The sequence below is a fragment of the Podarcis gaigeae genome, assembly GCF_964106915.1.
Source record: "Podarcis gaigeae genome assembly, chromosome: 8".
Lineage (NCBI taxonomy): Eukaryota > Metazoa > Chordata > Lepidosauria > Squamata > Lacertidae > Podarcis > Podarcis gaigeae.
This window is the reverse complement of record NC_139684.1, coordinates 50,860,592-50,931,683: the sequence shown is the minus strand read 5'-3', so window position 1 is coordinate 50,931,683 and position 71,092 is coordinate 50,860,592. Positions and strand designations below refer to the sequence as shown.

The 71,092-nt window shown below is 40.8% G+C and overlaps 3 protein-coding genes across 17 annotated transcripts; 2 read left to right on the top strand and 1 right to left on the bottom strand.

The window, feature by feature from the left end:
* The first annotated feature begins 2,534 nt into the window (after positions 1-2,534).
* SLC7A6 (solute carrier family 7 member 6) lies at positions 2,535-32,651 on the top strand. Of its 10 annotated transcripts, none has more exons than XM_083749946.1 (12): positions 2,535-2,873; positions 7,047-7,199; positions 11,142-11,710; positions 15,559-15,684; positions 20,889-21,033; positions 22,409-22,532; positions 26,738-26,841; positions 27,977-28,073; positions 28,776-28,925; positions 29,165-29,348; positions 29,646-29,759; positions 31,049-32,651. In XM_083749946.1, exons 3-11 carry the CDS (start codon positions 11,182-11,184, stop codon positions 29,735-29,737), a joined length of 1,551 nt encoding a protein of 516 aa, XP_083606072.1. In that variant the 5' UTR covers positions 2,535-2,873; positions 7,047-7,199; positions 11,142-11,181; the 3' UTR covers positions 29,738-29,759; positions 31,049-32,651. The 10 variants fall into 10 exon arrangements, with proteins under 10 accessions (XP_083606072.1, XP_083606073.1, XP_083606065.1 ...); XM_083749947.1 differs by having other exon boundaries at positions 2,535-2,920; XM_083749940.1 differs by adding an exon at positions 4,322-4,382 and having other exon boundaries at positions 2,566-2,873; positions 29,646-32,651.
* Positions 32,652-34,686: 2,035 nt separating this feature from the next.
* On the bottom strand, positions 34,687-42,478 carry SLC7A6OS (solute carrier family 7 member 6 opposite strand). The gene is made up of 5 exons (XM_083749997.1): positions 42,260-42,478; positions 39,555-39,926; positions 37,112-37,306; positions 36,239-36,356; positions 34,687-35,392 (listed from the first exon to the last, which is right to left on the bottom strand). The coding sequence occupies exons 1-5, from the start codon at positions 42,428-42,430 to the stop codon at positions 35,268-35,270; spliced, it is 981 nt and encodes a 326-aa protein (XP_083606123.1). The 5' UTR covers positions 42,431-42,478; the 3' UTR covers positions 34,687-35,267.
* A 948-nt stretch (positions 42,479-43,426) lies between these two features.
* Positions 43,427-68,627, top strand: PRMT7 (protein arginine methyltransferase 7). 6 transcript variants are annotated; one of them, XM_083749916.1, is made up of 19 exons: positions 43,614-44,971; positions 45,359-45,567; positions 45,744-46,415; positions 47,855-47,891; positions 50,152-50,301; positions 51,778-51,886; positions 52,229-52,341; positions 52,890-53,131; positions 54,100-54,280; positions 55,601-55,728; positions 55,954-56,092; positions 58,174-58,257; positions 59,548-59,595; positions 59,854-59,943; positions 60,690-60,851; positions 62,107-62,181; positions 64,876-65,036; positions 67,100-67,196; positions 68,369-68,627. In XM_083749916.1, the coding sequence occupies exons 3-19, from the start codon at positions 46,321-46,323 to the stop codon at positions 68,528-68,530; spliced, it is 2,073 nt and encodes a 690-aa protein (XP_083606042.1). In that variant the 5' UTR covers positions 43,614-44,971; positions 45,359-45,567; positions 45,744-46,320; the 3' UTR covers positions 68,531-68,627. The 6 variants fall into 6 exon arrangements, with proteins under 6 accessions (XP_083606037.1, XP_083606042.1, XP_083606040.1 ...); XM_083749911.1 differs by lacking the exons at positions 43,614-44,971; positions 45,359-45,567 and adding an exon at positions 43,427-43,567 and having other exon boundaries at positions 46,247-46,415; XM_083749914.1 differs by lacking the exon at positions 45,359-45,567 and having other exon boundaries at positions 43,664-43,687; positions 46,247-46,415.
* Positions 68,628-71,092: the final 2,465 nt, after the last annotated feature.

The window sequence follows — 71,092 nt, the reverse complement described above, 5'->3', positions numbered from 1 at the left end:
TTGGGCAAGGTGATTGAGCGAGTGATGGCTGAACAACTCCAGGCACGCCTGGAAGAAGCGGACCATTTGGATCCCTTCCAGTCGGGATTCAGGCCTCATCATGGGATCGAAACTGCCTTGGTCGCACTGGTTGATGATCTCCGGCGGGCTAGGGACAAAGGTAAGAGCTGTTTCCTAGTTCTGCTGGATCTCTCAGCGGTGTTTGATACCATCAACCATAACATCCTTCTGGACCGTCTTGAGGGGCTGGGAGCTGGGGGCACTGTCATACAGTGGTTCCGCTCCTTCCTCCTGGGCCGTGTTCAGAAAGTGGTGGGGGGGATGAGTGTTCAGACCCCTGGGCTCTCACTTGTGGGGTGCCTCAGGGTTCTGTCCTTTCCCCCATGCTTTTCAACATTTACATGCAGCCACTGGGAGAGATCATCAGGAGGTTTGGGCTGGGTGTTCATCAGTATACGGATGATACCCAGCTCTACCTCTCTTTTAAATCAGAACCAGTGAAGGCGGTGAAGGTCCTGTGTGAGTGTCTGGAGGCGGTTGGAGGATGGCAGCTAACAGATTGAGGTTGAATCCTGACAAGACAGAAGTACTGTTTTTGGGGGACAGGAGGCGGGCAAGTGTGGAGGATTCCCTGGTCCTGAATGGGGTAACTGTGCCCCTGAAGGACCAGGTGTGCAGCCTGGGAGTCATTTTGGACTCGCAGCTGTCCATGGAGGCACAGGTCAAATCTGTATCCAGGGGAGCTGTTTACCAGCTCCATCTGGTACGTAGGCTGAGACCCTATCTGCCTGCAGACTGTCTCGCCAGAGTGGTGCATGCTCTGGTTATCTCCTGCTTGGACTACTGCAATGCGCTCTACGTGGGGCTACCTTTGAAGGTGACCCAGAAACTACAACTAATCCAGAACGCAGCAGCTAGACTTGTGACTGGGAGCGGCCGCCGAGACTATATAACACCGGTCTTGAAAGACCTACATTGGCTCCCAGTATGTTTCCGAGCACAATTCAAAGTGTTGGTGCTGACCTTTAAAGCCCTAAACGGCCTCGGTCCAGTATATCTGAAGGAGCGTCTCCTCCCCCATCATTCTGCCCGGACACTGAGGTCCAGCTCCAAGGGCCTTCTGGCAGTTCCCTCACTGCGAGAGGCCAAGTTACAGGGAACCAGGCAGAGGGCCTTCTTGGTAGTGGCGCCCGCCCTGTGGAACGCCCTCCCATCAGATGTCAAAGCGATAAACAACTACCTGACATTCAGAAGACATCTGAAGGCAGCCCTGTTCAGGGAAGTTTTTAATATGTGACATTTTCATCTTTGTTGGAAGCCGCCCAGAGTGGCTGGGGAAACCCAGCCAGATGGGCGGGGTACAAATAATAAATTATTATTATTATTATTATTATTATTATTATTATTATTATTATTATTATTCCTTTCTGTTGTTTCCTGTGGTGAATTTTAGATTTTTAGCTTCTTGGGGAAGGGATGCTGATGAGGATATCTTGCTTTTCTTTTTAATATTCACACAGTGTATTTTGTTGTTATTACATTGTGAATGGTCACTGTGTTCATTATATTATTGATTTATTATTGTATTGTTTATATTTATTGACTGCCTGGGGTGGTTGTTTTACATACGTTGACTGCAATCCCATGCAAGTTTATTCAGAAGTAAATACCGTTGCATTCATTGGGACCTACTTCCAGATAAGTGTGCCTAGGACAGCAGACTTAAGCTTTAATTGATTTGTCAGTCCTGAGGCTCAGAAGATGAAATAAGTGAAGAAGAGATACATGTATTAAAGGTAGAGAAACAATATTGCTTACAAAATTTGAAACCCTTAATGTTAAAAATAAATATTCTTTTACTTAAGAATGGAACTGTCAACTTAAACTTCCTATGCAGCTGATGTAGAACTAAGTTCTCTCCCAAACACATGCTTTTTAAACACTTTTCTTTACAATGAAAATCCCTGCTCCTCTGCAATGTGCTGCCTCCCATATAATCAGTCCCCCCTTCTTTTTTAACATGCTGAGTCAGTCACCATGTCTCAGCTTAACATACCTCACACAGGGCAGTTGTGAGGATAAAATAGAGGAAAGGGAATCCTGCACGTTGCCTGCAGAAAATGTCCATAATAAATTGTAATAAATCCATCTGGCACGGGATGCTTTAGCTGAGATTCTTGGACTAGGTGACTGCTGGTCACTCTACAATTCTATGTAATATAGTTTTGAAGAATAATCGTAATAATTTGTTTGACCTCACTACAAATGCGCTGTTCCTCCTGTACTTTGGGTGTGCCCAACTGTTTGACCGCCTTATAACTTTCCTCCCACGTTTTATTAGGAATAAACCCTGCTGACCCCATGGGGTTTGTGCCAAATCTTTTCACCTTTTCTTGTGTATATGTAAACGCCCCCTAACCCCCCCCCGCCGCCGCCTTGCTCCCCTTCTTCAACTCTTTCTCTCTCGTGGTTTTGCGGTGGTGGTCTTGCCTTTTCGACCTGAGAAACCAACATAGCCCGCCGGGCCTTTCTGAGGAGAGCCTGCGAGAAGCTAAGAAGACGCCAGAGGGCGTCGGCGGTGGGAGGAGCCCCGTCCAGGCCGCCGCCTGCGCTGCTGCTGCTGCTACCACCAGCACCACCACCAGGGGGGCCTTCTTCAGGCGAGCGCCTCAGCCGCGGCGGGGCGGGACTTTGGGCCGGCAGCCCAGCTCCTTCGCCGCTCTCGCTGAGGGGAAAACAAAACAAGGCGAGAGGCGGATGAAGCTGCTCGGCTAGAGGTCGCCTGAGCGGGAGGCGGCAGCAGGCAGGCAGGCTGCCCGGCTTGCTGGCTGGCGTTCTCGCCTGAGCATCCCTCCGGCTCGGCGGGGCGTGAGGTGAGCGAGGAGGAGAAGCGAGGCTTAAAAGAGAGCGAAGAGCCAAGGTGGGCTGGGCGCCCTCGAAGTGCTGCTGGGGGTGGGGGTGGCGGTGCCTCAGGGATTCACCTCAGAGGCAGCGGGTGGGACGAGGCGGCGGCGGCGGAAGGAGACCGGCTTTTTCTGCTCTCTTTTTTCCTGCGCCTCTCGCTCGCCGCCTCCGAGGTCCCTTTTCTCTTTATCGCCAGTGCAGGCGCCACAAAAGGTTTTATTTTATTTTATTTTGGGTGTCGGGGCAGCGCGAGGAGGGTGGCGGGTGGCTCAGGCCGGCCCTGCCATTAGGCAGCGGGTTTTTTTTGGGGGGGGGGGGTGTCTCTGTGTGTTTCAAATGCTGAATATTCAAATTGAATATTTATTATTATTACTATTTTCAGATTGATGTTATTATCTGCTGTTACCACCACCAGGAATAGGAGAGTCAGTGTTTTATGCCTGGGGACGTTTCTGTGGGGCCAACTGAAATGTTGCCAAATAGTGTGCAAGCTCCGAAGTCCTCTAGGTTTTTTCATCAGTCTTCCCTAGAAGGCAGACAAAAAGCAAAATGGGGTGGGGACAAGAGAAAGAGAAAAACTTGGCTGTCAGGGGAAGGCCTCAGTTAAGCATCATTTTTCTCTCTTCTGCACTGGCTAACATCTAAGCCCAGCCTTCACCAACTTGGTGCCCTCCAGACATTTTGCTCAGGGCTGGTGGAAGTTGTAATCCAAAACAACTGGAGGGCATGAGGTTGACAAAGGCTGATCTGACTTGAGGAAGAGTTCTGGACAACTTGGAAGCTTGCACACTTATTTTGTGATGTTTTGGTTAGCCTAATGTTTAGCCTAATTTTTGCGAGCCACCTAGAATCCCACTTCTGGGGGGAAAGGTGGGGTATAAATAAATATAACAATAATGCAGCTAATTTTTGTGTAAAATAACTTGAAGAGTCTGTAGGTGCTGTACACCTTTACTGGGGTGGGGCACAATTTGGTCCTCTCTCCCAGACAGCAAGGTGTCCTGGGCAGGCCCCTGTGAGGGGCTCCCTGCCCCTAAACAATCTCCATGGACAACAGTTTAGGAATCCCTGCAGTAGTGGAGCCTGACACCTGCAGCTGAGGACCAAGGCACTTTGGGTTGGATGGATTGATGGCAGCTCCTGTTCCTTGTTGCAGCCAAGTCCACGTACAAGTGAATGGGAGTTTTTGTTTGCTTTCTTATCCACTTTTCACCATGAGGTTCTAGGGCAATTAAAAAATACAGTATTAAAATCAGTAAAAATGTCTATATTCAGAAGGAAAGACTGGGAACTACCATTAGGGGCCCTCTCCGAGCATAACATTTTAGAAGGTCTGAATAGAGTTTCCCCCATTCACTTGTATGGAACAGGGGATAAGGGGCTGCTGCCAAAGTAAATCTACTTTTCCTTATTTCAGATTTTGTATACCACTGTTTATGAAAAAGCCAGGAAAACAAACAACAAAATAGAGCAACACAGTATGTAAAGCAAAACATAATAATAATAATAATAATAATAATAATAATAATAATAATAATAATTTATTATTTATATGGTTTCCCCAGCCACTCTGGGCGGCTTCCAACAAAAGATTAAAAATACATTAAAACATCATTCATTAAAAACTTTCCTATGTCTTCTAAACGTCAGATAGTTGTTTATTTCTTTGACATCTGATGGGAGGGCATTCCAAAAATAAGATTCTGCTCAATACTCTTCCACTCACTCAATACCTACACAAATTCCAAACCCTTTATTACACTTGTACTTACACAAGCACACATTCACCCACACTTAAACACACAAAGAAACACACTTTCCCTCACTCTGATCAATTGCGGGTCGCAACAGTCCTCAGGATGCTGTACAAAAGAACCATACTATATCACTGGCAGCCTAGCACTAAAATAAATGGGCACTAGGCTCTCTTTTACTTGGAGAGAATGAGGAAAAAGGAGAGATAGCTGTGGTGAAACAATTATCTTGCCTACTTTCACAGAAAATATTCCTAGGCACCAGAGATTGTATCAATATATTTTGCTACCCTCAGGGTTAAAAAATAATGTTGCTGTTCCCTTCACCATCTGTATGAAAGAGTGGGAGAGATGAGGTAAAAGTATAAGATGTAAGTTGTTTTGAAACATTTTATATGTAAGTGACAAATGGATGAAATAAATACTACCACTACTACTAAAAGGGGACTGCAGCATGGAGGAAAGTACACAATCAACACCCACCCACACATATTACACTTCGTTGTCCTTGGAGCCTAGAAATGGGGGAGGAGGGATCATGTTCCCCCTTTCAGGATGATTGAAAACGGCTGTTTACACATGTACAGTTGTGTGTGCATAGACTTCCATGCATTCAAGAACCCAATGTGATGGCAGTAGCAGGTCACATGGGAAGCCTATGTGTACAAAAGTGTATGCATAAAGCCCCACCCTCATTTGTTGAAATGCTACGGGTGACATGAATGACTGATGGGGCAGGACCAGGGGATGTGGTTCTGCTCCCTTTCGTTGTGTTTAATGTTACACATAGAGGGCATGTTTTCAAAGTCTGCAGCTTCATTGTCTCTGTTCTTTGTACTGATAGCAGTGCTTTGCATCTTTTTAAAAGGGATATCAACAACTGGAGTACCTTGAGTTAAATCTGCTTTTTAAAAAGATGCTACCTGACATACCAGGGATGCGGGTGGCACTGTGGGTCTAGGGCCACAGAGTCTAGGGCTTGCCAATCAGAAGGTTGGCGGTTCGAATCCCTGCAATGGGGTGAGCTCCCATTGCTCGGTCCCTGATCCTGCCAACCTAGCAGTTCGAAAGCACAAAGTGCAAGTAGATAAATAGGTACCGCTCCAGCAGGAAGGTAAACGGCGTTTCCGTGCACTGCTCTGGTTTGCCAGAAGCGACTTAGTCATGCTAGTCCCATGACCTGGAAGCTGTGCACCGGCTTCCTCGGCCAGTAAAGTGAGATGAGTGCTGCAACCGCAGAGTCGTCCGTGACTGGACCCTAATGGTCAGGGGTCCCTTTACCTTTTACCTGACACACCACAATTGCCAGCTGGAAGGCAAGGACTTGTGGAGAAGTGGCACCTGAGGCACCTTTATTGAACGCTATTCAGGGAATGGGGAAAACTGGACCACCAGCCCTCAATCCATCTTAAGCTGGAAAACTAGTTGGTGCTGACCATGACCATAGAAACATATAGGATGGTGTATACATATTGCATTGGAATTGTTTTTAAGTATCTTGTTTTCAAGAACTTGCAGCCTGATTATAATTGTGTTTCACTGGAAAGTAGAGTCCACTGAAATCAGTAGGAAATATTTCTGAATAAAGTCACTTGAGTTTAGAGTATTAGTCTGACAGCACCCTGCAGACGCTCACAAATCAGGTACCTGATTCCTGTGCCAGAATTAAGTCTGTGTAATTAGTACTTTCCTTTCTTTTTCTGCCTTCCCACTGTGCCATTCTGTCTCCTTGTGTATCTTAGGATACACTTACACTTCCCATTTTTATCTACATAGGAGTTCTGCTAATTTACACAGCACAGATTCATACTTCCTCTGTGATGATAACCAAACTTCTTTAGCTTTAGTTTGATAGTAGGAACACGGGTGACACTGTGGTCTTAACCACTGAGCCTCTTGGGCTTGCCAATCGGAAGGTTGGCAGTTCAAATCAGCGCGATGGGGTGAGCTCCCGTTGCTCTGTCCCAGCTTTTTCCAACCTAGCAGTTTGAAAGCACACTAGTGCAAGTAGATAAATAGGTACTGCTGTGGTGGGAAGATAAATGGCATTTCCGTGTGCTCTGGCTTCTGTCACAGTGTTCCATTGTGCCAGAAGCGGTTTAGTTATGCTGGCCACATGACCCAGAAAGCTGTCTGTGGAGAAATCCTGGCTCTCTCGGCCTGAAGCAAGATGAACGCTGCATCCTATAGTTGCCTTTGACTGGACTTAACCATCCAGGGGTCCTTTACCTTTTACCTTTACCTTTACTTTACCTTAGTTTGGTAGTAGTTTCACTTATACCAAACAATGCTATGAATATCCTGTACTCCTCTGCAGTGAATATTCAACACAGTCCTTATTTATTTTAGTCCACTTTATTGAGTTCCTAATACTTGTATATTCTACAGAATATATGATGCTGATTCATGAGACAGAAGAAGAGAGCACTGTGACCAGCTACTGATTTCTGGGAAGGCAGTTTTTAAAAATGCTGGAATTGTTGATGCTGCCGTACAAAGTTTGTAACTAGTGTGCAAGCCGTTGAACAAGCCGTTCAATCAGTAAGTACATAGTAACTAACACAAAATTAGCATTGGTGATTTGTGTGTATGTTGTCATTGTAGTTCCTGCTATAAATCCACCATGAATTCTGTATTAATTTTTTTACTTTAGTTTTTGGTGTAAATAGCATTAATGGGCCTTCCCCCATCTTCCAATTTATTCAAAAGTATTCAAAAACACCTAGAATTTGTAGGTTTCTCACTGCCCCCCCCACTATATTTCATTGTCATGTATAGTGACACCTTTAGTCTGAGAACACAAATTCTTTATGAATGTTTGCCAAACATCAGCAAAACCATCTCTGAATTTGAGGGGTGGGTGGTTTCATGTTTGGGTTTGATTTCTATTGCTTGTTTATTAGGAATCCACTTTTCTGTTATTCTTATTGTTACTGTTATTACTTTTTATTAAATTTGTATACCACCCTCCAACTGAAGATCACAGAGTGGTTCACAACATAAATATACAAAATGAGAGTGCAAATATATAATAAAAACAAGAATGAGAACAAAAAACCCTCTCCTACAAACACATTTAAAAGGATATAGAATGTTAATCAGCCAAAGCCCTGGTTAAATAGGAGCATTTTTGTCTGGCACCTAACAATATATCGTGAAGATGCCAGGTGAGCCTCCCTGGGGAAAGCATTCCACAAATGGGGAGCCATTCTGCACATTAGTTTGTACTTTGTGGTACTGTCTTTCTTGCAATTGACAATTTCTCTGTCTGTTTACCTGGGGGCTGGTTCACACATATACAGTGGTACCTCGAGTTTCAAACTCCTCAGGTTACAAACTCTGCTAACCTGGAAGAGTTACCTTGAGTTGAGAGCTTTGCCCCAGGATGAGAACGGAAATCGTGTGCCAGCGGCACAGCGGCAGCAAGAGGCCCCATTAGTGAAAGCACGCTAATTAAGAACAGTTTCAAGTTAAGAACAGATCTCGGAACGAATTAAGTTCGTAACTAGAGGTACCACTTTACTCATGAATGTCTCTGCCAGTTTCTTAATAAAAAAAGAATGAGAAGGACCATGAAATTTTCATCTCAGTTGTTAATTCTAGTTAATTCTAGCTGAAACCAAGCAAATACAGTATATATACTGATTTTCAGGAGTTTTTCTGTAGACTCAACACAGTAACAATGTAAAGATGACTGAACCAGTAAAACTGACTGTCCAGAAAGTTACAGGCCTCTGGCCTGATGATAAAGTACTGCTATTGTTTGGTGCAGAAGTATTGCTCTTAATTTTTTATTGTGATTACGATATTAGGAGCAAGCTGTGGGATTGTGTATTTCATCCCTCTATGGCACTTATTCATTTCACCCTTCCTCTCATAGCTTTAACCATGGTCAAGGATTTATGCCTATACTGGTCTTGGGCATGGTCAGTGCCCCACTGCACCCATTGTAGTCAGGGTTTGGAAAGCCTATTCAAGAGAGAACATGGTTAGAGTATGCATGGCTAATGCTGGTGTCTGAGGAATGGCGAGAGCAATTTGTATGCATGAAAAGAGGGTGTGCATGATACAATAGCCTGCTCTCAAAACGTTGACAGTCAGGAACATTACAACTGTGTCCCCTGAAAGAGTTTTTGGTGTGTTTTTTAAGAGAAACAATAATGTGATGGTATTTGTGATGTTGAGATAGAATAAATTGGGAAAGAGTATCAATTCAGCTGCAGACAGCAGAAGTATCACTGAGAATAGTACTGCCTTCTGTTGTTTCAAAGGGAAATGCATTCTAGTGTGGTTTTCCTTTCACAAGAGGAGCTCAGGTTACTTATGTGACAGCGACCGCTAAAAATAACAATAGGTTTATTTGTGAAGCAGTGGTGTTTGTTAGACTTAACATAGTCAATTTTTTAACAACTGGTTTGATCAGATATGATGCAACGCTAGTTAAACTAAAGCCAGAAAGTTCTCCCCTCCCCAGTGTATGAAAGAGTTTGTCTCTTACAGCATTGAACTTCCAGCTGGTAGGTGGAAGGTCCCAAGTGGATCACAGCCTTATCAGGAGTGGTCACCTTTTTGTGTTTAAGATCTGTTTAAAGAGTAGGTGAAAGAAAAGGGAGAACAAGATAGTAGAACAGAAAGAACAGGTAACCCGCCCCCAGCCCCAAAGTAAGTCTTGTATGTGTGTCCTATATCTAAAAAGGTTGACTATTGCTTCCTGATATGATATTACACTTTCTATGGTTTTTATTTTTTAGGCATATTCTATTCATTATTTATGTATTTGTTTTATTAGTAAAAATAATTTCTAGGTGACTTACAAAGAGAATAAAAATAAAGAGTTCTAAACCTAGCAACAGTACAGTAATAAAACAACAACCTCAAGAACCAAATGAACAGAGTATGGTCCATGATAACCCATCACAATCTACCAGATGCCTAACAAATGTTCCTTAATTAACCTGAGCTATGATTATAAGCAGAAATGTCTGATTTTCTAGACAGTGTATTAATTCAGAGAATGAATGACTAATTGGATGATTTTACTGATGGATGTCTGGAATGTGATAAAAGCCAAGCTTGGTATGAAGGGGGCTTGTGCTTGGTGGATGGTGCTCTAAAAATGCAAAAGGACATTCCTAATGTAAGTTAAATATAACAAATGGGCTGCGTGTACATATTTGTCCTGCCTTATTGTAAAGTTCATCAACTCCAGAGGTATGGTTCCATAAATACTTGTCCCTTCTGGATTTTGTGTTGCCTGTGCTGTCTGGTTGTGACCTCAATTAGTATGCTTCCTAAGTGGGGCCTATTTGGAGATGACATTTTTCTGCACTGAGATAATTTCAATGTCAGAAGACATTATGTGTAAAGTGGCCTTATTTTTGAAGTTTCTGTAGCTGAACATATAAAGCTGCCTTTACATGCTCTACCCAACCCAGTATTGGGTTGTATCCAATGTGAGTCCTACTCTGAGTAGAGGCTTGAAAATCAATGGCCATGACTAACTTGAACCATTAATTTTGATGGGTCTACTGTGAGTAAAACTTAGATACAACCTATGGAGTATTTATGTTTGCTGGCAGTGGCTTTCCAAGGTCTTAGACAATATCTTTTACATCCTTACAATCTGAGATTCCTTAACTGGATATCCCAGGGGTGGAACCAGGGATCTTGTGCAAACAATGCATCTCTAGCATTGAACTATGGTCTCTCCTCAAAGCTAAAGTGCCTCTGGAGCACAATTTCTATTCTCACCCTGAAGCAAAGTTCTTAACCCCAGGTACTATTTCTGTGTTAGCGGAGTCTGTAACCTGAAGCATCTGTAACCTGAAGTGTCTGTAACCCGAGGTACCACTGTAGTTATAATACAGCAAGCGGTAAATGAATTTTAAATGAATAATTATAGCAATAGGCACTTGTGACATTACTTTAATACAGCCTTGCAAGTAAGACCACAAAGGTTACTAGCTTGTCTGCCCAGACACACACCTTTTGAGATGGTTTGGAAGGGGGAAAAGACTGAACTATTTTCCAGCATACTAAAACTTTCCTGGATTACTAAATTCCTCCTGAATTACTGGAGGCAATTCTTGCCCACTACAGACAAGGCATGTGGCTATTTACAGGCCTGCTTTAAGACTCAATTTTGTGCACGCTTTGGAGTGAAACTTTTAATGAGTAATTACCAGAGATCTGCTACAAAGACACTTGTGTAATGTGTGCTGTACTTACTGTGATGAAGCATTTTAAGACTTTATAGTTTATAATTGGTTTTGAGCAGTAGTCCTGTAATAAATGCTTCAATGCTGCTTTTTGGTTATATGACTAATTGTATCCCACCTTTCACACTATAAAACAAGGATGTCTCAGGTTTGTTTTGCTTTGTTTGTTTGTTTGTTTATAGCGCTTATACATTACTCAATAGCCAATAGAGCTCTCAAAAAGTTAATTGCTAGTATTTAATTATATCTTTCTCTTTTGTTGTAGTTTGGGGTTGGCGTTGCAGTGGATACATGCGAATATCATCATGGAAGAGAGAGAGAATTTTTCACCTCTGAATTCACTGACTGAATATTACCCAATTAAGGAAGCAGACAAAATAGATCAAAGTGGCAATACTCAAATAAATGAAGGAAACCAAGGAACAATGCAGCTGAAAAAGGAAATCTCTCTTCTTAATGGGATTAGCCTAATAGTAGGAAACATGATTGGTTCAGGTATCTTTGTTTCCCCCAAAGGAGTACTCAACTACAGTACATCTTATGGATTGTCACTAGTAATTTGGGCAATTGGTGGGATTTTTTCAGTATTTGGAGCTCTATGTTATGCTGAACTTGGAACCACTATCACTAAATCAGGAGCTAGTTATGCATATATACTGGAGGCCTTTGGAAGCTTCATTGCCTTTATACGTCTGTGGACTTCACTATTGATTATTGAGCCAACCAGCCAGGCAATTATTGCAATAACATTTGCCAACTATATTGTGCAGCCTGTCTTCCCTTCCTGTCAACCTCCTTACATCGCTTGCCGAATTATTGCAGCAGCTTGTATATGTAAGTATTTTATTAACAAAAGTGCTGCCTTGATGTAGGCTTGGGAAAGAAAGGCATCAGTTGCAATGATTCAACAGTCAAATATGCTTCCAAAACAGTTAAATTAGTTATGGCAATATTAATGACAGAAGGAGCAGGGTTGAATTTGTACAGCAGGGCTGTACTTGTTTGAAGACCACTTGAATGCTTGAGATATCCTTAGTCTTGAGTAGCCAGAAATAGGAGCAAGAAAGTCTTGAGCTGTAGGCAGAAAATCTTCTAGCATTCCTAGGGTTAGGAATTTCTTAGAGGAACCAACAAGGGCCAGTATATTATGTCCAACTTTGGCCAGCTCTTTGTGTTTCTGGGAATTAGGACATGAATTGGGACATGAAGAAGACAGCGATTCCCTGTTTATCACCAACATCTGCTATGTGGAGATTTTTTTTATTATTTTTAAATTATTATTTTTTTGGAATAGGAGTCTTCCATTTAGTTTTTTAATGGTTAGGAGGAATAGATTTTTTTTTTAAAAAAAGGTTCAGATCTTGAAATCCATATTTTCCCTGAACAACCATGCATACTAACTGGTTGCTATAACAGTGAGAACATTATTTAGTTTGCAACTAAATATAGCCTTTTACAACCTAGGAGCATAAGCCAGAACCTTTGGCCATGCAGCCCACATGTCTCTTGCACTGCAAAATTTTGTCTGCTTAAGATATAACAGGCAGATTTTTGTTTGGCTCTCTCTGTACATATGCAAGGAGATTAGGCAAGATTACTTCCTTGAAGGCTAAGACTGCAAACCTGGCACACTTACTGGAAGTAACTTATTGAAAGTGCTATGCACATTCACTAAATATGTATAGGAGGAGACTAAGGAACTTTCCAGAAGCACTGGATAATTGTTAACAGGAAAAACAAATAGTAGGCAAAACAGGTAAATATCCATGCACTTTGACAAGAGTTGTAAATATTCAAAATTTGTAACATCTTTTAGAATGCAGGTGAGAGGCAATGAAGTAGAAGTGCAAAATTATTCACATGAGCTTGGTGGACTATTGTAGTAAGATACAGGAAAACATCTTTTACATTCTGATGTTTGTAATGATTTGCTAGTTCTTGGGCCTTATAGAAAGCTCACAGTAATAAAAAGGATACATTACTTATTGTCAAGGTCACCGGCCTTCTTGGACCGGGAGGCACAACATGCTTATGCTATGGGGGGCATAGCATAATACAACATGGCACCACAACACAAGATTAGAGAAAGTACTAGCATGGTGATTGTATTTCCAATTGAGAAAGAAATTAAGCTGTTGAATTTCTGCCCGGAAAATAAGACAGAAGCACTGAAGAGGAGGGGAAAACAGCAGCTCTTTAAGACCCTAAGGATTTCTATTACCTGGTGTCCAAACAACTCACTCATTGGCCATAGAACTGTCTTCACTCATTGGCTATAAATTCCGCATTTCACAGAAATCACTTAGAAGGGGATCTGTACATTTTGGTCCATACCTTTGTTTGTAGGAGGACTTTAGACTTTTTAAAGTCTTTTTTTCAGAGTCTGGGGTCCCTGCCTGGGGTCGCCAGTGAAGGCCTTTGTTGGCACCATGGTGCTTGTAGCTGCTTGGTTGGTGACCCCTGGCTTATTGTGTTTGTTACTATACTTGAGATCTTTTTTCTCATTATTTTCTCTTACAAAGAGAATAAGCCTTTAACTCTGTGCTGATCTGGATTCATTTCTATAGGCTGTAAAACCTTATTTAGGCTTTAATCCAAATGCATGAGGACACAAACTGTGTAGGGGATGCATGCACCATCCAGATGTGTACTGCCCACTGCACTCCACTCCCGACTTTCACGTTGAATGTATGACAGTCTGAGGATGCACATTTGGCTGAATACACTTAGAATCACCCTTCATATCTTTCTGTTGAATGCACAGTGGTTGGGAGTAGAGGGTGTGGCACCACACTCCCTGCACAGTTTGTCCTCTCCTTCTTTGTCTGAATGCTTGACTGGGACTTCAGTGTAGACTTAGCATGTTTGTCTGGTTCTTTAAGATCTGAAGCTGATAACCATATAACAAAATCAGAAACTATGGTTAAATCAATACTTCAGCATTTTGTTTGAGTAGAGCTGTGAAGGGTGTGCACAGACAAAAGGCTTACACATATCTTGACTTGTTAAGACAAGCTACAATCATCCAAATATGGCCATTATTGTTCCTTTATTTTCTTACTCCCCATTTGTGACTTGATTAGATTAACTAAATTCAAAAGTTGTGAATTTCCGCATTTTATTTGTTATTACCCTTACTGTCATGATGTATTTTCTGTTTCTTCATTTGGAGTGCTTTGAATTGGGGCAGCATTAAAAGCTACTTTTTAAGTGGCTGAAATTCAGTGAAACTGGTTTGTCTTTTTTGAGCTTGCTGGGGAACTACACAGCCTGTCAACCTTTTCCTGGCAATTAGGATTTGAGTGGTTTTACCACTCTGGCTAGAATTAGTGTGGGGCTGAGAAGCACAGATTGGAATGATATATTATTATTTTTTTGTAAATGAACCCAGGATAGGAAAACATGTGCATAACTCTGGTTGGTGTGGTGATTTTTTACTCACCAGAAGTCATGAAAACATTCTCTCCCCAGGTCAGTGGAAACAGTGATGTGTTAGACTATTGACACGATTAAAATAGTTTTTCTTTCAGGATACACTCTTTGCCTTGATCTGTGATCTCAGGGGCTAGGAAGGAAAATGCAGTTGTGGATACTAAGTTGCGTAAAAACCAATAAATAAATACTCTTCTGCTATACTGAGACGAGAGATTTCATCATGCTGTTGTTTACTGAGTAGTTTCATAAGTTCTTTGTGTTGTCATAAGATACTCCCTGTGTATCTAGGTTGGCTTGTCAAATAGAAACAACTTAAGTTGTAGGGCATGGTAATAAATTGAGTAGCCTTTAGAAATGTTACTAGAAGTATCCTTTTCAATTTCAGCTTCTCATAATCTAGAAGTAAACCTGCCTCCTTTTAGCCAATCTCTTCCATTTCATTGAGGAGTTCAGGACTTGCTGAAAAAATATGAGAAATTCAGCCATTTTTCTCTCCTGTTCGTTTATAAGCAATTTTTACATTTTTGTGATGGCTGAAAATGTTTTTATTGCTTTCTATTTTTCTAAAATAGTCAAGAATATGAGAATTAAGACATTTCAGATGGTTAAAGGAAAAGGAGCATTTAATTTTGCATTTCCTTTTGCATTGCTTTTTGCTTCTTCATTTCTTAGTAAATGTTTTTTAAATGCCATCAAAATGGTTCGCTTAAGATGTTTCCCTGAACCATGGAACTACCCTTAAATTTTTCTAGCCCTTTAGGTCTAGTGGCTTGGGTATTTTTAACCACTATACTGACAGACTGTGTTGTCAAAGAGTTTTTAAGTGGTGATTCCTGTTTTCAATAAGAATGTTGTCATTTAAAATGTGTATTCGTTTGCAACCTTCCTTCATTTCAAAGATACAAGATTACTCCTAAGATGATAATTAGACTGCAAATTGGGCCTAGAAGTATTTTCATGCCTTCTAGACCCTCTTCTTAGATGTGCATATGTCCTGAAATCCTTTCTGCTTTGCAGTTTGTTGGAAGTTAACCAACTGTTAAATAACAGACTAGTTTTAATAATAAAACTGTGTCTTTATAAATACGGTTTTTCCTTATCCTGATTTCCTAAGCTTATTTGCACAAATATGTAATTGTGACATGTTAGCTCTAGCATGGAGAAGAATTTCAAACCAATGACTGATTTTTAAAAGACAAAAACTAAGCACTTTCTAATGCCTCCTTGCTTCCCTTTTTGTCTCCTAGGTCTTCTAACGTTTATAAATTGTGCCTATGTTAAATGGGGAACAAGGGTGCAGGATGCATTCACCTATGCCAAAGTCATTGCCCTTATTGTCATCATCATAACAGGAATTGTTAAACTAAGCCAGGGTAAGATTAATAGCTTAATGTGTAAAGGTTTGTACTGATCAAAAGAAAAATGTTAAGGAGCATTTACTGGGTTATTGATAAAATTCACAGCAGTTTCAGATCCCTTCAAAAAATAGGAAGCTATGGTATGTTACCAACTTTCTAATTGAACCAACTTCTGCTTATAAAACTAGAACTTGCATCTGTACTCTTAGGTAGGAATGAAGGCAAAATTGAAAATAAAAACCCACAGTAAGATAGTGACTTAACATAAATCTGGGAACTACTTGTGGTTTTACTCTGAAATTTAAAATCATATGTAAAATATACAGGTGTGGAAGCATGGAGGAGCAGCTTCTTAATGCTTTCACAGAAACACCAGATGCTCCCCTCCTCCCAATAAAAAATATCTGCATCCTTCTGCAGCTTCATTTTGCTTTTCATGTAGAACAGGGGTGGCCAGCTCCCAAGAGACTGCGATCTACTCACAGAGTTAAAGACTGGCAGTGTTCTACCTCCTTTTTGGGGTTCAGGTCAAAGTTTTTGAGCTTTTTTAAGGAAGGAAAGCCCTGTTATGGGGGGGTTCAGGTCAAACTTGTTGAGCTTCTTTTAGGGAGGAGGGAAGGCCCGTTTTGGGGGGGTGAAGGACCAAAATGTTGAGCCTTTTTTAGGGGAGCCAAAGTTGTTCAGCTTCTTTGGGGGGAGCCACTGATCTACCAGTGATCTACCACAGATCACGATCTACCTGTTGGACGTGCCTGATGTAGAAGATCTCACGTTCAATTCTCAGTATCTCCAGATAGGACTGGCAAAGATGTCAGCCTGTCAGTCAGTCAGTGTAAGCAAAACAGAGATGGATTGATGCAATAGTCTGCTTTGGTATAAAGCAGCTTCCTATGTTCCGTCACAGAACTCAAGGTTCCATCACGGAACATCAGCTTCCGAGGTGGCTTACCATCCAGGCACTGACCAGACCCAAATTTATTGGCTTTAACAGATGGCTGCATTAAGTTTCATTAGACCATGTCCCCTAGGGCATTTTAGGCACTTCAGGCCGTTTATTTGCACCCTTAACAATACTCTATGCACATTTCAAAGGTCTGCAGGTGTCTCGAAAAACTAAAATTTTCAGTGTATTTTTTGAAAACTTGTTTTTAGCCTTCACTGTTGTAGAAGAATAGCCTCTTTGACACATTCAGAGTAACTGGAACCTGTTTTCTAGTGAAGTGAGTGTTTTAAGACACAGAAGTGGTGCCTGTTGGGACTGGTAATGCAGAAGGCCGCAGGACTAGCAATAGGCGGAGCCAAAGCCAGTGGCAGGTGGAGCCAACTAATTCTGCTTTTGTTCCCATCCTCCTACCTGCTGAGTTCCACAAAGGCAACACTTGAAACTAAGGCAGAGGAAGTTGGCAGGCAGTGCCACCCCTGGACTGGTTGTAAGAAGAAGAAAAACAGGCAGGTGGAGGCTGGCTGATGGCAGACTGAGGTTGCAGAGGGTAGTACCCCATTTGTCCTAATGGACCAGCCTCTCCTGGGGCACAGCAGTAGTGTCTTTACCAGGCCTTTGTAGATATTTCTCACATTGAGATATTGCTGTTTTAGAAGTAGAAGTTGAATGCACTCTTGGGCATATAGAATTGGTTGTGCAGTTTTGTGGATGCTAACTGGTCCATAGAATGGACAGTTTTGTTTCATATTATAGGAGAGTACAAAAGGATGGTGTTAAAGGGCTGACACAATGCTATGGCTGCTTATTATCCCAAAGCACACGACCTAGATTCAGGTTTTTCCTTAAGGGATTGTATATTACAAGAATGCCACTGCTGAGAAAAAAAAGGATACCTTCTTATTATGGGGTGAGAGGAGTTGCTGGGTTGCAGTTTTAGTGACTGGCTATGTTGAATATGAAGGGTGGCGCTGTGGGTTAAACCACATAGCCTAGGGCTTGCCGATCAGAAGGTCGGCGGTTTGAATCCCCACGATGGAGTGAGCTCCCATTGCTCTGTTCCTGCTCCTGCCAACCTAGCAGTTTGAAAGCATGAAGTGCAAGTAGATAAATAGGTACTGCTCTGGCAGGAAGGTAAACGGTGTTTCCGTGTCCTGCTTTGGTTTGCCAGAAGCAGCTTAGTCATGCTGGCCAAATGACCCGGAAGCTGTACACCAGCTTCCTCAGCCAGTAAAGTGAGATGAACGCCGCAACCCCAGAGTCATCCATAACTGGACCTAACGGTCAGGGGTCCCTTTACCTTTTATGTTGAATATGCCTTGCTACTGCCTTACCAAAATGTAAGTGCCTTGGTTAGTTGAATCTAACCAAGTGGTCTACATGATCTAATGAGTACCTCAGGTTTATGTATGCGTAAGTAATTTAAAACAGACATCAATCACCACCACTATCACCATTATTATTATTATTATTATTGTGGTGTGGTGGCTGATGGTGTGCGTGGGCTTAAACCCCTTAATTTCCAACTCCAAATTGGCTCTGTCTCCTCACCCAAATAACAGTTGCCATCCAAAGAAAGTTGTTAATGTGTACTGTAGACATTGTACATGCAGCTCAGACTCCCTTTGTGTTTTTTTGCAGGCAGGGCTTGCAAAGCAGTTCCTTTGTTCAATGAGGTTAAACATTTTCTAAATAGAAGAGTTTGGTCAGTGTCTTATAAGTGTGTCTTTTCTGTGTTGTTTTTGTTTTTATTAAAGTAAGTTTTTAGATGAAAGAAAACTGGGCTCCCCTGCCCTTCCAATGGCAATTGGCTGTCAGGGTTCGACTGAATAGAATGGAAATAGTGGTGGATAGGTGTTAATTCTACCCTCCCCCATCCCATGATTCTGATGAAGTCTCTCTCTCTCTCTCTCTCTCTCTCTCTCTCTCTCTCACACACACACACACACACACAGAGAGAGAGAGCGGTTAACACAGGGAGAGGGAATTATTAAACCTCCCACTGTAGTCTCAGCCCTATCCAGGCTTCTCAAGCAGCAGCTATTTACATTAGAAAAATGTTTGCACATAAATTTATTTAACAAAGTTTATATATCACTTGATTGTAATAGAACCTCAAAGCAGTTTATAGGACGAGAATTGCTTTGATACAGCTAACATCATGTTGAGTTTGGCCCTGATCTACCCTATGCACCTTTAAGTGTAATACTTCTGTTACTTTAACACCAGGTTGATCCCAGAGCCAGTCATATTACAGGCATTTACAAGCAGCCTATATGACCTTTATGTACAGATTGCTGACAAGAGTGCACCTAAAAGCAAAGATCACATAGCACTTTCCTCCTCAGCCATGTTTTTCCTATTGCCTATTGTTCAACTTTACACAACTGAGCTTGCTGAAATATTTTTTCCCATGAGCTATGGTATCCTAGCTATTGTAGGTTTATCAGGGTTTTCACCTTTATTATTGATTTTTTAAAACAAGCTTTGTTTCCTGTTTATTTTGGAAGCATTCTTATTATGCTGACTTGAGAAAATAGGAAGTCTGCATTTCTACTATGCCAAACTACATCTGTATTTTAGAAGGACTATATGCCATGTTCTTTCCTTATCCGTTGGGCCTGTGCAGAATAATACATTAATGTTACACAATGTGCTCTTCTGGCGGTATGATTTTTGCTTTTAATATAACCCTTTATCTATCACTGTTCTAACTTGGCTGCTTTTCCACCTTCCCAATGCTTTATAAGGAGATAAAGTGGTGAATATGGTGAGAAGAAACAGATATGCTGTGATATTCTTAAATATTGAACAGATTTCTAAATGAGACACTGCAATGTTTTTTAAAGCTGCTTTTGCAGTGTTTGCCAAATAAAACCAATTAATTTTAAAAGCTGCTTTTGTGAAATTGCTTTTATCCAGCTTAAAAACACACTTGGAAAGCAAGCCAAATTGGACAATATTAATTAGCTTTTGTAAATGGAAAGCTGTTGTAGTCTAGTAATAGACCTTCTTTAAGTACCTCTATTAACCATCTGTATGTTTGTAATTTTGGTTGTCTTAAAACTTTTCAGTGATATGGGCTAAAATATTTCAGTGATGTGGGTTAACAGTTGTTAGGTCAAGACTTATGGGTAGCCATCAGACTGTGGCACTGCTCTCATTCAAATGTCAACGTCAATGCCAATTAACCATGGTTAATATTTTTCTGTGAACCTGTAGTTGGTTCGCATTTCATTTCTTCCCAAGCAAAGTGGGAGCAACATGCTGCGCCTTTGCTTAGTGTTATACCTGAACTGGGATCATAGTTTGTTTCCTGACCAAACCAAATATTAGTAGTACAGATAATATTTGAACCTGAGAACCAATCTGTGATGGAGAAACACATTTTGGATGCATTTTTATACATAAAATATCTAGACTCTAGATACCTTGTATATAAAAGTACTTTGGCAAGAGGTGAAGTTGTAATGCCAAGGCTGCCTGCAGTCAGTTTAATTAACTGTGGTTTGAACTGCTGTGAGCCAAGTCTGTCTCTGATGATGCATGTAAATTGGGTATGTATTGAACTAGAGTTCCTCAGAAATAAAGCAATGTGTTTTTTTGTGTGTTTTTTTATAAAATTTTAAATTTTGTGCTTCTTTTTTTAAAAAAATATTTAATCATTTTTTCAATACAAACAACAACCACAAAAAACACATACAACAAAAACCACAATAAAAGTAATAACACAATTTAACAATTCAGATTTGAGTACTGATATACCTATAACTACACCTTTTTAACAATAAAGCAATGTTTCTACTAACTGAAATGCCCTTATTTGCTCTAAAGGCAAGCAACAGGGAGATGATATGCAGCCTGGTATATTCATGCAGTAGAATGAGGTGTTTGATTGTCACTGTAGGCTAGGAATACAATTCCTTGAATGTTCCTTCATGTAAATAAAAAATAAAAAAAATCTCTTTCAATTAAATTAATAACTTGTCAGGAGACAGTCTAGCCCAGCCCTCAGCTTGCTATGCTAGTTTTCTGCCTGCTAGTAGCTCCCCCCCCCCAAATTTATTTAAATGCAAGGCAGCATTTTAAAATCTTATTCTCTCCCATCTAGTTATGCCACGTGTGAGAGAGAGGGTGGTAGATCTCACTTTGCTCTCTTCAGAGAGTTTGAGACTTTCTCATTCTTCTTGCTTTTATTTTCCACTAAAGTGTATTAACAGTGCCATCTGCTACAGTTTCCAACACTGTTCTTATTCCTCTGCTTTTCCTTTACACACAGGATACTCGGACCACTTTCAGGACTCTTTTGAGGGATCATCTTGGAATCTTGGGGGTATTTCTCTTGCACTTTACTCTGCCTTGTTCTCATACTCAGGTTGGGACACCCTCAATTTTGTAACTGAAGAAATAAAACATCCAGAAAGGTAAATGTTTCCTAAAGCTATTTCACCTTTTTCAGTTTGTTTAAAGTATCTCCTAAGAGTCAATGTAATTAAAAATTCATCTTGAAGTGTGAGAGAACTTTATCTCTAGCTGAAGAAATATTTTACATGGACATAAACAATTCTGAACCTAGACACTACAAAGAGTAACTAACAGAATTTTGAAGCCTGGGAGACATTAAGAAAAGCTTGACTGGCTGTATCAAACTGCACATTGTTTCCGATTTGCAGGATGGACAAAGCTGGACATAGTCAGGACTGGCCCACCCATGAGACTAGGTGAGGTGACCACCTCAGGTGGCAGGATCCATAGGGGCAGCAGTCCTGGTGCCACCTCTACAGCAGCCTCTTGGAAAATAGGAGGCCCTGCTGGTCTCTTCCTATCCCGGGGGGGGGGGGGGAGGTGTGAGCGTTGCCCTCTGGGGTCTCCTGGGTTTCACACCTGCCCAGAATTATTTAGAGCAGGCCCCTTCCCTTCTGCACCCCACAATGGCCCTTGATCTCCACTTCAACCATTGATTAAGGTGGGTTTGATTCCCTTTTGCCTTGTCTTAGGCCTAGTTCTCATCGATGCAACACTTTGGACTTTTAAATGGGGGCTCATATAACTGAATGACAGCTCCATGCAAAAAGAAGAATCTTTGTGCACTGAAAAGATGATGCCAGGGAAGAGTGTTGTAGCCTTACCTTTTTCTATGTATAGCACTGTTTTCAGCATGGAGGAACAGTCACGTAAACTTAACCCTGCAGTGTGAAGTAGTACAGCCCAAACACCTCTGTGAGAAGTAGGCCACAAAAGTAATGAAAATAAGGCATTTTCTTTAGCTTGTTTTTAATAGAACTCCTAGTTCTCATATGAAGCTTTTATCAGTCCAAACATGATTGTAAATACCTGATATCTCAGTAAGGTAAATAAAGGTAAAGGACCACTGGACAGTTAAGTCCAGTCAAAGGCAGCTATGGGGTGTGACGCTCATCTCGCTTCAGGCCAATGGAGCTGGCGTTTGTCCACAGACAGCTTTCTGGGTCAAGTGGACAGCATGATTAAACCACTTCTGGTGCAACGGATCACCGTGATGGAAGTCAGAGTGCATGGCTGCAGTACCTATTTATTTACTTGCATTGGTAAGCTTTCGAACTGTTAGGTTGGCAGAAGCTGGGGCAGAACAACGGGAGCTCACCTTGTGCAGATTCGAACTGCTGACCTTCCAATCAGCAAACCCAAAAGGCTTAGTGGTTTAGACCACAGCACCACCCGCATCCCTTGTGCTATCCCAGTAGGTATTAGTCAGGATGAAAAGAGTAACAGCTACTTCTGAGTTGTGTGTTTGTGTTTTATTTTGTTTCATTTAACCAGGAACCTGCCTCTAGCTATTGCTGTTTCTATGCCAATTGTGACAATTATCTACATATTGACCAATATAGCATATTATACAGTGCTGGATATTAATGCTGTGCTTTCTAGTGATGCAGTGGCAGTGGTAAGTCTGATATTGCTATTGTTATGTGTGTTTATGCACTTATCTTTGAGTAAGTTGCATCTTGAGCTGTGCAGCCTTTTTATGATTCAGATGACCCAGTTTCTATATGATCTAGAACTTCTGGGCACTGTTTATGGCTAGACTACCTTTTGATTTCTCCAAACTTGTGTGTATACATCCAAGTGAATTGGCGACAGTCATCCAGAATGAAACAAACAACCTTGAAGGATGCAGTTTGGAGGCTTATATATATGTGAAACTGAACCTTCCCCAATAATTGTTTTCAGTTGGTTGACTGAAATATAATTTGTGCAAAAATAGTAATGCTAAATTTATCAGATCGGATTCAGATTAAGCAACTTGCGCTTAAATCCCATTTCTTTCAATAGTAACTAAAATTAAGTCATGACTTGCAGTCACCATTTGTTTCAATGGGAACTTAGACCAACTAATTTAGTCTGAATTCAACCCTTTAGGGCTGTTAGAAATTGGGAAAATTGGTCACTTGCAAGGACTCAGACCAGCATAGCAATTCATGGAAAATGTTGCCCTATTTATAATAGAAGAGACTCTGCAGAAATGCTGTCACTTTAGGCAAGACTGGAAGTAGCATGCATGTGGGTTGGACATGTAGAAAGTAAAAATGTTCTGGAGAGAGTCTGCATCAACACTGTAACAGAGTGTGTTCTTGGGCTCTTGCTTCAGGCAAGAGACCCAAGCCAAGTTGGAAGAAGTCAGAGGGTGGGGCATGCATTGCTCTAACCCACTATCTTCCACTCTGACAATGAATGACAGATCCTGTTGCTAAGAACACTACTGGTTTGCAGTTTGGGTAATCATAGGGTGAAATTGGGGAAACCTACTGACAACATCCTACTTGCTCCCCCACCCCCAGTCTTCTTATACAGTTTATTCTTTGAATTGCATGAGGTGTTTTGCAACTAATGCACAAAAGGTATTTGAAATATATTTTTATTTTATATTCATTCCATTGTTGATCTTTTGACATCTGACCGACTATCTGATTTCTTATCTATTTACTTATGTAGGCATTTAAATGCCTAACATTTTTAGACATCACTATGGGGCCGATAGGTTACTTCTCTGCTTTCTTTTCCAAGAACTCAGTGGTGTTAAAGGTCACTCCAATTACTACAGAATCCTATATAGGATATTTTCAACTTTTTAATGACATATGAGGGATCTAAGCCTTTTTAGGTCAGCACACTTTACCAAACAAAACTGTTTTTTTAAGGGGAAGTTAAGCTGAGTAGTTAAGTTGTGTCTTAGAACAAGCTTTTTAAATTTTTGGTGTTTTGATCATTCTCTTTAGACTAATCTAGCATAGCATCCCAAATGTAAAATTTCCAGGTTCAAATACACAGCCAGAAACTTCTTGTAATTGGGCCAAGGTGAAATTCATTGGTGTATGTTGCCTATTTGTGATTTTAATCTTTTTAGTTAGAAGGGTTATTGGAGCTTTAAGTAATCAGATTTCATTCTTAATCCATTTACTACTTTCTGACTGCAGTTCAGGAGAAGTTGCGCTCCAGGACTTGTCCAATTGTGCATGTATGAAACTGGAATTAGGGACACAGTACTTATCAAAACCTTTAATATTCAATGAGTCAGTTTCATTGTTATATTCACATACATTTACATTGTTATATAGAACATCTTACACATTCATGAAATGTACAGTGGTACCTCGGCTTACAGATGTTTCAGGTTACAGACGCTTCAGGTTACAGACTCTGCTAACCCAGAAATAGTACCTCGGGTTAAGAACTTTGCTTCAGGGTGAGAACAGAATTTGTGTGGCGGCGGCGCAGTGGCAGTGTTAGGCCCCATTAGCTAAAGTGGTACCTCAGGTTAAGAACAGTTTCAGGTTAAGAACGGACCTCCAGAACAAATTTAATTCTTAACCCGAGGTACCACTGTACTATTTAAATGAAACTGATTGAATATTATTAGGAGCTCCTAATAACATTCACAGTCTCTCTCTTTACTACTACTGTTACTCATTAGGCTTGTTTGAATCACCCAGATTATAGTTAATCCAGTTTATAAATTGTGGTGTTTTCTTTGTGATGATTTCTTTTCAGAATATCTTGCAGAAAGACAAAACCAGCTTCACAGAGTGAACAGGTTTTTAAAAAAGTTATTTGGAATTAAACCTGGCAGATTCCCCCATTAATCTTCTGCAATCCTTTAAATACTGAATCCTTTAAATACTGAAATGTGCCTAAAGTACTAACCAAATTAAATACCTAATATCTACAGTATATGGGGTTTTATCTAAGGCTAGTCCTATTCAGAGTAGACCCATTGAAGTTAATGGACATGACTACCTTAGTGGCGCTGTGGTCTAAACCACAGAGCCTAGGGCTTGCTTATCAGAAGGCTGGCAGTTCAAAGCCCCGCGACGGGGTAAGCTCCCGCTGTTCGGTCCCAGCTCCTGCCAACCTAGCAGTTCGAAAGTTCGAAAGCACTTCAAAGTACAAATAGATAAATAGGTACCGCTCTGGCGGGAAGGTAAATGGCGTTTTTGTGTGCTCCTCTGGTTCACCAGAAGCAGTTTAGCTATGCTGGCCACATGATCCGGAAGCTGTCTGCGGACAAACGCCAGCTCCCTTGGCCTATAGAGCGAGATGAGCGCCGCAGCCCCAGAGTCGTCTGCGACTGGACCTAACGGTCAGGGATACCTTTACCTTAGCTTCATTAATTTAATTGAGTTTACTCTATTGAAGACCAACAAGACACAGGAACGAGTTTAATCTAGACACTGATGAGGAGCTGGAGAATATGACAGAAGGCTTCCTCCACCCCATTTTACATATGCAAAATGAAGGCACAGGCATGCCTTTGTTTCTGCAGCTAGCTGAAATCTGAGGCATGGTTTACTTTTGAAGCTCAAGCTACTGGAAGGCTGAACTATGGTTTGGCAATCTATAGGCTTGCATATTTAATTTTCATCCTTCCCATCAGATGTGCCAATTTTAGCCCTGATTTCCTTGTTAAATATGCCACTGTGGCATACAAATTGGTGAATTTGGGTTTGTGCTTCACATCTAAAACCAGAACTGGAATGCTCAATTCTGAGATCTGGCCATTGGTATGACCCAGTCTAATCTCTCTCCATAGTGGATTAAGTGCAGAGCTACTGGTAGCTGCCTGCAAATCATGGTTTAGGTACACACTCCTCACCCATTTCCCCTTTCAAAATTTGCTTCAAAACACGCATCTTCAATTTGTGATGGATCCTCCTAAACACACAAATTGCATCAGTGAGTGTGTAACACAAAACCCATGGCTAACACTGGGAATGGAAGAGATGAAGGAAATTGCTCCAGAGAATGAGGAATGTGGAAGTAGTGTATATTCCAATGGCTGGCCTCCAATTTCAGTTTCCAAACCATGGTTCACAGGGAACCAGTATATACCTACAACCCTGTATATTAGCCATCCTATTTCCCATGCAGCACTGCTATTGCCTGCTATTCTGCATTCTCTTTTTGGAGAAAAAGAATGGGACATCATTCCTCAAATGTGGAGCAGAAATGCCACAATAGTAGTGAGATTACAGTAGAAGGTATTTTCACTGGATGATAGAGGAAGAGGAAATATTTAATTATGGAGGCATGACTTGGGTGGTGCTGAGGAAAAGCAATGAAAAATGCAGTTGCAGTAAAAATAAGGAAGGTCATCAGTGAATTGTAGGTCATTATAAGAGCAGCAACCATAAATTATTTGGGATGTATTTCTTTGTAAAGCTTTCAAACAAGTATATTTCTGTCTCCTTATGCTAAAAGCCATCCTTTCCTTAAACAATTTAATTTGGAGCTACTCAGGAGTCAGACTGTTTTATTGCTTTTTTATAATTTGTGATGCAGCATATTTGCCTAGGGCCCTAGGCAGGGCAAAGAAACAGAATCATTTAGCAATCTAATTTGTTCAAGATTGCCCACAATTCTCTGTACCTTGGACTTTCTAAAACAGTAAATTGAATTTGAATTTATTTCTGAAATTCAATCTAACAGGACTTGAACTTCAGAGCAGGACACATTTTCCATATCTGCTGATGGGTTGTTTACTCTGTTGTACAGACTGGGTACTTTTTTGACCATATATTTTACAAAGAAATCTCTCTCTGTGTGAATGAGGTTCAACACATTCTAATTTTTCTTCCTTCCCTCTTACATTAGACATTTGCTGAGCAAGTATTTGGCATGTTCAGTTGGACAATCCCAATTGCTGTTGCCTTGTCCTGCTTTGGTGGACTCAATGCATCTATTTTGGCATCATCTAGGTAAAGCATCTATTTTCAGTACTGTGTAAGGCTATACCTACCCCAAAGAGAGAGAGGGAGGGAGGGAGGGTGGAGGAGTTACCATTGTATGCTTGGTATAAATTGTACAGGCTTTCTGAAGATGCTCATGATCTTTATATTCCTGGTTTCAGTGTTTGTCTTCAGGGTTGTTGTTTTTTTTGCCCCCCCCCCTTTTAAATCAACAGATATACTTTGTAACTAGCTGTAACAAAACTAACTAGTTGTAACTAGCTGTAAAAAAAACACTCTGTAACAAACTAGCTGGGATACTCTGTAACAAACTAGCTGGGATTCACTTCTGCAGTTTTAAGAGCATAAACCAGGGGTCAGCAACCTTTTTTCAGCCATGGGCAGGTCCACTGACCCTCCGACCATGAGGTGGGCCAGACTGTATTTTGGAAAAAAAATATATGAACAAATTCCTATGCCCCACAAATAACCCAGAGATGCATTTTAAACAAAAGCACACATTCTACTCATGTAAAAACACCAGGCAGGCCCCACAAATAATCCAGAGATGCATTTTAAATAAAAGGACACATTCTACTCATGTAAAGACACTCTGATTCCCGGACCGTCTGCAGGCCAGGTTGAGAAGGCGATTGGGCCGCATCTGGCCCCCGGCCTTAGGTTACCTACCCCTGGCATAAACTGTCACAAAGCTACTCTTTCCTTACATACCTTTTCGACTATTGTTCTTAAATTCATCCTTCTACACAGATATACATGCCTGTAGTCAGTTATAACAGATTCTATTAAGGGTGCAGTTTCAGGAAAGGAAGCAGCTGTACACGGAGTTAGACCTCAGGTCCATCTAGCTCAGTCTTGTCTTATACTGACTAACAGCAGCTCTCCAGGGTTTCAGATAGGAGTATTTTCCCAGTCCCATTTGGAGATGTTGGGAGTGGAATGTAGGATTGTCTGCATGCAAAGCAGGTGCTCTCCTTCTGAGCTATGACCTTTCAAAAGAATCTGCTTGAATCTTGTACAGAAGTTTAGAAAAGGACATAGGAGGAAAATGCAGCTATGAGTTGATGTATTAGCTGCTGCTTTTTACTTAGTATTAGATATAACTGTCTAATCTGACCATCATCATCATCATTATTATCGGTAGGCTGTTTTTTGTTGGATCCCGGGAGGGTCATTTGCCTGACCTTTTGTCAATGATCCACATAGGAAGATTTACACCAGTCCCAGCACTTCTCTTCAACGTAAGTTAACTACTGTGGCTTTTTATACCCCTATAATGGAGTAACTAGATAGACTTTTTAGTTGCAGATGTTTCACCTTGTATATACCTGATGAAATGTAGAAACTCTGATGCTCCCTCGGTGTGGACGGTGGACAGAGCTAATAGAACTTATTAAATTTCTTCATTTTGTAACTCACCCTGTCTCTATAAGTTAGAATTGTAAATTGAAACAACATATTCCCTGCTTAACCTCTGGATATTGAATCTCAGCCCAAATTAATTTAATTTATGTGCTGCCTTTCCACAAAGGAAATTGTGTTCAAGACTGCTCACAATATACAGTGATCATAACAGCTGTACTTTAAAATTACCAACAAGCATTTCATTAATAAATGGGGCATGCCATTGGGGGGTGGGGGTGGGGGTTAAGCTTGGAGCTGCCAGGGGGTAGATGTTGTATCATTATGAAGTAGCCACTTAGGAGACCTTTCTGTATGCCTTTGTTGTTCTGAACTGTGCCCATGCAGCACATTCTAAGAATGGGCTGGCTGTGACTAATGGGAGTTGGGAGTCTAAAACATCTGGAGGGCTTCAGGTTTGAGGATGCTGTGTTATGGTGATACTACCAAAAAAATGAGCAAGTGCTGCTAATGACAGAGAATTTTTTTAAAAAATGCCTCTCTTGAGGTTTTCATGGTATTCATCTCCTTTTTCCTAACAGTGTACCATGACTCTCATATACCTGACTGTAGAAGATGTATTCCAGCTTATTAACTACTTCAGCTTCAGCTATTGGTTCTTTGTGGGACTATCAATTGCTGGGCAACTCTACCTCCGTTGGAAGCAACCAGATCGGCACAGGCCACTCAAGGTGAGAATGATAACGGCTCAAATTCTGTAGTTAATACATTCAGAGACATTACACCAATGTGCCGAGATGAGTAGCCTTGCACTGTGTCATTTGTTACACTTTCTAGGTAGGCAGAAAGTGGTTCCAGATTGGCATAAGGTGGTTTCTGATGAGAATCTTACGCTTGAAGAGAATGAAAAAAGTACAAATTGAAGTGTGACTTGGCTGTTCTTGATTCTAGTTCATTTCCTCTCTTACAGTTGAGCCTGTTTTTCCCAATAGTCTTCTGCATATGCTCAGTATTTCTGGTGGTGGTGCCTCTCTATAGTGACACCATTAATTCCCTGATTGGCATCGGCATTGCACTCTCAGGGATTCCAGTATACTTCGTGGGAGTCTCCTTACCCGTTTCCAAAAGACCACTCTTTGTCAGCAAGATTTTAGGTAAGGTATTTTTTTTGGGGGGGGGGGTTCTTTTAATGAATGATTAATAGAAGGATCACATAAGTTGTAATTTCAGAAAACTTTTAAGTAGGTGATATTCATTAAAAGAAAAGAGAAAATGGTTGTGTATTTTTTATGCTTATATGTAACAAATATTGTTTTGTAGTATTTAGACCTCATTCTAGGAATGTATTTACCACTGATGCAGCTGCCAGTCTCATTTCAGTAAGCTAGTGATTCTAACTGTTACTGTGTAGGTAGTTACCTGGTTAATTGTTTATTTTACCTCTTGGGCAGGTGCTGTCACTCGAGCCACTCAGCTACTTTGCTACTGTGTTCTGACAGAAATGGATACTTTAGAAGAAAAACTAGAAACCAAATCTATATAAAGATGCAAAAGTGACTAAAAAGGTAAAACAAGATGCTCAAGAAATGATGAATTGACAGAAAACTTCACTGGAATCTGGAATTCTTACTAAACTTGGATTCTTGCCAGATCATACTATGTCATGATCTAGTGTTTGTTATTTTTTTTTATAAACTGTGATTGAAAAGCCAGTCTGCTCAGGCATAGAACTTACTATGATTTTCATCTACAGATTCTAAACTTTTCTTTAATAGTGAAATTGAGTGTTGTATTCTAGAGCTCAGAAATAGGCAGCCCAGCAACAGGCTTGATACAAATTCCAAATGGCTGGAGTTTGAAAGGCACCAATAACTCTCCCAACTTATCAACAGTTCAGCTGTTTTGTGTGAAGTAGTCCTTTGTAGATAGACGTTAATGACAAACTATTGCATAAGAGGAGTTGAATTTGTCACTAAAGATCCAGGGACTGGTTCCTTCACCTATAGCACACTGGATGGCAGTTAATGCCCTGAAGCTGCTGTTCTCTCCTTCACATTAAAATTTAGCTTTTTATTATTAAACAAAGTAAAACTTTTAAGCTTTAGGAAAAGCTGGTAAGTTTTTGTTTTGGGCAATTCAGATTAGAACCCACACAAGATAATACAAGCTTGCTCCATCATCCATGAATAACATGTAATTGAAGATGGCAGTCATATCTCCTCTGAATCTCCCCTTATCCAGGCCAAATGTACCAAACTGGCCTCATAAGGCTTGGTTTCCAGACCCTTGGCCATCTTGGTTGCCCTCCTGTGCACATGTTCCAGCTTGTCAATATCCTTTAGTCTGATAATTTCTCAAAGAAGCTGGATGATCTACGGTTATTTTTGCCTTTCTTTCTATGTAAGAATGTTTCACTGAACTTTGCTGTACCAAAAAAATCAAGGAGCTTTGTATTAGAACTCACTGAAGGACAAAATAGAGAAGCAAGCCTCTCAATTAGTTTGATCCCCCCACCCTTTATGGAATTTGTTTTTAGACTTAATGCTGTTCAATATTGAATTTGTTTGCATGTTTGGTTTACATGCTTGGGGAGGTCAGTTCAGCTGGGAATGCTTTGAGATAAAACTAATACCCACTTACCCAAATGTAAGTCTAAAGAGGCTTACTTATGAGTAGACACTCTGCTATGAAGCTGAAATTCTATGCACTCATATCTGGACGTATGCTTCATTGAACATAGTAGGACCGATGAGTAAATACTCATATCATTGCACTGTTCATCTTTTTTACCTGTTGGTGTTTTAAGCTGGAGAACAGGTTCCTTAATGATATGACCTTTCCTTTTCTTTGGGAGTAATCCAGCAGATGGTAGCATTTGGGACAACAGCCATTACAAGCAGCAGCTGCTGCTGCTACCACCTCCTTGTCCTCTCATGCTGCTTGGGGCCAGCTGCTCAGTTTGGACATGGCAGGAACTGAAACAAGGAACTCCTTCAGCAGCAGCATGCTCACCAAACTGTGCACAGCAACTGCTGCAATTGCCTCTTCTCTCACCTTATGATGTCGAAGTCTGGTTGCTAAGTTTAGTGGTGGCAGAGACCACATTGAGCTCCACACCCTCCAGTGGCAGCTACCTGGGCCAGTCTTCCCAGCTACAGTGGTGGTGGGTGTCACCTCTTTCCTTGTGACCCACATGTTTAGTAGCAGCAGGAACCACATCAGAACTTCTCACCAATAGCTTTCTGGGCCAGAGTGCCCAGTAAACAGCTTGTAGTGTAGTTGCAGAAGCAGCTGCTTTCTCTCTCATTCCCAGTGTTATCTTCTCAGTTTGTCAGTGGAGTGTGTGTGCCACTAGCAGTCTTAACTTCCAGCAAGAACTGAGACTGGCTGGCTGGGATAATTGTCGGAAGGCACATCACATGTCAGGGGTTGGCTATGGGATTGTTGCAGAGGGCCTTCCATGCAACCTTGTTACCTGCCTGCTCCTGAAGGCAAGTGTCCTACAAAGGATAAAGAGGGTGTCTGTATTGTCCACTCCCTCCAACCCACCCACTGCTCACCCATCCCTGCCTGCAAACTGACACACTTCCAGGGGTTTCCTAGTGTTAAATAATAGAAATATATGTAATTGCTGAGGCAGAAACCAAAGGGTTTTGTTTAGAAGTCCTTTGTTACACAGTTTCTGGTTACTTCTACATGGCTAATTGAACAAAACCCTATCTGCATTTGTTAAATAATAAAAATCCCAGAACTTGACATCGTTGTCTAAATATTAGTTTGAATACTGTAGTGCACAGCCCTATAAGAGGGCAACTTTATTGCTGCAGCTTGAGGAAAAATACTGAAATCTGTCAATTCAGATGTCTTATTTGTGACTAAGAGACTTGAACCTGCATTAATAGGCATGTGATTGTGAAAAAAGTGGGGCTTTCCTGTACTGCAGATTTTAATGATTTAGTGTCACAGCTGGAATTATAATCTGGTCCATTTATCCAGATATTCCTTTGGTGTTTATTTTTTTACCTGCAGAAAATGTGAGATGTGCTTTGAAGAAGTTCATTCTTTAGATTTAACATAATGATTCAAAATGGACAGTAAACCCAAAATTGGAACAACCCATCTATCCTAATGCTTCTTTAGTAGGTTTGAAACTGGAATAAAGCATCTACTTTTATTTTCAATAAACAGTGACCTATTTGAAATTGTAAAAACATAATCCTTAAAAGCACATACTTTTATTTTATTCCCATGTGTAAATTTGGCATTCCTTTTTAAAGTTTCCTCTAGGTTATTACACTCCCAACATACTGTTAAAAAGACTGCAAAGGATAGCTCCTGATCTGTCCAACTGATTGTTAATAACAATGGCTGCTTTTATATGATGTCAATGTGTGCTGGAACTTTGTGGGAGGAGGATGAAACTTCCACTATGTGGGAATAAAATGGTGAGACTCTGATACGCCTGCTCCTTTTTGTTTGTGAAGAAAACATGTACACTTAACCATACTACTTTGAATGCATACATATAAGAAAAGTGATATGGGACAGTAAGAATGTCAGTACTGCTGCAGCAGTGTTGCATATGCTTTTGGTTGAGAATTACAAGAAGGGCAGCAGCAGAACTTGAAAGCATAACCGTGCAGGGATATTTAGACTGTATCTTGAGTGTCATGCAAGTATTTCCACTTAATGTGGAAATGAGGAAGCTGAGGAAGAGGATGTTCCATCATTTTCATCTCCAGCCACCTACCAACCATCTGGAGGCATAACCCCCACCCCCACTCCATATTATTTTTAAGACATGCTGCTGTGGGCCTTTGCAGTGCGCTAAGGCTATTGTTTTTTTGTGTAGGTTCGTTTTATTTATTATTTAGTCTGGTAAAGCTGGTTTTGCTCCATCCTTGTTTATTTATTTCTATTACTGAATTTACCCCATGTTTGCTTGAAATGTTTTAGTGTTACTTGAATTTTGCTTTGCACCCCCCCCCCATCCAAGGTTTCATTGTAGAAAAGCAGCACACAGAGAGCTCCAAGCTCAAGCCTTTCTGAAAAAAGGAACTCCAACAGATTTTTAAAAAATGCTTCTTTGTACTTTTCCTACTACATGAGAGCAATTGAAACTGCAGTTAATTAGGAGCCTGATCCAGTTGGTTGCAGATACAGTAGTTACATACATCCAGATACAGATCTCCATGTGTAACAGAAACTTGGATGAGTTCTGTTGTTGTTATTGGTATCACGGCAACACACACAATCATCCCATTTTATTCTCATAGCAAGCCTACAAGATAGGCTTTATACAAAAGCTCAGCAACACCTATTGTAATGCACTGGTCCTCTTGTACTGGTATTTGAGTGGTGAGAAAACATGGTATCACTAAATTTTCTGTTGCTTGCCGCAACAGGGGAAAAAAACCCTTCACTGTTTAGGAATTATTAGAAAAAGCACTGAAAGCACAGTAAATTGGTACCATTTTTTAATCCAACCCAGCAAAGGAGGTATGCGTGAAAACTCAAGACCTCTAGGGCCCATCTTCACCTGCATCACAATGAAAATGTGGTAGGACTTGAAGCAAGACCAATATTTAAATCCCTGTTGAACAACAGACGCCCCAAGCAGTGGACCAGCTCCTTCCAGGGGACTGTAACCTCAATAACTCAGAACATAATAACCCTGTTTTTTCAGGATTCAACTTCAGTTTATTGTCCTGCAACCAGCCTACCACCACCTCTAAGACCTGGGTCAAGCATCTGCCTCTTCTGAATCAGATGGAAGAGAGATAGAGCTGGGTGTTACCCACATATTGGTGACTCCAAAACTCTTGATGACTTGTCAACAATGTCATGTTAGGTTCTGGCGGTAGATGGAAATGGATCCAGATACAGTGGTACCTCAGGATATGAACAGGATCCATTCTGGAGCCCCGTTTGCATCCTGAAGTGAACGCAACCTGCGACTGCGTGTCTGTGCGTGTCGCCACTTCCACACATGCGTGTGACGTCATTTTGACCATCTGCGCATGTGCGAGCGGCAAAACCCGGAAGTAACGCATTTCGTTACTTCCAGGTTGCCGCGGAGCACAACCCGAAAGCACTCAACCTGAAGCAACTTCAACCCAAGGTATGACTGTAATCTGTTCTCACAAAACATACCTGAATATAGACTGCCGCCACCCATTCAAGCAGCTTGCTCTAAAAAGGGATATTTGCCACTAGACAACAATTATTAAAACCCAGACCCTACCGAAGGAATGCAATACTGTTTCCCTCAAGGTAGCTGGAACTCCCCAGTTAAACCCAATGCAGCTCATCTTCACCTTACTAGAAAGAAAAATGAGACAAGGAGTCAAACTGTCAGTGTTGTCTACAAACTTCAGACAATTTACCAAACAGTACAGTAATACATTTCACTGGATTACCAGCAAACTATCTACTTAAAAATATCTACTGGTAAGGGCCATGTCAGAGGGAAAAAATCAGTCAAAGAAACTATTCAACAAAAGCTGCCTTTTATTTGTATATTGAAGTCAATAGGAACTCCATACTACTCGGTAATCCAATCATACTAAAGTGCAAAGATCAACAATTTACAGAATGAGTAACGGTCTCCTGTTGGCAGAAGCTCCATTTATGGCAAGAGATTGAGACCTTGAAAGAGTTGTTCAGAATACATATCTGCCATCTCCTAATTCTATTTTTTCCGCATTTCCAGTTTTAGTTTTACCTGAAAAACTAAAACATTTCTTATAGAAAGGAATTTCTTCTTGTTTAACTTCAGAAGTAGCCTTCAAAGATTCCAACATAGTAAAAAGTGATATCCATCAAGTTCAGAGATGCCCTACCCACATAGTGCACCATATTATGGAGACAACAGCTGCAAGAATAAGGATTAGATTACTCAATTTTAGATACATAATTTAAAGTCTCTTGTTTACCCTTGAACAACCAGTGACACTCAGGCTTCCATAAGCACTGCAGCATCCACTGTACATAAGTGGCACAACATATGTCATGAACTTCCAAATTCACACAAAATTAAAGTAATCTCTTCTGAGCACTAAGGTTCCAGTGTTCTACTCGGAATCCAGCTCCTGCAACCCATCGTACTCGAATTCCAACAAGACATCAGACTGATATTTTTCCCATGTTCTCCTGATATATCCATTATCTTCATCACTGATGCTTCCATGCTCTGATTCTAGGAGGAAAAAATAATTTGGAAACGTGGAAAAGATTTTACAGGATACAATGATGATTTTACAGGATACAATGGTTTGCAGTTCTGCCAATGCCCCAAGCACTGTATTTTCCTCTATTTGCTTACTGTCTCAGATTGCTCATCATCTTGCCATTCACTTCCCAGTTCAAAGTAATTAGAGAAGTGATGGGTCACATTAGACCCAACAAGGTTTTTCTATGTGGGCTACTCATTCTCAGGGTAAAACCATAGTTGGTTTCACTTGGGTCTTCTGACACCTACCGTATTTTTCGCCCTATAGGATGCACCGTCCCATAAGGCGCACCTAGTTTTTTTGGGGGGAAATAAAGGGGAAAAAAATATTCCCCCCCCCCCCAGGCGTAGGGCTGGGGTGGGGGAAGCCCGAGCTTCCCCTGACCCCAGCCCCCAGAACAGGCAACTCTCCTCAAGCAGCGGGAGCCCAGTGCTGGGCTCCTGCGCCTTGCGGAGAGCTGCACAAAGCCTGGGGCATGCTGAGCTCAGCGCGCCCAGCTTTCGGCATGCAGGTAACTCTCCGCAAGCCGCGGGAGCCCAGCACTGGGCTCCCGCGCCTTGCGGAGATCTGCGCGAAGCCTGGAGAGCGAGAGAGGTCGGTGCGCACCAACCCCTCTCGCTCTCCAGGCTTCAGTGAAAGCCTGCATTCACCCCATAGGACGCACACACATTTCCCCTTCATTTTTGGAGGGGAAAAAGTGCGTCCTATGGGGCGAAAAATACGGTAGTTTGGGAGTAATGGGAGTAAAATTAATGGTTAACGCTAACAATTAAAGTGAAACTGCTGACTGGCTTGCCCATCATATCAAATACCTTCATCTTCCCCAGGGAGGAACTCATCTTCATCTGGGTAGTCATTTCGCCAATTGTTCTCATTGTTCTCATCATCCTCATCATCATATATTTCTTCGGCAATGTGATTTTCATCCACCTGCATGTTAAAATTGAAAAGCATTTTCAGAGATGAAAGTCTCCACTGCAACTCGCTTGCTAAGCATCAACTAATGCAAAAGTTAGCCATCAGAAATGAAAAGCGATGGATTCCATAAACACCACCACCCCACTCCAGGTGTTGTTAGACCTGTATGGCCTCTGGTCAGATATGTTCCCCTATCCCTGCCGACATCTGTTTTGTTTATGCCTATTAAGTGTGTGTGTGTGTGTGTGTGTGTGTGTGTGTGTGTAAAAAAACCTTTATGCCTTTGAGCAGTTAGCAAATACAGCTTGTGTTTTGCAAGCACGGACAACCTTCCTGAATCTAAGGATTATTCAAGAATGTGAATGAGCAAATCTCACACTGCTCCCTTCTGCCTTATTTGTGACTTGCCAAAAAGTAAAAGTATTTCTGTCCTCCACTTCAAATGGACCCTTTCCCAGTGAAATTTATAAAACATTCTGATTTATCCAATTTATTTCAGTTTTATCTAATAAACAGTGTTTGGGAGTTTATTTCAGTTATCAGTCATAATAATAAATAATAAAATTTTATTTATATCCCGCCTAACCCATTTGGATATTCTTGTAAGTCAGTCAAACTAAACCTTGTCTTTAAATGTAATTAGCAATTAAAAATGCTCCCATATATTTGCTTTTATACTCTAATGTTGACCTAAATTCACGGTAGGTTCTCATTCTCTTCTTTAGTCCCCTTTGTCACTTATTTGACATTCTGTTCCATTTGCTTACCAGTTCACAATCCTGGGTGTAGGGCTGAACAGACAGTATGTTCTCAATCCAGCATGGAGATGCTGTTTCCATGCAGTAGATGTCATAAACATATTCCTCCTTTAAATTATGCTCTGCTTCTTTACTGTCCGTTATGGTTAAACTCTCACGAATCATTTCAACAGCATTACAGAGAATGGCATCTGAACCCGGTTTCTGTTAGATAGAACACAAGTGTTATAAGCATCTCACTATGAACAGCTAAAAGATAATCTAATATGGGACTTTCAAATTGCTGGTTGAAACCCTTTCAATAATAATGGTTACCTCCTGTTAAATGCAAAAGCAAAATGCAAATTTAACTGACTATATTGTGCTGGGGGAAAGAGGAGGATACAAACCGCTTGTTTAAAAATGCATGTTCAAAACTATCTGTCTCCCACCATTCTGCCTTTAACTCATTTAAAAGCATCAATAAGTAGACTCATTTAAAAGCATCAATAAGTAGACACAGTCTTGGTGTAACTAGAACACACTGGGCAGTGGATACTTTGCTAAAATCTCAAACAGTAATAGAAGGTAAATGTGACAAATTATAATAATCTATCTAGAATTTTGTTCATTGGATGTTCTCAGCTAGAACTGTAAAAGGGCACTAAGGAACAGGCTACTTTGTTTTCTGTTTAGAATACTTGTATCCTGGAGACTCTCAACACACTTAAGAAAATACAGTAACATCACGTTATAAGTGTAATATCAGGAAGAAAAATAACATGGTATCCATATTGTGCCAAGATTATTCTGGCAGAATTCCCTGTCCTGATGTTGCTCTTGTCTACTTAGCAAAGCCCACTGAGGTCTTCTGCTGCAAGGGAATACGGTTAAGCAGATGGAAATGTGCTCAGCCTATGATGGAAGCAAGTGTAAGGTTTACTAATCCACACTGCCTAATGGTTTCCTATAAGTCAGACTTTGTTAACATAAATAACATTTGTCGTTTAGTGTCTATTGAAAAGATTTTAAAAGACACACGGTGCCTGTCCCCTTCTTTTTTTCTACTCACCTAGCAATTAGGCTTTCTTCACACCACCACCACTACCCCTCCACCAAAATGTTTTGCATTACTTCTCTGTATCCATGCAAACTGAGGATTAAATTTCACACAATACACTAATACAGTGGTACCTTGGGTTAAGAACTTAATTCGTTCTGGAGGTCTGTTCTTAACCCGAGGTAATATTTCTGGGTTAGCAGAGTCTGTAACCTGAAGCATATGTAACCTGAGGTACCACTGTACCTGTTTCTGAAAGGTGCTAGAAGTTATGCTATTCTGCACTGCATCCAACTGCTGACATCTAGTGGTCAACAAGGATATAGACTTTACACATTAAGAAACAACTATGACTTCAGGTTACTCAACTTCAAAAGAATGAATCATGAGTGCACTCTTAAGCGTGCTCTTGATTCTTCTTCTCAGCACAGCTTAAATTGAAGCTGTAGCTGTAAAGGAAGAATATGTGTACTTAGAATGTATGTTGAGAATATACCTAGAAGTGTTACTTAGAATAAGAAGTGTACGTAGAATGAGCTCTAAGGTTCCTCCCCCGTTTTAGTTGAACTTTCCTGTGCCTGACACCACAGATCAGATGTCAAGCCTGTCACAACTGGGTCAGCTGAAAGTTCCCCGTCACAACAGGCTATGTACCCAAACAACCCTCACATGTTTAATTGGAAACTGTTTTTGAAACGTGAATTAGCAGGTGATTTTAGCTTCAAAAATTGAGCACCCTGAGACTTATGCAAACAGTCTAATACACAGTTACATTCCCAACAAATACACCTGCAAGTAGCATCCTTTTTGTCACTGTCTTGAAATTCTTTACCTCTCCCAACTAGATTGCCAATTGTGCTAATCAAAACCACTGGAAAGCGTATTAAAAATGCTTGCTTATAAACTTCTCAAATTACTAGACATAAAGATTCAATTCAGATTTCAGGCTAGACAATGATTTTAAAAACCCTAAACTATGGTTTGGTGTATTGACTGAACAGAAAACCTTTATTTGAGATTGGCTGGTAAAATCAATCAAGTGTCATGTTTTAGAATTAGGTTTGCTAACCAGAGTTCATGTATGGTTTATCATGATGTTTGCTTCCCCTCCAGGGACCAATTTACCTAGAAAGTGAAATGCTAAGCAGAGAAATTGAAAGCAGAGAAGAAACTCAAAACTCTGGTTTACTTATTAAATTTGGAATAAATCAAGCTATGGTTTGAATTCTAAACTATCACTAGCAGTGAACTACGGTCAATTGAACTAGATGATTTTCAAGGTCCTTTCCTATTATGATTCAATTCAAGGTTTGGTGTGATGTCTGCATTTGGTGTGAGTTTGCATTTTTGTATAAACTGCTGGCTTACTATATTTTAATCCAGAAACTTGACCACTCAGGACTCAATACCAACCTGTAAGTGTGCAGCCAACATACCAGTATCCTTTACTACATCCTCTTGTTCAATATCAAACAACTGAAATTCTCCACAGGAGTCTGCAATACCATGGCTTTCTTCATGTGTAGTGTCCTTTTTTGCTCCAGAGACCAAATGGTTGCTTTTATTCAACTCCTCCCCATTCACAGGAAGTACTTCACTTTCTCCATCAGAGAAATTTGGTCGGTGGCTGGCAATTAGACGGTAGCGGCTTTCCTGTCTGCTGGCATACTTGGAAGAACGAAGGTCCTGAATTACTCTCTGGGCACTTCCTAGCGAAGGTCGCAAGAGTTGAGCTGATTTGTTTTTGGTAATGGCTTCTTTTACATATTTCTCAACAGGCTCATCCTGAAGAAAGCAAAAATGCAACTTCAATTTATGCCTTAAACGCTTATTATTTTAAAGAACAAATCTACAGCCATAATAAGCAATACACAAACACAAAGAAGACTGTTTGCTTGCTCAGAGCCCAGTTGCTGTGTAGGGAAATGAATGTATACAAAACAAAGATAACAGGTAAACAATTCTGTATATTCTGCCAGCATAATCACTACAGAAACATACCTATCTAATTCCAATGCACAGTTTATCTTCTCTATGCAACCTGGGGACAATTTGTGCAAATAAAGCATGGCTACAAATGACTATCACAGACTTTGGGAGCCAAAACCCATGTTGTATACAAACCTGTATGTACAGTGTTGCTCCAATAGCTCAATTTTAAAAGGAAAAAAGAATACATTGGGCAAGTGCTTTTTAGAGGGGAAATTGAGAGCAGAGAAATAGTGCAATGTGTAGATTAACCCTTTCCCTGCCACTTTCTCAGAATCATGAGATTACATTTCTTCCAAGAACCGGATTAAAGAAGGATGTACAGTTGAATGGTAGAGATTTACCTCTTATTCCTTACTCATTTATAAAGCTAAAGTTTGGGACATAGCAGGAAGTCTAGCAATACTGATGTCTACCTGGGCAACCCTATGCATGTCATCTCCAAGCAAACTCCACCAAGCTCAATGGTACTTACATCCCCGAGTAAGTGTGAGCAGACACTACTGCTATTAGCCATGTGCCCTAATTTACACAGGACAGTTCTCTACCTGAAGCACTGTCAGCAGACAGACCTCTCCTTGAAGGGCTAAGTGGTCCAAGACCAGTTTAAAGATAAAGTAATAAGGCAGAGCAGAAGCAGGAGGTAGTGGTCCATCAATAGTTAACACCTGGACAGCGTATTAAGCAGATACACAGGGCACCTGGTTACCATTTTCCCCATTATGGGAAGATGCATTTCTATTCAAATTACAGTAATTATTTCCAAATTTGCAACTATACCTATAAATTAACACATGTATGCAGATCAATGCCCTCTGCCCCCACAGTCAGTATGGCCAGTGGGGTCAGATGATGGGAGTTGTAGACCAGCAGCACCCAGAGTGCCACACAAATTCCCCACCCCAATGCACAGGATTGTAAAGCACTTCAACATGTATTAAATATTAGTGTTGAAGAATTATAAGCAAATTAATACAGTGTGTCTTCTTTTCTTTTTCACACAAGAACAAACAACAAATTAAGCATACACTCAAAACAAATTTGGGTTGTTACATTCACAATCCCTGAAAAGTATTATTATTTGGAGGGGAGCAGTAACATTCTTTCCCTAAAATTTAATCCTTTTTGTATCACCTAACACCATAAATGTTTGAGAGATATAGATACAAACAAATAATGGCTTGCCTGTTTGGCATCAGATGGTCCTTAAAAGAAAGAAAAAAGTGATGCAGAGTGAAGAAATGGTTATTAGAGAGATGTAAACAATACTATGAATAATGAGTTCATGATTCCACAAAAGCACAATGGAATACTCAATAAGTAGTCCTGGAATACAATCACAGAGTTGGAAAGGACCAAGGGGATCATCATCTAGTCCAACCCCCCGCAATGCAGGAATCTTTTTGCCTAATGTGGTACTTAAACCCACAGCCCTGAGATTAAGACTCCCACATTCTACCAACTGAGCTATCCTAGGTGCTAAAATCATACTTTGAACCTGCCAGCTATAAGCGTGTCCTTTGACACGAGTCGTGAAAGACCACCATGTAGCTGCACAATCCATAGGTATGGCTTTGCCCCAGGAAACTCGTAGGAGTCTTGCTTTTGAGTAGAACTATACATGACCCTCCTGCCAACCTAGCAGTTCGAAAGCACGTCAAAGTGCAAGTAGATAAATAGGTACCACTCTGGCAGGAAGGTAAACAGTGTTTCCGTGCGCTGCTCTGGTTCGCCAGAAGCGGCTTAGTCATGCTAGTTCCATGACCCGGAAGCTGTGCACCGGCTTCCTTGGCCAGTAAAGTGAGATGAGTGCTGCAACCCCAGAGTCGTCCATGACTGGACCCTAATGGTCAGGGGTCCCTTTACCTTTTACCTGACACACCATAATTGCCAGCTGGAAGGCAAGGACTTGTGGAGAAGTGGCACCCTAATGGTCAGGGACCCCTTTACATGACCGCGTTGTTACCTTCACCCCACATGATCTTTAAGTAATTTTATTTTAGATACTTTTGACGCCTTTGCCTGAGGCCTAACTTATTGTTTCTGTGAGTAAAAAGAATTGGACAACTACGACGACCGACAGGCCCAAACAAGCCCAGGCCAGAACACCGAGTCCTGTTCAACCGTACCTCCGAGGCTACGGTGGCCACCAGCTTGAAAAGATTCTTCTCCACTTCATCCCCGCCCGGTATGGCAGCGCCTTCCTCCGTCCGGAGCCGCTTACAGGACAACACCAACGCTTCGGCCGGCACAGCCCCGCCGCGCTTCCTCTTGACGCGCAGCACCGCGGCGCGCTCCATGGCAACCGGGCCAGGCCGCGCCGCTCGCAGGGGATGACGGGAAGGAGAGTGAAAAAAGCTAGGCGCTGCTTCTCCCTTTCTCTACGCGTATCCGAACCTCCTTCGTTTACGTCACAGCCTCTTGGCTCGTGGCTCCGCCTCCTGGATGACACAAAGGCAGCGTTCATCCCGAGGGCCCAGTCTTCATGGTTGTCAAGTAAAACGCGTGGTTTCGTGCGCGGGACAAGAAGGGTGGAATCGTTTTATTTGGGTAGAATTAATTAACAAATAGCAAAAATAATAGTCAGAGAGGTTAGTGAGCTTCGTGGCCGTAATGTCGTAACATTACATTGTACCTGACATTATGTTAAGTAAATCTTACATTGATGCTTTTAGTTCTCTCCCGCTTTTCAGTGGAGTATAACCAACTATCACAGTAACAAACGCCAGAAATAAAAGGGATATCTGCATAGCACGACGAATTTCCGAACCAAAACCAAGTATAACCTATCAATATTACAAGCTTCCAGCCAACGCAAGCGAGTTCACACTATCCTGAATCTTATTTCCCTACACAGATAGGTAGCCGTGTTGGTCTGCCATAGTCAAAACAAAAAAATTCCTTCCAGTAGCACCTTAAAGACCAACTAAGTTAGTTCTTGGTATGAGCTTTCGTGGTATGAGCATGCACACGAAAGCTCATACCAAGAACTAACTTAGTTGGTCTTTAAGGTGCTACTGGAAGGAATTTTTTTCTTATTTCCCTAGTGTATTATAAAGAGACTCCGTTTCTCCATAAAAAGGGTTCTTTTTTCATGCATTTCGATTGCTTATATTTCCACTGTACTTGTTATATTCTTTTTCGCTGCAGTTCTTGAGCTTTTTAGAAAATGAGGGCTATACATTTAAAATATTTATTCTGTATTCCATTTAGCTTTCTGCTGCCATCTTGCCCTGCACACGGAGGCATCTAATAGCAACCGGAAGTGTCTAAATTGCTTACTGTTTCTCTCTATGGTGTGCTGTGAAAGCAGCGGTAAATAGTAATGGTGGGGTCCTCCCTCCCCCCCGCTATGTTCCGTTTTGAGCGCGTTGCATCCTGGGAAGATGGCGGCGCCTAGCGCGTGAGACGAGCGTTGACTGACAGGCGGAGGCAAGGTGAGGTATTGGAGTGACCGTTAGAGGCGGGTGGGGAGGCTTGACTGGTTTTTGCGGGGGAACTTCGAGCTGACGACCCTCAAGTAGAGCGTAGGAGGCTCAGCAGCGCACTCTGTCCCGGTTAGGAAACTCTTGTGCACTCCTGCGCAGATGTCCTGGCCAAGGGGGCTCCTGAGCATGTCTAGAGTTCATTCTCATTTATTCATTTAAAAGCGTCGCCCCCCAAAAAACAAACAAACACTAAGGCGGGCTCCAGAGCCCCTTCCAGAGATCAGCCCTTGCTCTCGGACTAGCAATCTGAGATACGTGAACGATTGGAAGAAGAATTGAAGGAAGGAAGGTGGGAGAGAAAGCAAACTTGGGCTAGTACCTGTAGTTCATAGCTAGTAGTTCTTCAGACAAAAGGATCCAGGAGCATGTGCAGAGTTCCCCACAGGGAAAGAAGCCACCCTCTTTATCTCTCCCCCCTCCCCCGAAAAAAAGAACCTAAGACTGAAATGGTCATGAGGATATGCAGAGTTTCACCTCAGGGAATGAAGCCAGCCTCCCACCCTCCAAAAAGAGACCATAAGGGCAAGGATTTAATGTGCACATGCAGAGTCTTTCCGTTTAACATCCTTTGGACATCCAATGAAACTGGATATTGGAACATTCGAGACGGATAAAAGGAGCACATAGCGAAACAATGGCGTTTCTCCCGCAGAAAGCGGTGAAGTTCACTAACCTGGATACCTTTCAAAGAGGACTGGACACATTCATGGAGGAGAGGGCTATCAATGGCTACTAGCCATGATGGCTCAGCTCTGCCTTCACAGTTGGAGGCAGCAATGCTTCTGAATACCAGTGGCTGGCAACCATGTGAAGCGGGAGTGCTCTTGTGCTCGGGTCCTGCATCTGGTTGGGCACTGGGAAACCAGATGGGCCATTGGTCTGATCCTTGCAGGCTCTTCTTACATTCTTATGTTTTGTGCTGGAAACATGTTGCCACTTTAGTAACAGTTTGAGAGTGTTGTGGGCCTCGAGGTCTAGAGTTCTGAAGAGATTACATTTTTATCCCACTCTTCCAAGAAGCTTGGGATCCACATACATGTTCTCTTCACCTTCACTAGTTGTATCCCCACAAGAACCCTGTGAGGTAGGTTAGACTAAGAGAGGACAATTGCACCAGGGTCATACAGTGAGCCTGGGTTTTCCTAATTTCAAGTCTAAGACTGTTGTATTTGGTATCGCATATTAGATTGTTTACAGTATGTGACTATAGTGTACGTACCTTAATTTTACAACAAAAGAGTTTTTTAGAACCTTAAACTCTTTTGCTGCAACCGATTCCCCCTGGAATGTATTTTTAGAATAATGGTAAATATTTGTAACATTGTGTGTTAATATATTTCAACAGTGGTAGAAGTACTGTAAAGGTAAAGGTAAAGGTACCCTTGCCCATACGGGCCAGTCTTGACAGACTCTAGGGTAGTGCGCTCATCTCACTCTAGAGGCCGGGGGCCAGCGCTGTCCGCAGACACTTCCAGGTCATGTGGCCAGCATGACGAAGCTGCTCCGGCGAACCGGCACCAGAGCAGCACACAGAAACGCCGTTTACCTTCCCGCTATACAGCGGTACCTATTTATCTACTTGCACTTAAGGGTGCTTTCGAACTGCTAGGTGGGCAGGAGCTGGGACCGAACGACGGGAGCTCACCCCACCGCGGGGATTCGAACCGCCGACCATGCGATTGGCAAGTCCTAGACGCTGAGGTTTTACCCACAGTGCCACCCGCGTCCCTTTAGTGGTAGAAGTAAGAACTAGTAAATAAAATGTGTGGAAGCGAAATGGATAAATCAGATTAAGTCCTATGTCCTTTCCTTCTCCACCCTACAAAGAATTCTCACTTCGTCCTCCCCTCTGGCACAAGACTAAGAAACTGTCCGAAAGATCAATGTTTATGTGTCTAAACTTGGAAAAGGTACAACATACCAGATTCTAGTCCTGACTAGGAGTTACCGTATTTTTTGCAGCATCACACTCACTTTTTTCCTTCCAGAAAGTAAGGGGAAATGTCTGTGCGTGTTGTGGAGGAAATGCCTGTGGGTGGCATGCCTATGGATTTTCATCCTCTAAAAACTACGTGCGTGTTATGGTCGGGTGCGTGTTATAGAGCGAAAAATACGGTACAACTAGGAGCAGGCTGACTAAGATAGCAGGGATTGATTGATTGAAGTAAGATGCTTGGTTCAGGTCTCACCTGTTTGCCTTATCTACACAGGAATAGCTTGGTCACCATTACATACTTCTGCATTAAAACAGCATCATTTTTACATGGCTGTCTGGAGTGGCATTCACTTCCAACATACACATGCATACTGCTTTACAAATGCAGCCACTAAACCTCATGTAATGCATTATGATGGCACATGGCAAATTCCTATGGCAGAAGCATTCAAGGCTTAGTTTTGTTAACAACAGCATTTATTTTATGTGTTCAAGATTCTTATATCTTGCTATTTTTTTAATCTGGAGCTCAGGATGGCTAACAATTAATAGATAAGCAATTATACAAGCAATACTCTAATTTGCAACACAAAGCCATAGCAGCAGCAACTCAACAGCAAATAATAATATCAATAAAACATCTAAAATAATTTATCTCCTTCTAAATGGTAACTTCTTTCCTTTTGCCATAGTTTTCTGATAATGAATCAAAAGCTAGAGATCATCTGAATAAAAGCTTTCCTCAAAACAACAAACCAGGGCAAGAATGAAGGTTTTTTGTGGAAGAGCCAATCCAACCACTGGAGCGGTGGAGTGGTTAGAGGAAGATGAGAACTACGATTATCATCAGGAAATTGCAAGGTATAGTGGGAGTTGGCTTTTATTTTATGCATTATTGTGACAGGCCAGTGTGTACTCCAACATGTTGGATTTAGACCTGATGAGTCCTGGATTCAAATCAATGTGCAGCCACATAAGCATACTGGTTGGCGTTGGGTTCAGCCTAGCATGTTTACCAGATCGTTGTGAGACTGGCAGTGGGGATATGTGTGCTACCTGAGCTCTTGGGTGGGTGGGTGGGTGGATAAAAAACTGATAAAAAACTGTGATGAAAATGAAACTTGAATGAAAGAGTGAAAAAAGATATCTAATAACATCATAAAGTTTTTGTTTGTTTAACAAGGAACTCTTGAGTTCAACACTTGTTTGTTTGTTTAACAAGGAACTCTTGAGTTCAACAAAGATGGATTCAAATAACTTTTTTTATATTTCCAAGGAGGAAGTGCTGATTGGTTCTTTGTGCCAGCATCCCTTCGTGCAACCTGTGACCTTTGGCACTCGTCACATTCTAATCTACTTACTCTTTGAAAAGCTTCTTAAATTACTATTTTAAGACTCTGACATGTGACAAGGAACATCCGCCCCTACCTTTCTTTCTCATGCATGCATACCTTTTTGTTTTAAATCATGGGAGGATGAGACTGTTAATGGCTACTAGTCATGATAGTTGTGTCAGAGTATCATCATGAATATCTGAGGCAGTATGTCTCTGAATACAGTTGGTTGGGGATTATGAGCAGGAGAGTGCAATAGCACTTGTGTCTTTCGTGTAGTGCCCTATAAGCATCTGGTCATCCCATCTGAGAACTGAATGCAGGACTAGATAAGACTTTAGTCCAAGTCAGTAGGGCATTTCTTAAGTTCTGATAAAAGTTCTTCAAAACTCAGAAAATAGCTCACTACTCTGTGATTTATTTTTTCGGTTGGTTCTAAAATAAAGGTATTGATTCCTCATTCCTTTTAAAATAGGATTGATAGTCTAGAACTGAAGAAAACAAAAAGTGCACATTTAATCTGAGTTTGTTGCAGGATCCCATGTGTTATACTCTATGGCTATCTCCTGACTCTCCTTCAGAAGCTACAGCCTTGTTGTCCTGGACTTTAACTGTATGCAGTTCAAGTGGGGAAAACAAAATCCTAGTAGTATAGCAACAACCCTAACATAGCATGGATCTTACACCTATGCCTTTGTACTCCGCAGTACATCCCACGCAGCACAAGGGAACTTACTCCAAAGTAAGTTTCCATAGGATTTCATCCTTTAGTTTCCTGTGGTTGAGGTTCATCTTCTTGTGAATAGCTGGTAATAACTATTAAAGGGATGACTCACCATTTGTCAAGCCTACAGAAGGAGAAAGCATCCTCAGTTGTACAGCAATTTGTTGGTTGCATATTTTAATAGTAACACTGGTCCTGTTTGTCTGAACTGTTTTTGATCTGTAATCTGAACTCTCTTACAGGTCATGTTATGCAGACATGTTGAATGACAAAGACAGAGTAAGTAATTGTTGTTTTCTTTTTTAAAAAGTTGATTTTTTGCTTTCTGAAAGTTGCCTCATTAGCTTCCATTACCTTGACTTTGTTCCACTGGCTTATAGTATCATAGAATGATAGAATTGTAGAGTTGGAAGGGACACTGAGGGTCATCCCGTCCAACCCATTGCAATGCAGGATTCTCAACTAAAGCATCCATGACAGATGGGCCATCCAACCTCTGCTTAAAAACCTCCAATGAAGGAGAGTCCAACACTTTCCGAGGCATTCCATTCCACTGTTGAACAGCTCTTACTATCAGAACATTCTTCTTTTTAAAAATAATGTTTTTATTTATTTTCAAGGTACAGAAGATAATTTTTGAGGAAACAATTGTTAAAACAGTAAACAAATAACTTTTCCTGACAAAAATTACAGACTTTTATCATGCCACATGTTAAAATTTCATTTGATTAAGAGATAACGCCACATTTTCCCATGAATGTAGTTGGAATTTTCTTTCTTGTAACTTGAAGCTGTTGTCTTGCTTGTTTCCCATACTCTGTGCATTAGTATAGACACAACTGAAACCATGAGTCATTCCTTCCAACTGCTTCCTTCTTGCAGTTTCTTGCCCCTTTAGCAGGTTTTTGTAGCGCCGCCTCAGTTTCCTGTGAAGCTATTATTCCTGGTACCGGGTGTTCCCCTGTTTTCTGTAGTATTGTCCCTCTCTCCCTCAGGATTTAGTTTAAAGCTCTCCTGATCAGGTTTGTGAGATTATTAGCGAACACATTCTTGTCAACTGCTGTGCAGTGCAACCCATCTCTTCCCAGAAGCCCGTTCTCAAGGAAGTGACTTCAGTGTCACAGCCACAGGGTCTTTCTCCCTTTTCCAGTGACACATTCCTGGTGGCTCCAAAACTATTTAAGGGAAAACTTACAACACTTTTATTTTTAATGAGTTTGTGGTCTTTCAGCTGCATTTTATATTATTTCTGTGATAGCCTCTTGAGATCAATCTTGCCAGCAGTTCTTATTTTCTTACCATCAGGAATATGAGATAAAGGCATTTCCTGTTTGTATAAGTTGCTGCTTTAAGACAGCACAGAATTTTAAAGAGAGAAATTCAGCTGTGTACTGCTGTTGCAAGTGTAAAAAATAAATGCTTTGAGGTTGGCTTTTCGAGGTTATTTGTTTGATGGATAATTGAGCAAGATGACTAGACTCTTGTAGAAAACAGTCAGTGGTTCAACACTATATTTTGACTAACACTTTTATTTTAATTTGATTTTAATAGAATGACGTGAAGTTTTAGTGCTAAATTTGGAGAAACAAAGCATAGATTACTTTAAAATGCATTAGTTAGTTGATTCAATTTCCTTTGGATCCTGTCTAGTCATGAGTGCATTTTTATAATGAACCCTCTGTGAACATTCCATCTGCTTATCAAGGGTTTCTGCGATATTTATGTACTCTGCTTTCTTCTTCAATAAAATTCCTTTTCAGATGGCAAGATTAAATATTCTTCAAAAGAAGCCCCCAGTGATTCTCAAAAGTGTTTTGTTTTTTTTAAATGAACTGTTTCAAAATTAAATTTTGACAAAGCTAAGGGATGTGTTTATTATCTCATTAGCTTTTTTTGGTAGCTGTTCCTTTAATTAATTCTTTAAGAAGGTGACATTTTTAAAAAAAAGATGTCAGGGATCAAAAAGGCCTGTCAGAAATCACTTCCTGAAGGGAATTTTGTCCATCTGTATCGGGCTTTAAACACTTGCAAATTCCCAGGTGTTTCTATTTGAAAAGAGTTGGCAGGAAAAGGATGAAAAATTGTAGGCAAACTAACCATTTCACTTAAAGCAGTGCAAAGCAAAGCACCCAAGCCTCTGCTGCTGTGTATTCCAATATTTAGAGGGTTTAAAAGTTTTATTTAGAATGAAATACTTAAAAGAGGATTGGGAAAGAGTGTAATGGGAATATCAGTAGTTCTTAAAGTGCTGGGGCTGCATTCTTGTGAATAGTATTTAGCTTTAGCTTTTCCTCCCTTTAATGTTTTCAGACATTTATCACGGAGATCATACTGAATTTATCAGGCTTCTAATAAGTGTACTGCAAACAAAATCTTATGGATCTGCATATTGATCATCCACTGAATAGATAATGCCTTTTAACCCACAACATTTAAATGCTTGCAGATTCAAATTTATTAACCTTGGAGGGCATGTGTCTCACATTTAAACAAACATTGGTCTTGTTGAAGTAACTGTCAGGTTTGTATTTTTCCACAGAATGCAAAGTATTTTCAGGGTATTCGTGCTGCAGTGGACCGAGTGAAGGAAAGAGGAGACAGAGCCATTGTCCTAGACATTGGGACTGGTACTGGACTCTTGTCTATGATGGCAGCTACAGCCGGGGCAGATTTCTGCTATGCTGTTGAGGTAGGTATTATTGCTCCCCTGTCCCTACGTACCAGATATAAATCAGTTATATAGGAGGCAGATCCTTAAAACAGATTTGTAAACAAAATTGTATGTGATAGGGACTAATATTGCTTTGGTCTGTGTGTTTATTCTACAGCCATCTGTACTTTCCTTATGGTTCTCTTTTGTTCCTGAAACGTTGCATGAATATTTAGTGTCTGTTGTCCTTATCGTTGCTAGTAAAGCACAGTGTTCAAGAAACTTCACTTTGGATGGTGCATTTCAGTCTACTTTGTATTCCCCACTCCTTGAAAATGGGGCAAAGCAAACAAGGGATCTCTGAGCTTAATCCAGACTAGCTATGCTTAATATAGATGCTTAAACTATCCATGATTAATTCATCCCATTGATTTTGATGGGGCTATTCTAAGCATGAGTAGGTCTGGATCACTGTATGGTGTCTTAGGAAAGTTTTAATGTTAGATATTTATTCAGAGTAATAGTGAAATGAATTTTAGTGCTTTAATTTTAATTTGGGTTTGTTTTTTGCTTTTGAAAAAGCATTAACTCATGAAAGCAGACTTTTTGGTCACTGGTGGTGTGTAGCCATCTGTTTCCCCCCTCAACTTTCATTTCATATTTACATTTTGGCAAGAAGCAGTTCATTTCTGGCAGCTTTGGCGGTGGAAGGCAGTCTTGTTTTGCCAGGGTTCATGCCTTAATTAGGTACACATTTTAACATTGCCAGGAGGTATGTGCTTCATTGGAGGTCTCATCTGTGCTTTTGAGAAGGCAAAGTTAGATTTCTCAGTCTTTGCCAAAGAGCAGACTCTTGGCTCTTATTAGAAACCCAGTTTCTTTCTGTTGCCTAGACCAGTTAAAAATTCCATCCAACTTTTGTATGTATTGGATCTGAAACTGGGCACTAATGGAGTAATCCTATGCATGGCTGCTCAGACATAAACATCATTGAGTTATGTGTAAAGGATTGAAGCCTAAGTGATTAGATCTTTCATGCAAGATGATAAAATATAGGCAGGGATTCTTAATATAAAACAGCAGTTGGTTGTTCTCATTTGTTGTGCTAGTTTGTATGCTTAATTTAACTTAGTAGTAGTTTTCAGTTGTATTTTTTTCCTTATCTGCCCAGGGCACATACATTTATGTTTAAGGTGTGTGATATAAACTATGTAAACAAACACATTTTAATCTCCCTGGGAAAAGCCACAGACAGGTACTACCCGGTACCTACTAAGTCTTCTATTTGGCAGGATTAAATGTGCTTAAATGTTTATCCTGTGGTAAGTATTTCCCATAACACAATACAGTAATTTTCTGGTGGTGTTTGTACCTTGAATGTAGGTGCCATTAGCTTGGTTGTGTTCTTGAGAGCTGGTGTAGTGTAATGGCTGTGTCTCTCTGCTGTGTCCTAGGAAGTACCTGATTCAAATGTTACTTCAGATCTATCTAAATATAAGGATTATTATACTGCAGGTCTTCAAACCTATGGCTGATACAGCTGTGAAGATAGTGGAGAAAAACGGCTTTAGCGACAAGATAAAGATCATCAACAAGCACTCCACTGAAGTCACAGTGGGGCCTGGTGAGATTAATGTGGACTGTATTCTCATGTTGCATGGGATGAAGGATATCTTTATTTAGTTCTTTGTTTCATTAAAACAAATTGTATGCCATCCTTCAGACATGTTTTTGGGGTGGTTTACATATAATAGAGGCTGGCTTCCTCTGATTTCAAGGAAGGGAGGGGATGAGAAGGAAGAACAGAAGGGTCGCAGCTGTATAGAAGAGAACAGAAGCAGTCCTGAGGCCATTCCCTATCTCCTATTTGAGGTGACTTAACATTAGCACAGCAGCCTGCTTTGAAAAAGAAAGAGAAAAGAAAGAAACCAGCATACTCCTATTTGTCTTGTGCTATGCTTCCTAGATGGAGACATGCAGTGTCGTGCAAACATCCTGATAACAGAGCTTTTTGATACCGAACTGATAGGGGAGGGAGCTTTACCGTCTTATGAGCATGCCCACAGATGTCTTGTACAGGTAAGGAAGTAAGCACTGTTCACAGATGGTGTCATGTAACAGAAATTTTATTCTTGCAAGCTCACAGATTGATTGTAGCCAATCATTTCTTTGTTTTTGATCGGTTTTGTTACTGTTAGTTTTCACTGAAGATATTCAAAATGACCTTCAAAATTCATAATAGACCTGTCATAATCTGTATCTGTGTTGGTTGTGCATGGCTTAAGAAACAACTAACTTTGAGAAAGCTTTCACACATTTTTGGCACAAAAATGCAAAGTATAGTAAATATATGATTCTCTGTCCACTTGAGGACAAGCATCATTGAACTCAACAGGAATACCTTCCAAGTAAACATTATGGTATCGGACTGTAAGATAAATAGGAACGCACGTAAAGAGAAGGTTCAAAGGCATTGAAGAGTGGACCTCATATTTACGCCCAGAATCTGAGTTTTATGTGCAGCCTATATATTTTCGAAGAAGTTCACATTTCAGAGCTTGCTTTTATTCAAAGGACATATAATGAACCTTGCTCAGTTTCCTTTCTCTTTGTTTTCAAATGATTAGGAAGGATGTGAGGCAGTGCCTCACAGGGCAACAGTATATGCCCAGTTAGTGGAGTCCCAAAGAATGTGGTCCTGGAACAAGCTATTTCCCATTCATATTCAAGCAGAAGATAGTGAGAAGATTATTGTCTCACCACCAGAAATGGAAAACTGTCCTGGTGCTCCTTCAGTCTATGATATCCAACTGAATCAGGTGTCCTTGCATGAATTCACGCCTCTCAGTGACGTTGTTACAATGTTCAGGTGAGTGCCGCTTTTATGTTATATGTTTAAGCCATTTTGATACTCTGCCTTTTAATCTTCGATTATCAAGGCAGCTTAAAACATCATTTTAAAACAATGCCTCATAAAATAATAACTAATATTAAAAAAAATAGTCTGTGGAAAATTCAAAGCAGTAGTAAAATCAAAGCCACACCAGGAACCCACAAAGGCCAAGGAAAACAAATGTTTCTGCTTGGTGGTCTAAAAGCCATCAGATTTGGTGCTAAATGAATGGGTGGTGGGCCCTGGTATCCACCTCATTTTAGCCAATGAGGCCCCTCAAAACCATGTCTCCTTCCTTGAAGAGCTTACTAATGGGATTAATATGGGAGAAGGAGGTCCTTCATATACCCATTTTGCAAGTGGGGTGGGTGGGAACCTATGACCCTCCAAGTGTTGCTAGACTGCAACTATCTTTCCTGGTCATGCTAATGGAGGTTGATGAGTTAGAGCTCCAACAACATCTTGAGAACTATATGTTCCCCACCCCTTATTTAGAGCTTTATAGGTTAAAACTTGCACTCTGAATTGTTCTTGAAGGAAACTGGTAGCTTGTTTGTTTGATGGTTTGTTTGTTTAAGTACTTGTCCTTACACAGACACACCTGTGTATCATATATATTATAAATACATTTAAGAGGGAAGTAGCAAACTCCTAAGATCAAATGGTTGATGGTATATGAAGTTGTTGGTGAGAAGTTGCTGAGCACTTTAATGCATTGTGATATTTCATTGATGACTGACTGTTGTTGCTCTTGGTCAAAACTGTCAGATGCAGTTTCAATTTCTACAATTTTTAGAAGAGCTCTGTTCAGTTCCATTGTTTATCAATTCTGCTCTGTGTGTATGTTTGTGGTTAGAATCACAATGTTTATTTCTGTCTAACAACCTGAATGAAAATAAGTAGCTACTTAAAAGGAACTGATTGCAATTCATTATTTTCCACAGTGTAGATTTCAGTAAGCCAGTAAGCCGAGCCTCTGCCTACTACACAGTACATCTGGAGGCCATAAAGTCGGGCAAAGCCCAAGTGGTCCTGTCCTGGTGGGATATTGACATGGACCCCGCTGGGTCAATAAAATGTACGATGGCCCCATATTGGGTGCAATCCACCTCTGAAGATATCCCGGTATGTACTGAACCTCTTGTAAATTCTATTGCCTTCCTAACATTTTAATGCTGGCACATTGAACTAAAACCATATATGTGGGCAGTTGTTAATTTGTCCAGCTCTGTAAAATGTGCCATTTTCACTTTTTGGCCTAATTCGAATTTGACTCTGGACATTCACCAAGGGAGGGGAACAACACCAAGTCCATGTGAAATTCCATACAGGCATCTCATTTGACTTGGGTCACCACCCCCTGTGCAGGCATTGTTAGTAGGATAGGCATGAGTGGATGTTGTGTTGTTGTGTGCTGACATAGCATGTTTAGAGGCCAGTGATCAAACTTACCCAAGGCACCAGCTGCATGAACGTCTGCATAGTTATGCTTTTGGAATTTTTTGTGCATGTTGTTTGTTGCATCTTAGTTTGATCTTAGTTCACTATTGCTCAGCCTTTAGAGAATGCTGATAAATATTCTAAAGATTTGTGCTAAACTTTCAGAAGTAAACTAGTTTTCCTAAAATTGTCCAATTCTTGATAATAACGTCTAAGTATATGGCCGCTTGCAGTTTTCTAGCTACTTACTGCCATGCATGGAGTTGTACAAAAATAAACAATGGTCTATGATTGCAGCAGGTTAGTGACTTTAAGTAAGATTAGGATTCCATTGGATTTGCCATCTCATCTTCTTTTGACTTTTCTAGCATAGAATGCATCAGGGTAGGCAATATGCTTTCTGCGATTCCTAATTTCACTAAAGAAAAGGTATGTTTTTGGACATTGTGGTTATAGAAATGAATGTGAAAGGTTACAGCAGAACATTAAATAAAGGCAGAAGGGTGATGTTAAATCTCCATGAATCCTTTAAACAATAAGAGATTATGTTGCTGTGAATGTTTCCTCATGATTACATTGTAAAACAGGCAGTTCCCAGCATTAAAGCTATATCAGGGGTAACCTTGAGTGGGGTTGTTTAGGTATGAACAAGCATTGGAGCTTTCCCAAATTGTGTTCTTTATTGCACTCCTTTACTTTCTCCTGTATATCTTTGTGTCACATCCTTGGCACTATATGTCACTTGGTTGTCAGACAGGGATCCTGCCATCATTTGATGTGTTTCTTTCTGTTGAATGCATAAACATCCACAGCTGTAGCTCAATTGCTTTGCATGCGGGAGGTTCCATGTTTAATCTCTAGCATTTTCAGGTAGGGCTGAGAAAATGGAGTATCTGCATTATCCCATTGCCATTTACTGTTTGTTTGTTTTTATCCCACACAATCCATTTTTATTTTGAATTACTAATTGACTTCCCCTTTTCCATTTTGTTTAAACCTTTCCAGTGGAGAGATCATTGGATGCAGTGCGTCTATTTCCTTCCAAATGAAGAACTTGTTCTCCAGGGCCAGAGTGTAGGCCTGACTGCCTTTCATGATGACTACTCTGTGTGGTATAAGCTTCAAAAAGGCAGGTAACTAAAGATAGGAGGCAGAAAGGGATACTCATGATTGAACAAAGACTGTCAGGCTGGGATAGTTTGTTTTCTCAGTGAATGTAAGTTGGGGAGGGTTACTCTCCCAGTCCATGAATGGCCATAGGTGTTGTACTAGGCATAGCTGGTAAAAACCATTTATAATGTAAACATTATTTGGGGCAAACAGAAATGAGTTGGTTTCATTCATCCAAATGTTTTTAGAAATGAAGATGCCACAACTACTATCCAAGTTGAAAGTCCTGTGTGTAGGTGTCAGGCCCACCTGTTGTGGAATAGGCCACGGTTTGGAGAACTCAACGATCAGAATCGAACAGCGCAGTATTTACAGGCTCTGCAGAAAGTGAGTAAGATTTCCCAAATCCAATATGGTATTTTCTTGCCTCAATCTCGGCACATTAGGCATCACTTCACTGAATTTGAGTGAAGAACTGTGTACATGCCTGCTTCTTTTTTTTAGCTTATTAGAAGAGATGGTGGGTCACAAAGCCAGCATACTGTTTTGCTTATTCACTGTTGATACTTGATGTACCTCCAGTTGCAGGGAATTCTGTATGGTTTTTAATGCAATGGACCAATACAGCTATCATTCTGGAAAGCAAGTGGAAGTAATTTCTTTTTGACTTTAGTGTGCAGTACACATGAGAACAAAGCAGAAGTCCACCAATTTGTTTTTAAATAGCTGGGGAAAACCATACAACCTGGTAAACGAACAAAAAACAAAATCACATTATATTTATTAAATAAAATACTGCCTCTTCCATTTGTTCTGTAACTATGTAGAAATGCCAGGATGAGCAACAACAAAATAAACAGGAAGGTAGGAACTCTGATGGGACAGAATAATGGGGTAATTGCAGAAGATGTTGGGGGCTGCAAGTTGCCTACCTGTGACTTAAGAATTTAAAACTCTTGTAGTGTCTGTTGTAGAGTCTAAAGATATGCCTGTTAAGACCTTGCCTATCTTGAGATGCTATGAGAGTTGCTAAATTCTCTCTAAGCAATACAGATAAAATAAAAATCTACAAGGAACCAAGGAGCAGGTTGTTTTTCTTTAAAAAAAAATCATTTATAATTATTTGATTTTTAAAGCGATGCTTGGGAAGATTTTTTTTGTTTAATGATACAGACTTGTAAAAAGATAGATTTAACTATACAAGCCTAAGTTAGAGGTTGAGTTTTCCAGTTAGAACAAGTATAGTGTTGAACAGCACATTTGATCAGCGAGCCTGTCAGCTAAGTTTGTCCTTTAGTTCCATCTGGTTGCCCTGTCCTCTGCACTTGAAGTAAATCTTCTTTCTAAGACTTTTGTGCTATCTTTTCATCAGCACCTAATGACTGAAATATGGTGATCCATTGATAAAATTCCACAGCTCCATTGCTTAGCCTTAGTTATAGCGAATTTATGTATGTATGTCTGGCAAAGTGGGTTTTATCTCACACTAGTGAATGCCATAATAAATCTCTGTGACAATTTAAAAGGCACCTTTCCTGAATTGTATAATGGACTAACATGGGTGGAGGGCGTGGAGAGGAAAATGTGACTGTGAAGCTGAGTCATAATTTGCCAGGCATGGATTACACAGAACCAGCATTTTGTCAGCACTGGATGTAAAAACCTTACAAACAATTTTTAATCCTAACTATTAGGGCAAGAGTAGCGAAAGTAGTGTCCTCAGTCAGCATGTCCAATGGTCAGGGACGATGGGAGTTGTAGTCCAAAACATGTGGAGGGAACCATGTTGGCTATCTTTGTGTTAGAATATGATGGTGGGATCGTTAAATAGCATAGAGAGGACTGTTACACCAGAACTTCAGGAAGCCTTCTGCCCAGTTTCTTTGAATGGAGATTAAAGGCGTGTGTTTCTGCTGGCTACTTTTAACAGTTATTGCAAACCACAGTTGCTCAAGTATCAGTTCCTGGAAACCACAGGAGGGGCCAATGCTGTGACATTCAGGTCTTGCATGAGGGTTTCCCACAGGCATCTTATTGGCCACTGTAAGAACAGGATGCTGGACTAGATGGGCCACTGGCCTAATCCAATAGGCTCTTCTTGGGTTCCTATGTACTCTTTCAAAAACTGCTTTGTTTTTCACTTTCCTTCATGACCTGACTTGGCTAACTGGATCATGTCTTGGTGTAAAATGAAAAAGAATGTGGATTTAAAAATTGAGTCCATAAATATGTATAGTGACAATGTTTTGTGGGATTCCTCTCACAAGTATTTACCTTTCTAATGTAAAACATGCATCCTTTGCCTTAAAATGTCATGAATCCTACTTGAAACATGGAGATTTTAGACAGCCTTTGGGATGCAACAATGCTTAGTAATTTCAAACAAGCGAATGTGTCAGTCCTTAATCAGTGACCTTTTGCATCTGGAAAGGAGGAAACTGCTGACAGCTTGTCTTTTCGCTCTGAAGGTTCTGAAGCCAAACAGTGTTTGCCTCAGCATCAGTGATGGCAGCCTCCTTCCTGTGCTGACTCACCATCTTGGAGCAAAAGAGGTACAACCCAACCCCCCAGTCATTGAAATTTTTTTTTAATATGTGCTGACTCTTCTATTCCTTTATACATTTTTTAAAAAAAAATTATGTTATGTTATATCTATTTATATTTAATGCTTTTACTTAAGAGCCGTCTGTGGCATTTATTTGGTCTTCCACAACTCTTCTGAGCACTGAAATTGCTCCACCCAGTCTCATTTGCGGCCTCTTACTCCCAGAACTAGTGGGAGTAACTAGTGTTCTTTATTTCAATACCTCTCTTCCAACCTCCAACCCCCCACCTTTTTTTAGATGCTTTGGCACCCTTTCGTCCTCATCTCCTCCTGAAACAAAGTAAAAATATTTGCATTTGCCCATGCCCATCCCTTGTTAGTCTTGTTTCTCTTGGAACAGCCTTCTCTGTGTTGCATCCATTACTGGCAAAATTTAGCTTGTAAGTTCCTTGGGTACAGACCTGTTACTGCTATCAATATACATTTAGTTTTGCAGAGTATGTTACTCATGATAACAGTTATCCAGCTGACTGACTGGCGTAGAATTCTTAATCCCCTAGGTTAAGTTATGTAGATAGATAGATAGATAAACTTTATTCACATTAGCCAACGGCCTTAGCAACATAAAACAAGCAATATATACAGTTAAAAAGACAACAATGGGTAAAAAGGGCAATTAAATGAACAAGATTATCATTCACATAGTGGCCCTTAATCTCATTGCACCCTTGATAAACCTAGCAACCTTTGCTGTTGTCTGATCATTTTGATCTGATAAAGGAAAGAACAATGTGGTTGCAGATGGGCGGCCTGGGATGGTAAGCAAGAGTGGGGTGATGATCTCATTCCTCAGATCTTTATAAAGGGGACAGGACAGGACAGGTGTAGCTCAGTGGCAGAGCATTTGACTGCTAAGTTATGTAATGGAATGGGCCATGCCATGCAGTATTTGTGCATGTTTATATATTTGTGTATTTAATGTATTTAATATTTATGTATTTAATTATTTTATCAAGATTACTTAAGTAGATCACTGTTAATTGGTATACAGGACATTCTTGGTGTTCTTTGTAAGTCTTGTTCTTGAGTCTTTATTGGCTGCTTGCAAAGTGGAGCAGGGCAACAGACCACACATACACCAATCAGAATGGAAGGGAGAGCGTCATTCAAGGATAGGAGTTTCCCCAGTGAATCACCAGTGTGGTCCTTTCATTGTTCATGGGACAGGTATTCCTTCCCAAATTTCCACCCAAAATTGCAGGTCTGATTAAGCCAGTGTGTTCTGTTCTTCTTCTAGGTGTTTACACTGGAGAGCTCTGCAGTTTCTCATTCACTCATGCAGAAAGTAAGTATTGAATATTGGAGTCACATCTGCATGCAACTGCTGTCTTATGTTTATTACTCTTCCTGTTTATTTTGTTTTCTTTTGTAATGGCAAAAGTGCCTGCCCACTATGAAAGTAGAGCATTTTAGTTACCCAAAATAAGTTATTTTACATTTCAGAATGTTTTTGCGTTACATAGTTAGGAAGAGGTTTTATTTTTGGACAACAGTAAAAAACAAAACACTAAGACCTTTCTTCTTTTCTTTTTCACAAAAAAAGATTTTTAAGGCCAATCATCTAGAAGATAAAATTAAAATAATAGAGAAACAACCTGAATTGTTGATCTCTTCAGATCTTGAAGATAAAAAGGTAAGATAACTAAATTTCTGTGTGACCAAAACATTTTACTCTTTGAGAGGATAAACTTTATTAATCAAAGCATGTCAAGAGGTATTTCCCTCATTATTTGGACACTGAAGTTGTATGCAATATATAAAAGTTAAATAGTAGCTCCAGTACTGGTCTTTAGACTGGTGAGGTAGTTCACACATAAACGGAAACCTTGGTTTGACACTTCTTGAACAAGTATTCAGGAACTTTGTGGCTCTACACCATGGTTTGATCTCTGAACCCACCCAGTATGTTGGGCAAGACTGAGAAGATACAATTACCTCTTCCAAATTGACTGGCAGTTTAGTTTTTGTGTTTGTTATGGCTTTTATAGCTATACAAATAAAAATACTACTACTGCTACAAAAATATGTTAAGGGCTTTCTATGTTCACTCAAGCTCCAAGGTGATGTGAAATTGCGGCTGTTACGGGCCATACCATTTACAGATGCATTACGTAGGCAATATGTCATGGTATTCTGCATTGAGTTTAGTTCAATCTTTACCATCACCATTGGCAAACCCAGGTCCCAAATTTGCCAGTTCACTGGAATTGACACACGGAGTCCATGCAACTGAAGCTACCATTCTACGTTGCATGTACCCAACTGGCAGCCAATCCCACCTATGCAGGATGACAGATTTGGAAGGCCTGCCAAATGGTACGAAGTGTGGCCTGTCACCCTGTTGCCCATCTGAGCCTTTATGTTTTTCCCCACCCCAAGGTATCACTTTTAATTGGTGAACCCTTCTTCTCTACGAGCTTGTTGCCATGGCACAATTTATATTTCTGGTACGCCCGGACAGCCCTGGCAAGCCAGCTGACAAGCGATGTGACTGTCCTGCCCCAGTCTGCTTCACTTCACATGATGATTGTGGAATTCAAGGTAACAAAACTATGTCTGGTTTCTGTTTTGCCCCCAGGGCAGTGTGGGTGGGTTTAGTTACAATACTATGCTTTGTTTATTTTAAAAAAATTGCACTTCATCATTTAGCCAAAAAGTCTTCCAGTTTGCAGCTACAAAATCAGTAGTAAGATAGTTCCTTGGACTTACACTCTAAAAAGACCTGACGCACACAAAAAATAGAGAGAGGAGGGGGAAATGTTCAGTTCCTAACGATACAGGTTCCTCAAAGTACAATTATCTGGTTTTTATTAGTTTGCAACATTTTTCTTTAGTCCTTGAGTGGTTTTTATCTTGATATACAGTGGTGCCCCGCAAGACGAACACCTCGCAAGACGAAAAACCCGCTAGACGAAAGGGTTTTTCGTTTTGGAGGCGCTTCGCAAAACGAATTTCCCTATGGGCTTGCTTCGCAAGAATAAAGCCCATAGGGAAATCTCCGGGGACCTCTTTTAAATGCTAGCGGTGGGGAGCAAAGCCTTCCCCCCCCCTCCGGCCTTCAGAAGAGGTCCAGGAAGGCCGGTGGGGGCCGAAAGGCTTTGCTCCCCACCGCCAGCATTTTAAAAGCAGTCCGGGATAGCAGGGAAGCGCTTCCCGCTATCCCGGATGTCTTTTGAAGGCAGGCGGGGGGGGGGGAGCAAAGACTTTTGCCCCCCGCCCGCCTTCAGAAGAAGTCCTGGACCTCTTCTGAAGGCCGGCGAGGGGCAAAAGTCTTTGCTCCCCCCTGCCTGCCTTCCCGGGAGAGCGGAGAAACGCAGCGCTGCGTTTCTCCGCTCTCCCGGGAAGGCAGGCGGGGGGGGGGAAGCAAAGACTTTCGCCCCCCGCCAGCCTTCAGAAGAGGTCGGGGGACAGACTGTCCCTGGACCTGGTCTGAAGGCGGTTTCCATAGGAACGCATTAATTGATTTTTAATGCATTCCTATGGGAAACCGTGCTTCGCAAGACGAAAAACTCGCAAGACGAAAAGACCTGCGGAACGAATTAATTTCGTCTTGCGAGGCACCACTGTATTAGAGTTTAATTTTGGAGTGGTTTTAATATATTGTGGATAAGTGTGTTTGACATTCTGGTCGTTTGACATTCTGTTTCTTTGAAATAATTTAATTCTCAAAATATTTGTCATATTCCTGGGAGTGATGAAATGTACAGTTTTGATCCAATTTCTCATGTTTTAATTTAATTTAATTTTAAAACACTGAACAATAACATTGTGTCCCCCCCCTTTTCTTTACCCCTAGGACTTGTGGCGAATCCGCAGCCCATGTGGTACCTGTGAAGGGTTTGATGTGCATATTATGGATGAGATGATAAAGGTTAGACTATCCTTCCTGTGTGTTGGATAAATGCCAACTAAATTAGAGATGTGGTTGTAGGTAAATTGCTTGTAATCATGGTTCTAGCCAACCTGTGCATTAAATGGGACATACAGTACAGGAATGGTCTTCAGGCTCATGATAGGATTTTTGGAGGCCAGACCCCATCAACCACAATGTCATTTCTGCCCACCCCAAGCTAAAGAATCTGGCAGGAATGAAACAAGCAGCGGCACTTTGTTAGCCTCTGGCATGTTTTCTCATTTAAGGGCTGAGAGGGGATCTGGCCAGCTGAGAAGCATGCTTTGTGCCATCTTTTTTATGGCAATCACATAAAATGTAGCTTAGTTTCTTTAAACATCATTTTCTGTTATGTCATTTTCAAAAACTAGGAAATGTAGTATTGGATCAAATCATGGCTGACGTACCATTTATTTGGCAGCCTGACTGCAGTGGCTTCCAGCTAGTGTTTGGGCCCAATTCAAAGTGTTGGTTTTGACCAATAAATCCTTCAAATGGATCAGGACCACTTCTTCCCATATGAACCACCCTGGACCCTGCAATCATCATCTGAGGCCCTTCTTCATATGCCTCCTCTGTGAGAGGTCCAGAGAGTAGCAACGTAAGAGCAGGCCTTTTCTGTAGTGGCTCCTCACTTCTGGAATGCGCTCCCAAAGGAGGTTTGCCTTTGCTAATTAAAAAATCTATGTTCGTTATTATGCTATATATGTATTTGTTTTTATATATTAGACTGCCCTGTGATCTTCAGATAAACAAACAAACAAACAAACAAATAATAAAGCGTGTCTCTTGTAAGCATGAGTAAGTCTGGATTCCAACCATAGCTGCTTATCCTAGTTCTGAGTAGGTGATTTTCCCCCCTTCAGGTTAGCTTGTTGTAACGCCCCCCCTTCCTCCTCCCACGATCTGGTAGCTTTCCAGGCATGACCTTTTCTTCATTTATTTACTTATTCTTAATGAGTCATCTATCTGCTCAAAGGAACCCGAGGTGATATTCAACATTTTAAAACCCAATACAAATCATTAAAATACAAACCTTACATCTAACAATGTAATTAAAAAGCATATATACACACCCCATTAAAATAGTACAAATGCCTAGTATTATAAATGCAGCAACAGAACTAATAGAGGGCCAATTAAATAAAATCAGCCACAAACAATAGAAAACAGTTCCAGTAGCAATCCCACAGGAGACAAAAGCTAGCAGACAAATAAAGGTCCAATGATGTTACTTAAAATACTGAATACTCCCACAAGAACTTTTATACCACATCCTTCTTATGATGAAAATGAATGTTTGCAAGTCTTCAGCCTTCATTGTTCGAAAGCACAGGACCAATTAACTTAATTGCAAAAAATGTGTAGTTATTTGAAAGCACTACTTAGAAATGTCTGGGATGACAAGCTTAATGAGTTGTGCTAGCAGCTGCAAAGCTATAGCAAAGATTGCTGTAAAAAGGAAAATAGACTTGAACATAGTTGCAGAGAATAGAATTTATCAATTTAATTAAAAACAAACTCGCCTTATTCCCATACACACAGTATGAGAATTTTGGGCAGGCTGTAGCATGTGCTGGACGGAGAGAGCAGTGGGTTTGATTCTGCACGCTCATTCATTTAGTGCCTAGTCCAGCACTTTGCAGTATCCATCTCTGTCATCCATAAAACATAATACTTTACCTAGCCCAGATGTCATCTTAGAGAACAAATGCTAAGGTTGTAGAATATTTGGCCACTATGGTAAATAAACACATACACTCCAAATGGCAGAATCTGCTGAGTTTTCACCTGGCATTTGGTTGTTTTGACTTTTGGTATGTTCTTAGCTGGGCTAATAGCTTACCAGTGTTGTAAATAAAAATATGCCCTTTTCCCTTATCCAAGAGCCCATATAGAGTCCTTACATAGGTTCCCTATTGGTAGGAGAAAATAACAGAGGCCAACCAGAGAATATTGAGAAGCAAAGCAGCTAGTAAGCTTGATCTTTATTTATCTGTTGCAACAGGGTGCTCCCCTCACACGCAGGAGAGGAAGAGGACCCCCCAAAAATGCCTTGCAAGGGCTTATAAAGACTTTTGAAATTCCCATTTTCTAGATCAAGACCACCCCCAGAAACATTATGCATTCATCACAGAAGGGGTGTAACCTAAGACCACCCCTCAGATAAGGCGGTCTAAAACAGAACATTTGCATGTTGTTTTCTCCTGTCGCTTTGTTTATTTCCTGTCTGGCAGGTTACTTGATTGGATTTATTGGGGAGCCTGGGCAGTCTTTTGTAATGATAAGGCTCACACCCTTATTCAAACACAGATTAAGACAGGATTTGTGAAGGAAGAGACAATGGGGAGGCTTTTCCATTTTGACCATGCAGAGAAACATTTGCTCAGTTTAGGAATCAAAATGGTTCCAGGTTGGCTTTCCTGTGCTGATCTATGTACATGTGGTTATGAACGTTGCCATATATCTAAAACCATAAATTTCCTATCACACCAGAGAATGCCTGGTTCTGTAAATGAGTGAAATGTCTCTTTTCTTCACTTTAGAAGTGAAATAAATGTTACTGTCTTAATCTTGCCTCAGCACGTCAATGCTCTCTGAATATTTTAAATGAATACCTTATCTGTGAATATTTTAGCACTTCAATGCTTCCCTTTTTGTTTTCTTCCATAGAACTCCTTGGACTTCAGGGAGTCAAGGGAAGCAGAACCTCACCCGCTGTGGGAATACCCTTGCAAATCAATATCCAATCCACTGAAAATTTTGCTATTTGACTTCCAACAAACTGTGCCAGAACACACTCTCAAGAACGAAGGCATCATAAATCTGACAAAGTGAGTATCACCAAGAGAAAATGTGGAAGCCCTGTTCAGGACTGTGGCCACTGTAGCTCAGTCTTCTTTCTTTTCCATGCAGAATGCCCCAGGTTCCATCCCCAGCACCTCCAGGTAGGACTGGGAAATATCCATGTGAGAAACTCTGGAGAACCACTGTCAGTGTAGAAAATGGACAAATGTCCTAACTCAGTATAAAACAACTTCCTAAGTTCCTAAAAGTGCAGCAGAATGGCTAAGAATCGTGGTCTCTGCCATTACTTCACTGGGTAGCCTTAGTTCTCTCTAGACCTCACATCTACAAATATAATATTGACCAACTTTGTGAAATTGTAAGGATTGCACTAAGGTGATATCTGAGGCACATTGAATACTCTAGAAGCACTAAGTGCATGCAAAGTCAAGTATCATTATTAACACGCTTGATATCACTAGAACTAGCATCTGTTCCAGTCTAGTTTTTGGATGGAAACTGCCCTGGTCACCCTGGTGGATCTTTGATGGAGACAGTCAGGGGAATATGTCCCTCTTAATTCTTCTGGATCTCTCATTGTGTTTTAATAACCATAAACAATGATATCATTCCTCACTGACTTGCCTGGTTGGAACCACATGCTTTTTAACATCCCCGTGAATTTAGTGCCTGAGCCAGTATTAGCAATATGCCAAGCACGCTCAGCTTTACCAAAAAATAATAAAAAATCCCAGGGAATTGGTGGCTGTTCTGAAAAACAACCATAAAATTGGGACAGCATCACTGGCTGGCAAAGAAGGAGGAGGGGAAATTTCAGGGCCTAGAAATCAAAAGCAATAAACAAACCTAATAAATAGACCCCATTATTTCAAGGGTGGTAACTTGGTATAAGATTGGGAGCTGAAATCAGATGGGTGTTTGAGATTTTAGAGCCACAGCATATTCATATCACTTTTGCATTTAATAATGCATTTTTCTGAAGAAAACTTTTGTAGTTCTATAGTTTGCTTAATAATAATTAACATATTTCATGTATGAGATAACATACTGCTCTTAATGAATAATGTATAAATTACATTTCAACATATGACTGAATCAATTTATAATGACGTTTATTTCTCGTCTCCAAATATAGCCATCTGTTCCCTGGCTGATCATTTCTTTCTCAACCAGCGCACAGTGTGTGGTGTTACCACTGAACCAAATTATGGTGTTATCATTGTACCAGCTGTAAAGTATTGGAACATCCTGTGCAGTAAAGATCAATATTTGTCTCTAGCATGATTCTTGTTTAAACATCAGATGTAGATTTTTCAGACTGTATCATATAGCTTGTGCTAGCAAACAAGTCAATCACATCAGTTACACATGAGATATTTAAGCTAAGACCAAAATAGTAGATATTTGCATTAAAGTTTGAATCTTAAAATGAAAGACAGAATGCAAAAGAAGCTGGGTCCCATTCACGAGTTATACTAAGCCAAACCATGGCTTAGCATGCATGTGGAAACATGCACACTCCTGGAGAAGAAATTGCAAGCTTGTGGTTTAGCTTTCAGACAAACTACCATCTTGTAACTAAGGTTTGCTCTATGATTTACAGCTTGTAGTTTGTCTGGAAGAGCTGAACCATGAGCCCAGCTTCAGGTGACACACTAAGCCAAACCACAAATTAACTCACTGCAGCAGCAAAATGACTGGGGAGGTGAAAAATGGCTGCAGTCTCCTCTCCAGGAGCCCGCATGTTGGCTCATTCATGCTATGTGATGGTTTGACTTAATATAGGCATGAAAGAGGGCAGAAAGATCCTGCTTCAGGTCTTTAATGTGTTACTGCAGTTACTGTCCTATACACATCGTTTTGGTTCCTGCAAGAAATTTCGCTTACTTACTACATCCATCTGCCAGCTGATGGAAGTTTCAGGCTCCCATAGGTGTAACATTCATGCTCTTTCATCTCTCTGGCCTATGCTGCTTCCGAGAAGGAAAGATACTATTCATATTTCAAAAAGAATTTGTGTGTATGTCAGTGTGTTGGTGTTCTTCAAAGTTAGCAGAAAATCAATACTTGAGGCTTTCTTTCTTTCTAGGACTGGGAAGAGCCACGGAGCTGTTCTGTGGATGGAATATCATCTGACACCCAGCATTTCTGTTACCACAGGGCTTGTGCAGGTTTCAAATGAAAAGGTATGCTTAATTCTCTTTCATCTTCACTCTGCTCCATATTGGGGGGGGGGGGGGGCGAGAAAGAAGAATGTTAATCTGAGTGATTCACTTCTATCTCATGGTTTGGGGCATTTTTGGACTTAATCAGTCTTCTCTCTTCTCTGAAATGCTAGGCAAATTTATTTATTTAGATGTTTTTCTACCGCCTTTCAGATTTCATCCCATGGTGCTGTACAGCACATTAAATAATTTAAAACTGTAAGAGTCAATAAAAACCCACAAAACAATAAAAAGACCAGAGCAATCCAGGTTAAATTAAGACATGGTACCATATGCTGGAGTCAAACAACAGCAAAAGCCTGGGAGCAGAAGTGGTCTCCAAAGCTCAGTAATTCTGGCACCTGACTTTGCTGATGGGGGAAATGGTTCTATAGGGAAGACGCCTCCACAGAGAAGGCTTCTTCTGATTGCCAACATTTATAAATGTTGTAAATCTGAATTCACATTTTTTCAGTGGAAACGGTGTGCTTGGATGCTACCATAGACTCACTTTTGCAGTTTAGAAGCCTCATTGGAAATATGTATAAACTATAATTCATTTGTATCTTTCAGTAGTATGACATCTGTCAGAGGTATTATAGGATGGCTATGTTCCATTTTTAGTTAACACACTAGGCTCAAGATTTTGCTGCCAAGCCAGAGCATAGGGGAAGTTCCTCCACTAGTCTTTTTTTAAAAGTGTAGCTTCTGTGTGTATGTTGTAATTCTTACAGTCTGATCCAAGCATATGTACTCAGAAGTGAAACCTTGTGTGTGCAATACAATGTAAATTTATATAGGACCGCAGACTTAGAAATCTTGGAGGTAATCAAGTAATTGGCATTCCAGTTCAGCCCAGTTTGCTGTTTCCTCCATTCCAAAGAGCAAAATAATTTGCATTACCAAGTTATGCACCAGATGTCAGAAGTCCTAGGGGCCTAGTCTGAAGGCATATGAGACCACCAACTTGTGGAGATTGGTGCAGCAGTTCCCTGAATGTATGGAATTCAGACCTCATTGATAATAACAACACATTCTGTTATGAATCAGCATGCTGATATCCTAAAGTAAAGTGATTACTGTTGGTCTTGACAATTTAGCATATTGTATTTTTTTATCAGAGCTGATTATTTTTCTTCTGCTTGTTTCTGCAGGGCTATTGTCAATGGACTCCCCACTGCAAACAGGCTGTGTTTTTCTTCAGTTCAGATACTGGGTCAGAACCTCCCATTGATAACCCCTCTGCAGTTGCATACACTCTAAGCTTCAACCCAAAGACAGGCAATGTTATCATGGATTTTAAGCTCTTGGATTAATGTGGCAGCTTTCCAATCAAAAACCTTCCTGTTCCCCCTCCCCTCCCCTCAATTTTTTTTTGGACCAGATCTTAATAAATATATCAAGAGATGGCTATGATGGGCTTCTCTTCTCTTCTTTTGGGTTACAGCAGCTATTACTGACCCCCCCCCCCCCCAGGCATTGTCTGAAGGTTATACACATGGAGCCATGTTGCTAAAGTGTAAGCTGGTATGGCTCTGGTTCATGCCTGGATGGGAGATTACTTGCGAAATCCTATATATGCCGGCTAAATGTAAAGCTTTAAAAATGCTGCCTGAATCAGGTTATGAATAGTAATAATGCTATATTCAGATATAATCATACTGATGAGACTGCTTCAGATTGTTTCCCCTTGTTAATGTGAGGACTGAATCATTGACAGCTGCAGCTTCAGAAGATTCCCTTGTTGCTTTCTAGGAACCAGGCTTGTTCTGCCACCCTATTGTTGCTGGTCTGGCTGGTTTCCTCACAGTTTCCTCCTTTGGCCAGACAGTGATGGCATCCCTTCTCAACTTCTGCATAGCATTCCTTTTCATCTTAAGTAATTTACATGAGCCAAGAGAAATTCCTTCAAGTGTTGGTATATAAATAAGACTACAATGAAGTTTTACAAACTTGCATGCACAAGGTTTCCAATTTCAAGCCCCAGCAACTTCAATTGAGAGAACTATAGGAAGTAAAAGGTGGGAATGATCATTGTCTGAAACCCTGGCTGGGTGCGGTATACCAATGCCCTGACTTGTGGCAAGGCTGATTCAATAAGTTCAGTTTCTGGGGATCCCTTCCCTTCATTTGCCAAAAATCTCTGCATGTCTGCTATGGAACCTCAGCACATTGTATGAAATCTAATAGCATGTCCTAGGGTGCAGACTAAATCCATTTAGGCCGCTGGCCCAGAACACACAAGTACACCCCACTGGCCACAAATTGCACAGGTGGATCAGCCAGGGATGACAAGCATGTGCCTCCATGCCCACCCCTAATTACTGATCTTCTCTTTAGAAACGTCTGATGGGTCACAGTTGAATACTACTACTATAATGATAGGCAGCAGTTGAGATTATTGTTGAAGACCTTGAGTGTCCATCCTTTATGAGATCCACTAGAGGGCGCTAAAGCCTTTGCCCACTTAATCAACAGCATCAGGGAGGTGTTTTTGTGTGCAATAGCAAAAGGATACACAGTGTTATTGAAAACGTATTTAGATGGTAACCAACACCTTTCCGGAACCATCGGTAGGAAATAGGAAATGTATCTTTATTTTATCCTGTGTACTAATAGTGAACTCATTCTCTGAGTGAATCCTTTTTGTAGCATAAGCCATCCACAAGGAGGAATGGGAATGCAGCATAGTTTGCAGAAATACAAAAATTATTTGGGGGAAGCCCAAAGGGTTGGGCTGGGCTCATTGACTGTTGTGGTGTGTGGGAATGGAGGGCAGTTGGAATGGAGTATCCTAGAAAAGGGTTACTGGCTTACTGGAACCCTGAACAGGAATACTCTGTATGGCCACATTTTGTTGCAAGTCCCACTTGTTTTTAAATAATTAAACTATTATGAACCTATAGGCATGCCTTAAGTGCTACTTCTGATGAAGCTCACTGGGTAACCCTGGGCCCAGTCACCATCTCACTCTAACCTACCTCACAGGATTTTTGTAAGGATACATTTAAAGGAGCAGAAAGAGAAAGGATTATAAAATGCCCTCCCCAGCTACTCTCCCTGCCCCCAATGAATGGGGAAAAGCACCTACATCACCCACAGCTATGCTCACACACAGAAGGAATCTGTTTGCACCCTTCCTTGGTTCACAACAGAAGTAAGGTTGGTGACCAGTCCTGGCATCCAGTGAAATGTGGGCATGCTTCAGGGGGCATATGCCATGTAGGAGCAGGCAGTCGTCCTTGCATTGTGGATTTTTGAGGGGATATTTACTGAGACTTTTCCTAGCACCATAAGAGGCACTACTAGCAGGCACATTGGTGCCTGTGAGTGCAACATGGGAGACCCATCCTCTTAAAAGCTTGGGAGAATCCTTTGTGGTGCCCCACAAAGCAGCTTCCAGTTCATATTCTGTGGAGTCATGAACACAAAGCAGAAACAAATAGGACTTTTTACAGTTGTGCTCCCCTCTTTCACTATTACCTCTGAACAGCAGTCTGTTTGTCACAATGCAGCAGTGAATGTATGAGCCGGTCCCTTTCTCGGTGATATGTACAAGGTTTTGTTCTGATGCTGCAGAACAAGTGCTGGTTAATGTTCAACGTGTATATCTGTAAGGCAAATTCCATTTTAGTTCAGTGAATAAGGGTGCTCGGACATCAATACTGGCTATGCTAATGACCCCAACCATTAGTGCCTGAGCTCATCTGGATTCTGGTTCTTCATCCTGAGCTGTGTAAGTGCTTTGGGGGAAGCTATATGCTTTCTCAACATCTATGAGTTTAGGGCTTAGAAGACCTTTGCCTGTAAATGAGGCACATCATCTTAGATGTATGTGTTAATTAAGGATAGGCGAATGCCTCTTTTTGATTAATGGT

Coding starts and splice junctions, on each gene's coding strand:
- SLC7A6 (XM_083749939.1), top strand. CDS start 11,182: ATGGAAGAGAGAGAGAATTTTTCACCTCTGAATTCACTGACTGAATAT. Junction 26,842..27,976: donor TCTATTTTGGCATCATCTAG/GTAAAGCATCTA, acceptor TATTATCGGTAG/GCTGTTTTTTGTTGGATCCC. Junction 28,074..28,775: donor TCCCAGCACTTCTCTTCAAC/GTAAGTTAACTA, acceptor TTTTCCTAACAG/TGTACCATGACTCTCATATA.
- SLC7A6OS (XM_083749997.1), bottom strand. CDS start 42,430: ATGGAGCGCGCCGCGGTGCTGCGCGTCAAGAGGAAGCGCGGCGGGGCT. Junction 37,307..39,554: donor TGTTGGCTGCACACTTACAG/GTTGGTATTGAG, acceptor TCTATCTAACAG/AAACCGGGTTCAGATGCCAT. Junction 35,393..36,238: donor CCTCCCTGGGGAAGATGAAG/GTATTTGATATG, acceptor TTTTCCTCCTAG/AATCAGAGCATGGAAGCATC.
- PRMT7 (XM_083749911.1), top strand. CDS start 46,321: ATGAAGGTTTTTTGTGGAAGAGCCAATCCAACCACTGGAGCGGTGGAG. Junction 60,852..62,106: donor TGATGATTGTGGAATTCAAG/GTAACAAAACTA, acceptor CTTTACCCCTAG/GACTTGTGGCGAATCCGCAG. Junction 62,182..64,875: donor TTATGGATGAGATGATAAAG/GTTAGACTATCC, acceptor TTTCTTCCATAG/AACTCCTTGGACTTCAGGGA.